Genomic DNA, 69,823 nt, shown 5'->3' with positions numbered 1-69,823 from the left:
AAGAAGGAGGTGCAGAATATTCCGGTGGTGTGTGACTATCAGGAAGTCTTTCCCGAAGATCTTCTCTGATTGCCCCCTAATCGACAAGTAGAATTCCGTATCGACTTGTTACCAGGAACGACGCCGATAGCAAAAGCACCGTATCGATTAGCACCAACAGAGATGAAAGAACTTATGACACAACTTCAGGAGTTATTAGAAAAAGGTTTCATTCGACCTAGTTCATCTCCCTGGGGAGCCCCGGTGTTATTTGTAAAGAAGAAAGACGGGAGCATGAGAATGTGCATCGATTACAGAGAGCTGAATAAAGCGACAATAAAGAACAAGTACCCGTTGCCGAGGATCGATGACCTGTTCGATCAGTTGCAAGGTTCGAGCTATTTTCGAAGATCGATCTTAGGTCAGGATACCATCAGCTAAAGGTGAGAGAGCATGATATTGAAAAGACTGCGTTCAGAACAAGATATGGACACTATGAATTTTTCGTTATGTCGTTCGGACTAACCAATGCCCCAGCAGCTTTCATGGATTTGATGAACAGGGTCTGTAAACCATACCTTGATAAATCCGTGATAGCATTCATAGATGATATCTTGATTTATTCGAAAAGCAAGCAGGAGCATGACAAGCATCTGCGTGAAGTGCTAGAAGTTCTGAAAAAGGAGAAGCTATATGCAAAGTTCTCCAAATGTGAATTTTGGATTCAAGAAGTCCAATTTTTAGGTCATGTGGTTAACCAAGAAGGAATAATGGTTGACCCAGCAAAGATTGAAGCTGTGATGAAGTGGGAACAACCAAAAACCCATACGGAGATTCAAAGATTTTTAGGATTAGCCGGATATTATCGCCGATTTATCCATAGCTTTTCTTCGATTGTTACTCCATTAATAGCTTTGACCCACAAAGGAGCTACTTATACTTGGAATGAGAAGCATAAGGAAGCCTTTCAGAAGTTGAAGAAGAGATTGTGTGTAGCACCGATTCTTTCGTTACCTGAAGGAGTTGATGACTTCGCAGTTTATAGTGATGCCTCTGGAGTTGGGTTAGATTGTGTTCTAACCCAAATGGATAAAGTGATCGCATATGCATCGAGGCAACTGAAAGAGCATGAAAAAAACTACCCCACTCATGATCTGGAGTTGGTAGCGGTAGTATTTGTTGGGTTTTGAGCATTCTAACACTCCTATGGTGTACATGCAACCCTATAAACCTTGGATCTATGTTTTCTCTATTATACATGAAAATATTAACTATTCCAAGGTTTCATCCTAACTAGCATATTATGAAGCACCTATACTACAAAGTTCTAGTTAGATGACATACCTTTGATGTAGCTTGATGTCTTCAAGCTTTAAGAGCTTAGCCCCAATAGTGTGGAAGCCTCAAATGGAATCACAAATCACCAAAACACCTTGGAAGAACTTGAGAGAATATGTATGCACACTAAAATCGGCCCACTCTTATTTTCACACACTTGTGCCAATTTTGTGAGCCAAGGACCCCTTTATATATTATGGAGGATTAGGGTTACATCCATGTAAACCCTAATACCCATGACCTTTCATTTACATAGGATCCATGGGTTAAAAGCTCCATTGACCATCCATGAAAGCTTAGCCCAACCTAAATGAACTTGACCCATTCCATATATATAAGAGTCCATATTTAATTAGTTTTTTTGTTCACTTAATTAATTCTAAATTAATTCTTGATCAATACTAATTAAATAATATGATTCCATATTAATATATTAGAACTTATAATATATTAATATAAATCATAAATATACTATTCTCAAAAGACTATCCATATAAATTGTGCCGGTGAAGTGCAACCCAAATGGACCATGCCGGGTCGGGTCAAGTACATACCAAATATAGTTATGGACTTAGAAATTAATCTAACAGTATTCGCCTTAAAGATATGGAAGCACTATCTTTATGGTACTAAATGCAAACTTTTCACTGATCATAAGAGTCTTCAATATCTCTTTAATCAGAAGGAATTGAACATGAGGCAACGGTGCTGGCTAGAATTACTCAAGGACTACGACTGTGAGATACTTTACCACCCTGGTAAAGCAAACGTTGTTGCTGATGCTCTCAGTCGGAAGGTAAATCTTCAAAATAAAAGGCCAAAAGCGTTGAGAATTGAAGTTGTCTCGACAATTGTGGAAAGTATAAAGAAAGCTCAGGAGGAATCTTTAGAGAAAAATGACCGGAAGGAGGAACGTTTGGGTAAAACGTTGGTGTTTGATACAAACGGTCAATGACTGAAGGTATTCAAAGATAGGATTTGGGTACCTAAGACGGGAGGAGTAAGAGATCTTCTGATGGAAGAAGCTCACAAGTCCATGTACTCGATTCATCCCGGCAGTACAAAAATGTATAGGGATCTAAAACCCTATTATTGGTGGCCGACGATGAAGCTCGATGTTGCTAAGTATGTGGCCGAGTGTGTAACTTGTGATAGGGTTAAGGCACAACATCAGAAACCGTATGGGATTTTAGAACCTTTACCTGTACCCATGGGTAAATGGGAAGACATCACCATAGATTTTGTGACTAAATTGCCCAGAACAAGGAACGGTCACGACATGATTTGGGTGGTCGTTGATCGCTTCACTAAGAGTGCGCATTTCATAGCAGCCAACGAGAAATGGTCTATGGATAAACTTGCGAATTCTTACGTGAAGGAAATTGTGAGGCTTCACGGTGTTCCGTTAACGATTGTATCCGATCGTGACAGCCGTTTTACCTCAAGGTTTTGGAGGAGTCTACAAGAGGAATTGGGTACCAATTTGTGTTTGAGTATAGCTTACCATCCGCAAACTGATGGTCAGAGCGAACGAACAATTCAAACATTGGAGGATATGCTGAGAGCATGTACCCTATAATTCCAAGGTAACTGGGATGAACACTTACCTCTAGTAGAATTTTCCTATAATAATAGTTTCCACTCAAGCATCAAGATGACACCTTATCACGCTTTGTATGGGGAAAAGTGTCGAACGCCGTCATGTTGGCTGGAAACTGGGGAAAAGCAGTTCATGGGACCTGAAACAGTCCATCAGACTGCTGAAAAGTTGAAAGTGATTAGGGAAAGGATGTTAGCAGCTCAAGATCGACAAAAGAGTTATGCTGACAAGAAAAGACAACCGATATCCTTCGAAGTTGGAGATTCGGTTTTACTTAAAGTCTCGCCGTGGAAGGGACTAATAAGATTTGGTAAAAGGGGAAAATCGAGTCCAAGGTTTATTGGACCATTTAAAGTTCTTTAGAGGATCGGGAATCAAGCTTACAAGCTAGAATTACCGGAAGAACTGGAGGGTATTCATAAAAACTTTCATGTGTGTTATTTGAGAAAGTTCACGAGAGATGTGCCCGACATAATTCCCATTTCTGAATTAAGGTTGGATGAACACAAGAGGTTGATTGAAGAACCTGAGGCAATCGTTGATCGTATGACTAAGAAGTTGCGACGCAAGATGGTCAATTTAGTGCTTGTGCGTTGGAAACATACGAATGGGCCAAATCTCACCTGGGAAACGGAGAGTGACATGATGAGTCGCTACCCGTAGTTGTTTGTTGATGTGTGATTCCGAGGACGGAATCATCCTAAGGGGGAGAGAATTGTAATGCCCGTGTTTCTAGGCTAGGCATTAATATTGATGTGATAGTCTAGGTTAACCTTTGTAACTCATTTTGAAGAAATGGAAAGGAATTATGTGAATAATATGTGTTTTATGCTTAATTATTAGGATTTAATTAATTAAGAATAAAAATGAGTGTCGAAAGTAAATATTAGATAAAGCCGATATGTATTAAGAAAGTTGTAGTGGTCGTGACAACGATTAGGGTATATAAAGAATGCCGAAATCCGAGTTATAACGAAGAAGTTATGACTTGTCGTAGTTTCGCGACAAACCGACACGGTGCCGAATGTCATTGTTGGGTCTAATTGTGTTCCGTCATGGGCTTGTGTTTTGTATCCAGATTGGGCCTGTCCATCCGTGATTATCTAGTAGGGTTATACTATAAATATGCATGCATGGATGCATTAGATATGTTGTTGATTATTACGTTTATTGTTTTTGTAACCTAAACACCTCTACAGTAGAAGTTCTTAATCGAGCTCTTCTGAGGTGTTCAAGCATTAATCATACGACACATTCAAAGCCATTCTTGTGTTCATAATTACGTTCTTTATTGATTTCCTGCATAGAATCTATCGATCCTAATTGAACTTTGTTTCAACAATTGGTATCAGAGCAGGAGACTGTGTGATCAATACACATTACTTCTGTATTCAGAATTCTTTAGGGTTTCCGCTTTTATCGTATAAACAGAAGCCGTCTTCTTCTTATCGACGGCAACTCTGTTTCAGATAAAACCCTAATCTCAAGTTTACAGGTCTGATTCTAGAAGCTCACCATGTCTCACGAAGATTCACAAACAAATCCCATCAACATCTCAAGCAACATTGGATCCACTACCAGGATTCCCATTCTTTACACTCAAGACTATGAAGTATGGGCGCATCACTTTGAAGATTACGTGGTTGGATCTGAAGACAATGGCTATCTCATCTGGGAAGCTATCACGCTTGGGCCGTTTGTTCACTCAGGAACGAACACGACAGTTAAGTCCCAAAAGGAATATAACAAGCTGGTGGCGGATGTAGAGAAGATGCCACAGGATGAGAAAGACAAGTTGCTGTGTAATGTGAAGGCCATGAGAATGATCAGATTCGCCTTGCAATCTGACACTTTTCGGTTAGTTGGCTCATGCACGACGGCCAAAGACATCTGGGATAGGTTGAAAGAACTTTATTCAACCGATGAAGATCTAGAACACTCCATTCAAACCTTGATGCTGTCAGAATTTGGAGTTTTCGAACAGAAACCAGAAGAAAAACTCATACAAACTTTCGATCGGTTCATTCATCTCCTAAGTAATATGATCAAGCATGGAATAGAAAGAAAGTTGATCGAGCAGAAGGTGACCTTCATGAACGGTGTTAGACCAGAATGGATGGTTGTGGTTTCAACCGTGAAAGCACATGAACAGTTTAAATCTTACTCACTAGCAAAACTTGTGGGAATACTTAAGTCCCATGAGAGTGTAGTAACCAAAGAAGCGAAGGTAGTTTCTGGTGTGGGATCGCTGGCATTTGTCTCAAAAGGAAAAAGCATTGCAGAAGAAGAAGAAGAGTCTGATATGTCTGAGTGTGACCTTACAAGCGAGGAGTATGCTATGATGGTCACCAATCCAAAGAATTTTGCACGAAGAAAATTTCCTGTCAACAAAAACCGAAACTGGCAGGGAAGTTACAGTTCTGAGAAGGTGAAGGATGAAGCGAAAAATTCTTCTCAAAAGGATGAAGACAAGAAGGAGAGCAAGCTTGCAGGAGACTCTGGGTTCGACTGCAATTACTGTCACGGCAAGAACCACTTTGCCAAAGATTGCATGCTGAGGAAAATGCCTGAGAAAAGAGACGGTGAAGACGATGAGGCGTACTACATGCGCAAGTTGGAAGAGATCAAGAAAAAGAAGGCGACTAACAGTTCTATGAATGCCTTGATTGTGCAGGAGAATGCAAATGAGGATGAGTTCGGTGGCGTTGAAGTTTGGTCAACCGATTCTGAAGATGAAGAAGAGGAAATTCATCATGAGTCACCGAGAGGTAACACCCCTCCCCGATCCCCAACTCCAACAGAATCTCTTCTTGACAAACTTCCAACACCACCTCCATCACAGAAACAGACAGTTCCAATTTCGGTTGCTTTTGTTCCCCCAGCTACCACATCTCAAACAACAACTTCTTTTCCACCACCACCACCTTCTGTTACTTCTATTCCTATTTCTACAACTCCCTTACCACCTCCTATTATTTCTCAATCAACCACCACTACTATTCCTGACCCGACAGTAAGAGTCAACGTATCTGATACGGGGGCTACTACTGGAACCGAACCACCAGTTACTTCCAAACCACTCTCACCCTCATCTTCAACCGATTCTGGTGCCACTCTCAGTGGTGCTAATGATGAGTTTGATTCAGCTTACTACAATCCCTATAGGCTTCCTACCGATGAGGATGATGATGCTCCAGTCACACGCCAACACTTGCAGAGCATTAATGAGAAACTGGATAAATTGCTTGATGACAACAAGTCCTACAGTGGTGTGGTGCTCAAAGCCTTTTTAGACACAGTTCTTGAGCAATACACAGACTCTATTGACAAATCCACAAAGGCTGTTAATGAGTCCACTTCTTCTTGCAAAAAGGCCACTGCTGATGTTGCTGATATTGTTCATACTACTCAGATCTTTCTCGAGTCACTAAAAGGGCATGCTGATACAAGTGCGGCCAAGGTGCAAGACTCTGTGGATTCATTCTCCAAGTCCCTTCAAGAGGAGCAAACAAAGTTTGAGGTGGTTCGTTCTTCCATCCAAGCAGAGAACACTTCACTTATCAGTTATGTGTCTTCTTGGCTGGAATCTCTTCACGCTGATTTAGCAAAAGAAAGTGCTCTGAAGGAAGATCTTGCCTGCCAAGCATCCACAATTGAAGTTCAGAAGGTTCAGCTTGCTCAAGATGAAAAAGAAATTTCTTTGTTGAAGACGGAGAGAGCTGTTTTTAGAAGCTGTGTAGGGGATGTCAAGGATATGCTGACCAACATTCTTGGTGCTCATGATCCTATCCTCACTTTGACCAGAAGGAATCATCTCACTACAAAACTTCTTCCTGCCCTTGCTTTGTTACATGAGATGAAGGGTGTTTCGGAGAGATTCATTCCTCCAAAACAAGGGGGAGAAGGTGCTCAACTAAATGTTCCTGTGAAAACTGAAACCGAAACTGCTCAATCGAAAGTCAAAGTTACAACCGAACCGAAGGGTAATAAAGCTTCTGGTTCTGGTTCTCAAGCCAAGCAGAAGGAGATTGATGATGATAGTGATGATGATGTTGAAGAGACTATTGCTGAAGCTCTTAAAAGAAATAAGAGGGACAGAGAGTTGGATGAAACTTTGAAGGTTGCGAAGGAAGCTGAGGAAAGGGAAAGGAGGAACAAGGAAGAAGAAGAAGCCTTAAACTGCAAAAAGGCCTTGTTTCCCCTGTGGACAAAAGAGACACTTATCAATCAGGCTATAGAGTTTCCAAGTGTTTACTGGTTGGAACCTATCGCTTCGTTTGACTGTGACAATTCTAAGGACTCACAGTTCGACATGCCAATAACACGAAAATCATTCACCTTTCATTGTTTCGATTCGACTGTTGAAGTTCCTTTCCCTCATCCAAAAGTTGATCGTGAGCTTATAGACTTCTATCTGAAGTATGGTCAACCGCAGTACTTGACATGGAGCGCACAGAAGATAGTTACTGTCAAGGTACTCAAACCTTCGCCTGTTGGGAAATTCATAAACGTTAATTTCAAAATCACACGAGGATCAGCAAACTCGGTGTCGATTATTTCCCTGGCAGACCTTCCGAATTTAAATCCTCATGATTGGATTCTTTTGTTTAACATTGTGCTCACTAATCCGAAAGAATATGAGCCGATACTGGATCACTTGAAGAGAATGTTGGCTTCCTACATCCATGAGGTTGCTGCCATGGATCAGGAGATAGCGAAAGTAATGAATAAGAAGCCAACTGTCAAGCCAACACCGAAACCAGGAGATGTGAACAAAATGAAGATGGGGCAAATCGTTTTGATGCCATTAGACAAGACAACATCATCAAACTTTTGATGCCATTGTTTTGGTGCTTGTTTCAAACCATATAATGAGTTCTTCAACTTGCACACTTTGTGTTCATTTGCAGGCATCACAAACCCTTCAGGTTGTTTCATGTATATTTCCTCATCCAAGTCACCATTCAAGAATGCAGTTTTCACATCCATTTGGTGAATCACAAGATTATATATAGCTGCAAGAGCTAATAATAATCTAATAGTAGAAATTCTAGCAACAGGAGCATAAGTATCAAAGAAATCAATGCCTTCCTTTTGTCTAAAGCCTTGGATAACCAATTTGGCTTTATACTTATCAATTGTGCCATCCACCTTCATTTTTCTTTTGAGGATCCATTTACATCCTAATGCCTTGCAACCAGGAGGTAAATCAGCCAATACCCAAGTATTGTTATGCATGATAGAATCAATCTCATCATGAATTGCCTCTTTCCAGAAATGAACATCCCTAGAAGCCATAGCTTCACTGAAATTCTTTGGATCCTCTTCAATATTAAAACAATATTGATGTTGAGAAATAGTCTCATTCCTTGTTCCTTCAACTAAATATAGTTGAAAATAAGATCCAAAAGACTTAGCTTTTCTAGCTCTGGTGCTTTTCCTAGGTTCAGGTACAAAACTTGCACCACCATAAACATCTTCAGCTTGAGTAGTACTCTTGCTGGAATATTGATGAATCATGTCCCTTGGTCTAGGTATAGATGTAAATCTTTCTTCATCAAAGATAACATCTCTTGACTCTATCACTGTGTTAACAGACACAGAGTCATTAGATTCTAAAACATATAATGTATATGCTTTGGAATGCTCAACATATCCAATAAAGATATAATCTATACCTCTCTCACCCAATGTTTTCCTTTTGGGTTCAGTGAGCCTTACAACTACTCTACAACCCCAAACTTTAAGATAACTCAAATTTGGTACCTTTTTACACCAAAGTTCATAAGGAGTATTCTTACTCCTTTTATTTGGAGTTCTATTCAAGATGTAACATGCAGTCAACATTGCCTCACCCCAAAACCCTTCACTTAAACCAGAATATGACAACATGGAATTAACCATTTCTTTCAAAGTCCTATTCTTCCTTTCAGCTACACCATTTTGTTGTGGTGTATATGGAGATGTGGTTTGATGTATTATTCCAGTTAATTCAAATTAAACTGGATCATAATACTCACCACATCTATCAGTACGCAATACTTTTATTAATTCATTTTTATGAAGCTCAACTTGTTGTTTATAAATTTTAAATTTATCAAGTGCTTCATCCTTAGAATGTAGCAAATAGATATAACAATATCTAGATGCATCAATAATAAAAGTAACAACATACTTCTTGTTTCCAAGGGAAGGTGTTGCATGGAAATCACATAAATCACTATGTATAAGATCCAATACCTTGCTTTCCCTAACAACATCTTTGAAAGGTTGTCTAGTGATTTTAGTTAGCATGCATGTTTTACATTTTTCATTATTTTGCATATCAAAAGCAGTAATTAAACTCATTTTAGACATGTCTTTTAATCTCTTGTAATGAATGTGTCCTAGTCTAGCATGCCATAATTCAGATTTATGAAAATTATTGCTAGTACTACTAGAAGCCATGCAAACAGAATTATCACTAGAAGGATAATTAATATTAAGCCTAATCATTCCATTACATATATAGCTAAATCCCATAAAAGAACCATGTCTTGACAAAATATACTTGTCACTTTCTAACACTTGTTTGTAACCATAATTATTTAATACAATTCCAGACACGAGATTCTTACAAATCCCTGGAACATATAAAACATTGTTCAAACTCAAACATTTCCCATAAGTACAAGTAAGTAAAACAGATCCTATGCCCTTGATTGGTTTAGTTGCAACATTTCCCATCTTCACAACATATCCATCTTCAAATGGTTGAAAGTCCTTGAACCAATATAGATCTTTGCAAACATGACTTGTTGCTCCCGAATCAACCCACCATGAAACTTTTGTTGGATAAGGTGTCTAAGTCCATAACTATTTCTGGTATGTACTTGACCCGACCCGGCATGGTCCATTTGGGTTGCATGGCATCATGCATTTGGATAGACTAAATGAGAGAAATAACACTTGTGGTTTATTAATATATTATAAGTTCTAATATATTAATAGTATTATTTAATTAGTATTGATCAAGAATTAATTTGGAATTAATTAAGTGATAAAAAGATGACTAATTAAATATATAGGTTGATTATGTAAATCATCCATAACTTGTATAGTGGGCTAAAAGGCTCCATGGATTATCAAGTTGGGTTAAACCGATAGGATGCTCCATAGAGGCTCCATGGGATTTACAAACCCATGGTTCATGGAATTGAAGAGTCATGTCACATTAGGGTTTACATGGTGTAACCCTAGATGTGACACACTATATAAGGAACATGATACTCACCAAAATCGGCTACACTAAGAACAAGAGAGGGAAAGCCGATTTTTTACAAGTGTTATACATTCTCTAAAGTTATTCCAAAGCATTTAGTGTTGTGTGAAGCATTTGAGGCATCATAATTTGGGTGCTAGGCTGTCAAGGTTTTCAAGGAATCAAATCAACTACAAGGTATGTAATTCTAGCCATCTTTTATGTTAAGAGTTCCCCATATATGCTAGATAGGATTATGAACATTGGAAATCATATTTTGCGTGTATTTTAGACAAACATAGATCCAAGGTTTTCTAGGGTTGCATGTACACTTAGGAGTGTTAGAATGCTCAAAACCCATCAGTGGTATCAGAGCCAAGGCTTGTTTGTTTGATACTTGATGCAAAATAGTGAAAAAAGTCGATTTTCTTGCTGTCTGCATGATGAACTCACCGAGTCCATTGGGGGACTCGTCGAGTCCATGACAAAACTCATCCTACTCGTCTAGTAGGTTCATGCACTCGACGAGTAGGAGCCTCAGAATGCAGATTTTCGACTTTTGCTGTTGGAAATGGACTAGAAACATTACCCTAAACTGTTTTGGTGTTATTAAACTTGTTTTAGATGGTGTAATGATTGTTCTAATCCATTTACAATGGCTAATATCAAAATTACATGATTATATGTGTTCATATGTTCTTGAAATTTTGATATGATTATTCATGTTCTTATGAGTTCTTGATAGATCATAGGGATTACTTGGTTAATGTTGAATTCATGATCTTTATGTGTTTTAATGGAGTCCATAACTTGTCCTCAAGTTATGGATAACCAAAAGTCTCTTTGTATTAATTCCATTAAAAGAACCCACAAGTTACAAAAAATGAAGAGTCTTCATTTTAATAACTCATAAGTTATGAATTGAAAGGTTTTGTAAAGTTACAAAACTTGCCCTCATGTTTTGGAACATGTAAAGCGATCTTAAAAAACTTTAGTTCCAACCCCTAGAATTTTAAAGGTTAAAATTCAACCCTTATACTTTATAATATTATAAGTTTAATAATATATATATATATATATATATATATATATATATATATATAAGATCAAGTCGTTTTACCGTTAGTAGGCCCCATTCACGAAGTCGGTGTATAAGGGAGGGTATAAGGTTGTTACCTATAAAATGGCAGCTTAATGGGTGTCTACTCTCACCCACCGTTCCCTTGACTGGTGGAGGGTCGTTAGCCGAACGGGTAGGACAATGACTTAAGAATCCTCATTAAAAGTATAATGATTATTATAAAGTAACTAAATGTTTTTATAAATTCTTAATCTTAGTTACTTTAGGAAAATATGAATAAGGTGCTAACCCATGAAATTACACTTTGCACTTTGATCAAGTCGTTGGTGGAGCGTGTGTGGTTAACCGGCACACTAACTTGGACTTAACAAGGTAGGCAAAGGGTGACTTAAGGTTTTCCATAGGTCGGTGGAGCGCGTGTGGTTAACCGACACATCGATTAAGTGAAAAACATTAAGGGTACGAAGTAATTTGCATGGTTACTTCACACCTTGTTTTGTGATCCTCGGTATCCCAGTCACAAAACATGAAGGGCACACTCGAGTTTGAAACATGCCATTGAAAAAGTTCAATGAATCTCAAAAGAATCTAGGAGTTTCTAAAAACCAAATAAAACCTAATAATTTATATTTCGTTTTCATGGTGGAAATTGGTGAATCGTCATTCTCCTACCTTTCAAATATGTTTTAGCTTAGATTACGGCATCCCTCTTCTAAGTTATAATATATTGTGATTGGATCCTAGCCTTAATATTACATTTGGGTGTTTTATTAAGGACTATCTTTATATCTAAACTAAACTTGTCTTTTCTTCTTTTCAGATGTCTTCCAACAATGCTGCTTCTGGCTCAAACCCTACCAGCTCATTCTCTCTCATGAACCTTTGTGGGAGAGTCATCTTTGATGGATCCAACTTTACAGATTGGATCAGGAACATCAGGATGGTCACTCGGTATGAGAACAAAGAATATGTTCTCGACAAGGACCTTAAGGTACCCGAGCCGACTGCTACTCGTGAGGAGCTTGCTGAATATAATGCACATGAAATAGATGCTACCAAAGTGGCATGCATGATGATGGCCACTATGACAGCCGAGCTCCAAAAGTCCTATAAGGACTACTATCCTTTTGAGATGCACCAGGATTTGATGGACCGTTACCATCAGAGTGCTCGTCAAGAGCGATACAAAATCATCTCCTCCATGATAACGACCAGAATGAAGGATGGTGAACCTATCACGGGCCACATGCAGAAAATGCAAAGGTATGTGGACCGTTTGCTGAAACTTAATGTGAACTTTCCTGAGGAGTTAGCAATAGATATCATTTTGCACTCCTTACCATCGTGTTATGATGAATTCCGAATGACATGCCACATGAACAAGGAAGAAGTCACCCTCAGCAAACTTCAAGGACTCCTAAAGACCGCAGAATCAGGTCTTAAAGGTAAGTCAGTTGTTACCACTCCTACTCCTACTCCAAACTCCGCACCAGTCCTGGCAATCGGGAAAGGTAGAGGGAAGAAGAGGAAGAACCCTTCGAAGGGTACCAAGGTTAAGACCCTTGATGGCTCCTCTTCAAGCGGAACCAAGAAAGGTTTCGTCACTCCTTCTTCTGATCCCAAAGAGGCTGAATGCTTCTATTTCCATGAAAAGGCGCACTGGAAGCGGAACTGCCCAAAGTACCAGCAAGATTTGAAGGATGGGAAAGTAAAACCCAACCATGCACATATTTACACTATATTATCTAATAACTCACTCTATTCTAACTCTTGGGTCCTTGATACCGGCTGTGGTATTCATATTTGTTCTGATTTGCAGGGATTAAGAAGAAGTGAGAATGTGGAGCATGGAAAGATAAACTTGATCATGGGGAATAAGAAAGTTTCACCTGTCACCAAAATTGGAGTTTATACTTTGTTGCTAAGTAGTGGGTTTACTTTAGATTTGAATAAATGTTGTTAATCACCTGAAATGGCAAGAAATGTTATTTCCTTTCATGCTTTGTACAAACAAGGGTTTACCTTTTCTTTTGATAATGAAGTTGGTGGAATAAATGCTTTCTTTAATAATGTGTTTTATTTTAAAGCATTACCTTGTGATCGTGTGTATGAAGTTGTGTCTGTTGTAGATAATTTAGGAAATAATGTGTTGTGTATTGATTCTACTAATGGTAATAACTTGGCTAATGCATCATTATGGCATTGTCGTCTTGGACATGTAAGCAAGAAACACATAGGCCAACTCCAAAAGGATGGAGTCTTGGAGTCATTTGACCTAAAGTCAGATGATAGTTGTGAATCATGCTTACTTGGAAAAATGACAAAGTCACCCTTCACAGGTTCTTATGCTAGGGGTGAAGCTTTTTTGGATCTACTACACACAGATGTGTGTGGACCCTTCAAAACTGCCACAAGGGATGCTAATCGTTATTATGTGACTTTTACAGATGATTATAGTAGATATGGATATGTCTACTTAATTAAGCATAAGTCAGAGACTTTCAAGAGGTTTAAAGAGTTTAAACAGGAAGTCGAGAATCAATTAGGCAGGAACATTAAGATGCTTCGATCCGATCGTGGTGGTGAGTATCTTAGTGCAGAGTTCCTCGACTATCTTAGGGAATGTGGGGTTGTCTCACAATTGACACCTCCCAGGACACCACAGTTGAATGGTGTAGCTGAGAGGCGTAATCGAACCTTGTTGGACATGGTTCGTTCCATGATGAGTCGAGCTTCGCTACCAATCTCATTCTGGGGGTATGCCTTAGAGACTGCCGCCCATATCCTTAATCTGGTCCCTACAAAGAAGGTTGCCAAAACACCTCACGAGATGTGGACTGGAAAGGTTCCTAGTCTAGCCCACATCAATATTTGGGGTTGCGAAGCTTTCGTGAGGCGCGATACTCACGATAAGCTCGAACCTCGAAGTGAGAGGCGTATTTTCATCGGTTACCCAAAGAAATCCTTTGGTTACCTCTTCTACAGACCTAGTGAGAATGTGGTCTTTGTAGCAAGGAGGGGTGTCTTTCGAGAAAAAGAGTTCATCAGCCAAGGAAACAGTGGGAGGCAAATTGACCTTGAAGAAATTCAAGATTCAAGTGGTGAAGGAACCTCAAACCCTAGCAATCAACTTGAGGAGGAAACTCCTGTTTATCCAATTGACAAGTCAGTACCTCTGAGGTGTTTCACAAGGGTTAGGAATGCACCTGAGCACTACTATGGTTTCCATATTACTGCGGAAGGTGAGACACTTATCAGTGATGAGACACTGGTAAGTCTAGAGGAACCTAACATCTATGCGGAATCCATGGCAGGCCCCGAGTCTGCTAAATGGAAAGAGGCAATGGACAGCGAGATACAATCCATGTATGACAATCAAGTTTGGAACTTGGTTGACAATGTACCAGGTCGTAAGACAGTTGGCTGCAAATGGATCTTCAAGAAGAAGACCGACATGGATGGTAATGTACACACTTATAAGGCGCGACTGGTTGCAAAGGGCTTTTCTCAAACTCCAGGACTTGATTATGATGAGACCTTTTCACCAGTAGCCAAGATTAAGTCTATTAGGGTGTGGTTAGCCATTGCTACATTTCATGACTATGAAATATGGCAAATGGATGTCAAAACCGCTTTCCTTAATGGAAAGTTGGCTGAGGATGTTTACCTGTGTCAGCCAGAGGGTTTTGTCAGTACAGAGTACCCTAATAGAGAGTGTAAGCTTGAGAAATCCATTTATGGATTAAAGCAAGCACCTCGCAGATGGAATCTTTGCTTTGATGAGAAAGTCAAAGAGTTTGGCTTTTCGAGAAGTGAAGATGAATCTTGTGTGTATGTCAAGGCTAGTGGGAGAATAGTTAGCTTTTTGGTACTGTATGTGGATGACATACTACTTATAGGAAATGACATCCCAACCCTACAGGAAGTGAAGTCCTGGCTTGGGAAGTGTTTCGCTATGAAAGACCTAGGAGAAGCTACCTATATTCTAGGGATAAGGATTCTGAGAGACCGGAGAAAAAGACTAATTGGACTTAGTCAGAGTACCTACTTGGATAAGGTGCTGAAGAGGTTCAACATGCAAGACTCCAAGAAAAGAGAGTTACCCATCGAGAGTAACGTTAGATTGAGTAAGACTCAGAGCCCGAGTACCGAGGTTGAGATAGCATAAATGAGTCGAGTACCTTATGCTTCTGTAGTAGGCTCGATCATGTATGCTATGACCTGCACTCGTCATGATGTAGCCTTTGCTTTGAGCATGGTTAGCAGGTATTAGGGGAACCCTGGTAAGGCTCACTGGACTGTGGTAAAGAATATCCTCAAGTACATGCGGAGGACTAAGGACTGGGTCCTTACCCTCGGTGGGAGTGATGAATTGAGAGTTGTAGGGTATAGTGACGCTAGCTTCCAGACTCATAGGGATAATTTCCACTCTCAGTCGGGCTGGGTCTTTACCTTAAACGGAGGAGCGATTACTTGGAAAAGTTCCAAGCAGGAGACAGTGGTTGATTGAACTTGCGAATCAGAGTATATAGCAGCAAGCGAGGCAGCAAAGGAGGCTATATGGCTAAAGAACTTCATTGGAGACCTTGAAGTTGTACCAGCTATAAGGGAGCATATATAGATTTTCTGTGATAGTGAAAGCGCAGTTGCCTTAGCAAAGGAACCAAGGGATCACGGGAGATCCAGACGCATTGACATAAAATATCATTTCATCAGACATCGTATACAAGAAGGACTCCTCGTGGCAAAGAGGGTATTATTGGATGAGAACCCGGGTAGGGTTAAGCATCTTCAGCACGCAAGGAGCATAGGGCTGAAGGATGATATTAGTTTTAGTAGTTAGATAACTTTGAAATTTGTAAAGTGTAATTGACATTTGATGATGAATAAAAGCTGTGTTTATTTATGAGTAAAGTGTTGCTATCTTTTGTCAATCGTTTACTATTATTTCTTTTGAATGTTTTGACTTCCATAATATTTATGTTGTGTTTTACATATTATTCAAATTATCCACAGTCGGTCATATGTTGGAGGTAGATATGAATTAGGACTGTCATGAGTTGGTTGTAGAGGTCTAATATGTTGGATATGGCCTCAACACTCATGAGTGCTCATAAGTTCTGAGTATTGGATTCAACCCACGCTCGCTGGTATCACTTCATGGAATTTATCTTGAGTGATCGCGAGACGGTAATATCATATAAGTCTTCGAACCTAGAGATATGTCTTATTGCCTATGAGTTGGTTATGCATTGACCGTACGAAAACACATTGGTAACTCGATGTTATAAAACGTACTGTTGTGTGTGATTCAACAAGTAGTAGAACAAGCATATGAGTGTAAGTTTCTCTGTTCCTTCTTGGATTAGAAGCGATATCTGGGCCCCTCGATGATTTTGTTTTGACCTATGTACCGGGCCCGGTCAGAACTAAGTTGATGTGTTTAATTAAGTTCTATGTCAAACAAATCGGAAATCGGGAAACAAACTGCTGGACAAAAGTAAGACATTGTTCCATGTAATTTTCCGGCTGATATCTAGAACAGAGGATTATATGATCACTTATCTTAAATGGCGTACCATCATCTTCTCAGTTCCGAGAGACCTTGAAAAGAGCTACGATTGCTGATCGGTTCCTGAAGTTATACTTGCAGTTATAGTTATTAGACTTATCCAAGTGGGAGACTGTTGGATAAGGTGTCTAAGTCCATAACTATTTCTGGTATGTACTTGACCCGACCCGGCATGGTCCATTTGGGTTACATGGCATCATGCATTTGGATAGACTAAATGAGAGAAATAACACTTGTGGTTTATTAATATATTATAAGTTCTAATATATTAATAGTATTATTTAATTAGTATTGATTAAGAATTAATTTGGAATTAATTAAGTGATCAAAAGATGACTAATTAAATATATGGGTTGATTATGTAAATCATCCATAACTTGTATAGTGGGCTAAAAGGCTCCATGGATTATCAAGTTGGGTTAAACCCATAGGATGCTCCATAGAGGCTCCATGGGAGTTACAAACCCATGGGTCATGGAACTGAAGAGTCATGTCACATTAGGGTTTACATGGTGTAACCCTAGATGTGACACACTATATAAGGAACATGATACTCACCAAAATCGGCTACACTAAGAACAAGAGAGGGCAAGCCGATTTTTACAAGTGTTATACATTCTCTAAACTTATTCCAAAGCATTTGGTGTTGTGTGAAGCATTTGAGGCATCACACTTGGGGTGCTAGGCTCTCAAGGTTTTCAAGGAATCAAATCAACTACAAGATATGTAATTCTAGCCATCTTTTATGTTAAAAGTTCCCCATGTATGCTAGATAGGATTATGAACCTTGGAAATCATATTTTGCATGTATTTTAGACAAACATAGATCCAAGGTTTTCTAGGGTTGCATGTACACTTAGGAGTGTTAGAATGCTCAAAACACATCAACTTTATCATCTTGCACATAAAATGCTTCAGAAATCACATAAATATAATTCTGAATATATTTAGAATTCTGCATGAAAACAGAAATCTGACCTTGTTGCTTTTCTAGATCCTTCGATCCACTTGGTCCAGCACCATCCTTGTTCACTTTAAGAAGACGAAAATCTTTCTTGAAGTGACCCGGTTTGTTACAATTCCAACAAACCAACTTAGCGTTCTTATTGGAAGACTTGTCATCCTTTCCTTTAAACTTCATTTTTCCATTAGACTTTTTGGGATTCTTTGAACTTTCTCCTTCCACCATGTTCACAGAAGAGGAACCAACTTGGTTCTTGCCTTTAGGATTGTTATCAAGTTCTTGAGTCCTTATGGACTCTTCAATCCTTAAATGGCTTCCAAGTTGAGTCAATGTCAATTCTTCTTTGTTATGTTTCAGATTGTGTTTAAAATCCGTCCAGGAAGGGGGCAGTTTGTCAATGATCACAACCACAGAAATGGCTTCATCCATTTTCAGATTGTGTTGAGCAAACTGTCCCAAAATCCTTAAGATTTCATGGAATTGTTCCGTAACAGGCCTGGAGTCAATCATCTTGTAACCCATAAAGTTACTAACAATAAACTTCTTACTAGAAGCATCTTCAGCCATGTACTTGGATTCAAGAGAATCCCACAGTTCTTTTGCAGATTCGAAATTTTGATAGATATCAAAAAGAAAGTCAAACATACCATTGAGAATATGACCACGACATCTGTAATCATCATTTTCCCACTTTATCTTCTTCTTGTTGCCTCCAAATGTTCATCTTCAACAGATTCTGGTAAGACTGGCATAGGTGTACTCAGAACATACACCACTTTCAGAGTGGTAAGGAGAAACTTCATCTTCTTCTGCCATTTACGAAAAACTTGCCCTTCAAACTTGTTCAGTTTTTCAAACTTACTTGTCATTTCCTTCACAGAATCACCACTTGCCATGATCACAAAAATACTTTAATCTTTGTAAGAAACTCGAGATAAAATAGTCTTGGAAATTCTGAGAATTGTGGTTTCACTTTCAGATTAAAGTATTTGTGTGGTACTCCCAATCTTTAATCGGATAAGACTCAGAGAGACAAGAACAAAGAATGTTTGATGATATTTTCGTACGTACCAGAATTGAGACCAAAAACCAACTTTAAGATATTTGTCTGAAAACTGTCATATGACAGTTTTAAAATGTCATAAAACTATAAAAACTGTCATAAAAAACGGATATATGGATAAGGGTCAAACCAATGGTCAATTATCTGAAAAATCAATTGTCTGAAAAATCAGCTCGACCCCAGCCAGGGGCTCTGCCCCTTGGACCCCGCCAGGGGCTGCCACCCCTTGGACCCCGCTCCCACGGGCGCTGCCCCCGGACCCCTGTTCATTTAGGGGCTTCGCCCCTAAATGACAACGTACTTTGAAACTTGATCAAACTTAAACAAGTGTGTACTCCACACATTCCTTACTTGTTTAATATTTATCAATATCACTTTTGATCAACAAAGTAATCCCATTACACTTAAATAACATTGATGATAACAGATCACCAACATCCTAGTCGTTGGATTATCGCTTAAATTGACAGATGGGGTTGAAATGACGCGGATCGCCAACATAAGCCTTTAGCGGCGACAAACACATTTAGCGGTGACAAAAAATGAGTTTGTTTGTTGTCGCCGCTAAAAGTGTCCGTCGCCGTTATTGCCTGTTATTCTTGTAGTGAATGAGTGTTAAAACATAGGTAAAAAATAAAAATGGATTAAGTTAAATGGTGAATTAGGGTTTAACTCCTAAAATAAAAATGGATTAAGTTAAATGGTGAATTAGGGTTTAACTCTTGGGATAGGTATAGGCGAATATGTGGTCCCTGGAGTTTGGGGTTTTAGTGGGTATATAATGTGGCAATGAGTTAGAGGGGGATGAGGTCGAAAGTGAAGATATTGTTGCTTACTAGGCTTCTAAGCCTAACTACTATTTTTGTTGTGTCTTGGAAAGTGAAAAATGGGTGATGATATGGTTGAAATGCATGTCTAAAGAGCTTGTGGACATTTTATATTCCTCGTGGGAACATCCTTGGAGTGTATTTAAATATTAATGTAAAAGGTGAACAAAAGGTGTTCACCTGTTGGGCTAATATGTTTTTTTCCCATAAAATACTTTCCAAAACTTTCTCAATTAGTTGTACGTTCTATATTAAACAAAAGAAAACACTAAAATACATATAGCTTATTGAATTAACTCTATTCTCATTAAGTAGAAAAGAAGCATCACACATAAGTTTCGGAATGATTTTATGGGATGCTTTCTTTGATTAAAGGTGTACATATTTCTTAATGGAGAAATTAACCTTTTTTGTATAAACAAGGGCAGCTTAGGAAAGTATGTACAATATCTCAAGTTCCGGCCTTAACATCATTTGCAAAAACATCAATAAAAGGAACGCATCCAGAAATTAACCTTTTTCATTTCAAACGCATTAATGCTCATAAATTAAAGGGAATGTTTAACATATCTTGTATGTTCCTTTTTTGTATAAACAACGGCAGCTTGTGAAACAAAGAATAAGAAAAAAAAATGCCAGACCCCTGAAGGTGTATTCTGGGTATTAATTGAGCAAATTATCATCTTGGTTGTGCTTGGCCATGGAGAGGGTGAAGTATATCAGTAGGAAAGTTCCCATGCTTGACCTGTCAAAATTGAATGGATTAATTGCAATAAAAAACAACGAACTAAAATTTTTTGTTGAATAAAACATTATACTTTCATTGTTTTTCTATTACAAACATGTTTGATAACATATTAAGTTATAATAATATCATTCAAATACAAACAAGTTTCATCGACATAATTAAATATATTTTTTAAATTCTAGTGGCATAAACCTTAAGATATTGTGTTTTGAAAGTATAGTATGTCAGCAAAAAATAGAATTAAAAAATATAACGTCGTATTCATATAAGATTTAAAGTGAAATGTTCTATAATTCGGTAGATATTGAAAAGTGTTAATAAACAAAATCTCAAAGTATGATATTAAACAAATAAATAAAAGACGTAGTTGTTTCTTGAAGTTTGTGCGATTGTATTATTGTATTTAGTTTTTTTTATGTCATTGGTGACAGATATGATCTGTTGTTTTCTTAGTTAAACTGTTCAATTTGCAACTCAATTTGGCTTATTTCCATTTTCAATGGTCCCTGCTAATCCCCACGATAATAACATTATATGGGGAAATTCTAAATTATGCATCAGAACAATAACACATGTGCGACTTTTAATGCGAAAAATACAAATGTATAATACGCTATCAAACAATTCCCATGTCGATAGACATATGTGACAAATGATGTTTTACTATTATTGCATAAAGTACAAGTTAATAACATGCTGTCGAACAATTGTCTTGCCCATATATCACCCTTAAGTCAACTTGACGGTCGTCAAGTCATGTGATACTGTTATGCATGAGGTATAATGATATACCCTATCAACATTTCTCTTGGCCATAGGAAATCGGGACAAATCATGTATTGCTTTTGATGCATAAGGTACAAATGAGAAATGTTCTATCGAAGAGAAATTCCCTATCGATCAACTTCCATGTACACAAATCATGTGCTACTTTTAATGCAAAGGGACAAGCGGGAAATGCCCTATCTAACGATTCCTAGGCATACGAGATGAATCATGTACTACTCCTACGGCATAACGTACAAGTGAATAATGCATATTATGGGTCAATGTGAATACACATGTGGGGACAAATTATATTTTTGTTTTGTGGGGACAAATTATACACATGTGGATATGTGTAACAGTGCAAGCATACAAATAACATTTTTGTTTTATGGGATGTTCATAAATGATGTAATTATTAAAACAAAGACAAGGAGAAGGTCGTTCTCACAATGTAGCAAAGAAGAAAAGGATTCTTCTAGGACTGATGATTGATGTTTGTTTGAAACTATTCGATCTTTTTCCGATGAGTCTGCTTCTGGTTGGTGTGTCGCTGGCGGCAGTGGTGTTGCCGCCAGTCCCGATGCTAATTTGGTGGTGGAGTTGTTGCTCGGTTGCCACAACCAACACTGGTGTAGATTTTTCGGACATTGTGTCAACTGTTAAATAATAAAAATAAAAACAACGTTAAATATATATGAAATAATAAAATCGTAAAGTAAACCAACTTTTCCACCGGAAACGTAGCAAATAATTCAATGTGCATGTGCAACCGAGATTCCAATTATCTGGATAGGAACAAAAAGGAATTGAAGATCTTCTTAACTTTCTTTCCTCTGTTAGTAGAAGATACCTTTTTGTATTTTAATTGTTATGACTCATTAAAATAGCTTTAACAGTATTCTTAAGTTGTAATGAGTTGTTATTTTTGTAGTTATATAATTCTCAGTTGACACGTATAATCAACTATAGAGATTTAATTATAAATTAATTAGTAATAAAATCATATTTATGTGCATATCAATATCTTCTTTAAAAATCTTATAAGTGTACAGTATTCTTAAGTTGTAATGAGTTGTTATTTTTGTAGTTATATAATTCTCAGTTGACACGTATAATCAACTATAGAGATTTAATTATAAATTAATTAGTAATAAAATCATATTTATGTGCATATCAATATCTTCTTTAAAAATCTTATAAGTGTCATTACGTAAGTTTTTCTATTGGTTAATCAATCTACATCAATATAATTATTTTATTTGAGTAGGTAAACTAACAAGAAAGTCCACCCACCTTATATTTGTTGTAACAATTATGAAGGTAAATTTATATTATATGAAAAGAATATAATTAACTGCATGGGTTACTAATTTTTTGTGCAATAGTTTTAAATTTTTAATGGTCAAGAAAAACTATGATCACACAAATTCGATTATTAATTACTTAATTATAAACTGTTATGGAAAAAATATATTTGACGGATCAATTCAATTATCTTTAATATAATATATAATTGAACTTTTTTATTCGTAAGTTACTAATCTATTTTATCATATGTGATTAGAGAAAACTAAAATATGTTATAAAAAGGAAAAATAAGGAGTGACCTTTGGGCGAAGAACTACCATCTCTTTCATTGTCAACGCTTTCCGCAATTTGTGATCCTTTTCTTGATAAACTTCTTTGCAACTAATAATTATGAAAATAAAATAATTAACTGCATTGGTCAAAAAATATAAATAATAGTAATTAATAATATAATAAAACAAACAAATAATTTAGTAGCACGTTTACTGTTATTTTCAAAAAAAAAAAATCTTGTTTTCTTTGGAAAGAAAACAAAAAAAAGAGAAAAAAAAAAGCTAACCTTAAATAAAACCATATAACGTATAGTGTGACATAAAAACTGTTTTTTCATTTACGATGATCGTAATGTATAATAAATCCAATAACCATTACATTCTATTAGGATATAAATTCTCTTGTTTTGATGACAAAAGTTTAAATGTTTTTGAAGAGATAAAAAGTGCATTTTAAATAAAAGGAATACATAATACACAATAAACGGAGTCGTATATTTTTACATAAATACCCTTGTTCTAATGGATTCTTGTTTACAAACTTAAAAGGAAGAAAATTAGATATAGAAACTAAAAATAAAAACTAAACTTACATTAAATCTTGGATTGTAGTTCGTGAGATGAGAGAAAGGTTCCATATCCACTCGAAAGCTATCACCTTTCATGTTCAAAATCTCATCACAAACTGATATTTTCTGGGTACCCTTCTCATAAGGGCATATATATCCACATTCCATTGACTCCATTAAAGTCAACCTTGACTATCCAATTGGACACCTTCTTTTCTTTGATCTGTAAAGAGATTATCACCAAAAACAGATTAACCTTAATTTTGATATCAAACAAAGACTCGACCAATCTCTTTGATAATATTCAAGAATCTGATGAATGTTTAGACAATTACTTGTGAATTCTACAAAAGAAAGAAACAAAAATCAAAACCCATGATTCTTTTCTTCATCTTGATGATTACCCACCTTCTGTTTAAGACTATAGAGTGCTTGCAATCGATATATAGTTATCACAGTAGTGGTGGTGGCTTGTGGCACGGTAGAGACGGTGGAGTAATTCCAAGGAGGATTTAGGAGAGAGAAGAGCGTGTGGGAATTGGGGTTGGAGTTGGGGAAGAGAGATGAAGTTATGTGTCATATAAGATGTTTGGTTGCATATGGATGTTTTATGTTTTTTTGGGCTTACAGTTATGGTCATGATGAGTTGCTTTTGTTTTTTATAGTATTTGTTTATACCTTAGAAATTATTGATACTTGAGGAATAATGTTTTTTAATATATTACGATAATAAATTATATATACAGGGTTAATTACAAAAATGATCATATGAAATGTTGATTTATCTTGGTGTATCTTCAGCATAAAGTTTTTAGCAGTTTTTATATATTAGGTTTTAAGAAAAGTATTCGGAAAAAAAAATAAAAAATACTTTGTTCGCTAGTAAAAGTTTTTAGTTTTATTTAAGAAAAAAAAATCATAATCAAATCAAAATGTATTTTAAGAAAAAACGCCTATATATTATATAATATTTACAATTCTACTTCTAAAAATATATTTCTATATTTATCTTTTATAAAACATTGCCATTTTATGTAATTTTATACGGTTCAAAAGTTTGCTACTATTAGATTCCAACTGACAACAACCAATTATCATATTCCAACTATCAACTAACAGCTACTAGCTTACAACTATAATCTATCAGTTTTAAATTATCAGCTATCAGCTTCCATCTAGTTTTGTCTAACACATCGTAATATAACCAATTTTTTAGGTCGTAAAAATGAGTGTCATCTCTACTGGTCCATTTTTTAGTAACATGGCTTTGTGTTGAACAACTAAAAAACAATTGAGACGAGAAAGAAAAATCCAATAATATAACACTATAAACAAATATACATTTTTACATTTTCGACATCAGTGTCTAACATTTTCGTAAATATCAAGACGTCATTCAAACCTATTGTAACACCTTATTCCCGATGGAAAATTTCCCTTCTTTAATCGAGGGTTTAATAGTCCAAAGTAAAGTAGAAGGATGGGGTGAAACAGGAAGTTATTAATCACATTTGCTGGAAATTGAGAAATCTGGAAAATTCTGGTTGGGCTGGCACACTCTTTAGGAAGCGTGACGCGCTTTCGGCTTAGTGGATTGTTCATTATTTTAGGGGTTGGGGCTTATTTGAAGGTCATTAACCTTTGGGGTGGGATCATTCTCAGCCTCCGACACCCCCAGATCATTCCTTGAGAAACGCTAGCCTCATTTCTCTTCTTGGTGATTTTGGAGCTTTGATGCATTGTTCTTCCGTTTTTGGTGTTCTTGAGTAATGAAAACAAGAAAGCTTAACCTTGGGAGCTTGGTTTCTAAAGTGTGCAACTTTCATTCAGGTTTTGGAACTTGATTACTCATAAAGATCCTTGCTTTATGACGTTTTCTCTTTGGATCTATGAACTATACAAGTAAATGGTTCCTTTTAGCAAGTTTTGGTCCTTTATTGGCTTGTTCCTTGGAGTTTGGAGCAATTTCAAATATTTTTGATGATAATGGTATATGGATTTAGCATTGGATTGTAGATTTCATGCACGATAGGGCCCTTCAAGCTCCATGCAAGTTGATAAGTGCATTTTGGGAGATTTTGATGAATTAGGGTTTGAGATCTTGGTTGTTTTGGACTAACAAAATGGATAAAGTTGTAAACTTTATTAATTAAGACATCTTAGAGATTCAGATATGAAAGTTGTGGTTCTTGGCTTTATGGTTTATGACTTTTAAACATTGTTGGGAATTGGATTGTTACTGGAGCGATGCGCTTCTGTAAGGCATGTCGTGCTTCTAGTAAAAATTGTCCTGAACCTGACTATCTTGCCCTTTAGTGAACCATGGGGTGTTTGGATGGAGCGGCGCGCTTCTCTAGAGTGCGACACACCTGGTCAAAGTCAAAGTTTGACAATTGATTGTTGACTTTTGGCAAGGTTTGTCTTTGGGTTAAACTTTAGGGTTTTTGGTGTAGATTGAGGTTTAGTCTTTATAGGTGTGCAGGCAGTTCGTGGGTCTGATTTCTGCCAGAATTTAAGTGTGTGGCTGTGATTTCTCATATTTCTATGTAGATGAGTCTCCTTACTATACTATGTGTTATACTATATGCCCTTGTATGGCAGGACGTAGAGGAGTGATGGTATACAATTAGGGTGAGCAAGATTGTATAGCCTTTTATATGATGTTATGATGGTTTTAGTGTAGATAATATTGGTTATCGTCTATTGAATGTATAGGGGTTGTATGTAGTCAAAGAAGATAATTTAAGAACTCTTGATTTAGGACTCATTGCTTGTTCCTTGATTGGTTGCGGCTTTAGGGTGGATCATATGTTTGACTGTCTACCATATCTCTAATTACATACAATTATGCATTAATATGCTTGAATGTGATTAGGTTGTTTATATGTTGTTAGGCAGGTATACTAGTTTAGGCAGTTGACGGTGTTGTTGGATTATTGTTGATGCTCTGTTATTATATATACATATATATATATATATATATATATATATATATATATACATATATATATATATATATATATATATATATATATATATATATATATATACATATGTTGACATATTTTGTTATGAGTTGGGGGTGGCCCAACCATGTGCTAGAGGCCAATAGACTGGAGGTTGACCAATTTTATGCTGAAAGTCGGGCAGACCAGCTTTGTGCCGAAGGCTGAGCGTAGGGGAGGACCAACTCTATAGTAAAGGACGATATGTGTATGCTCTGGATTAGGTGTCTAAGCCTATCATTATAATTGGTATATACTTGAATTGATAGTAGCACAGTCCTTTTGGGTTGCCCTCTATGACAACCCGAAACTTTGTCCGTTTCCGTTACGCGATCTCCGTTAATAAAATTTCGAATTCATTAACTTTTCTGTCAAACTTCTTGGTTTAGGAAATAATCTAGTTGTATATAATTATATTATTTGTGAGTCGGAACCAAAAATCGCACAGAAACCCGAATATCTCGAAAAAAAAAACCAAACATTTCCGGTCTAAGTGAGGTTACGACCGTAAACTTGTTTACGGCCGTAAACCCGTTTACGGTCAGCAATGGGTGGACCCCCCACCACCGACCACAACACCCCTATATATACGAGACCTCCACCTTCATTAGAACATTTTTGGCCAAAAACTCTCTCCTTCTCTCTCTAACAACCGTGACCGTAAACACCTAAAAGCACCTTCAAACCTCGGGAAACATCGAGAAACACCGTTCGGAGTCGCATCGGAACGTCTGGAAATGCTTATCTCTTCGAAATCAGCACCATCGTTCTTGAGTTTGCGGTCCATCTTCAAAGACCATAAACCCTGTTCTTGAGTTTACGGTCCAAGCCTTCAAAGACCGTAAACTCTGTTCTTGAGTTTACGACCGTAAACTCACCAAGCCTTCAGAAACCGCAAACTCCAGTTTACGACCGTAAACTCTTGTTCACGGCCGTAAACACCTTTTAAGTGGTGCCTTTGACTGAAAACTCACTTTCATCGATTCGATCAAGTCCCGGTAACATTCCTCAACCGAATACAAGTGTTCCTCTAACACGTTATCTAACAAAATCGCTAATTTAGATACATATATGTATTTATTTGATAATAGGATTCCGTTAAGTGTCACGTGCAACAACTCGAGGATCTTCATTTCAGTCAACGCTTTCACACAACAACTGTGAGTTCATACCCCTACATTTTCCGCTATTTTAATGTTTTCAGGGGGGGGGGGGATACAAGCTAAACAAATGTTTTCAAAAACTCATGCAAATCTCATACTTTAAATCCCTTTTGTACTATGCTGAGCATAAGGGACGTTTTCACTAAATTTGCATAGTTTTCCGGACACGCTATTCACTATGCATGCAAACTATAATCGGTATAGTTTGGGAATTTTTCTAAACATAACAAGTACAGAAACTTTCACTACTAAACATATGCTCTAAGACAGAAACAGTTTACAGTTTACATCACTACTTTATCATGGTATTCATAACTGTAATTATCACTATATACGGTATACATACGGATTTTCACTACGGTAGAACGCTACTACACTACATGTAAACTAGATTGTACTATACTGTGAGGCGCTACTTCACTGCTGTACCCTTAGGTGTACAGGGATAAATCCTACCATAGTATAACCAGAGTCTCCTGGAGGGAGAGCGTGAGATTTGTGAATAGATCTATTTGGGACTGACAATCCCACATCTGGACTGCTAGCTACAGTTAGGCGGGCACGCCTGAGATGTACAAATGTCATTTAACTTGACGCCTGAAGAACGTTGGAAAGGTCTCTAGTCATATCAAGCATGGTTATACGACTCACAATATGTATAAATCACCTTTAGTTTACAAATTAACACTCTTCAACAGTTTTATTTACATTAAATAGAACTAATGCACACTATAATTGGAGAACTTTCAGGGTTTTCAAACAGAAACGAGCATACAATCGTTTCACGCATGAAATACTATTACATCATGATTAGCATTAGCTAGTCACATGAAGTAATAATCACGCATAACACTATAGTTTTCAGTGACAAACATTCATGGTTTTATACAGAATTGAAAACACTAATTTCTCACTAAAGAAAATATCGGATTATCTTGGAACTATACAAATATTTTACGAACTCATCAACGATTTTCGATACAAACCACCGCTTATGAACTCACCAGCTTTATGCTGATACTCTTTCAAACTGCTTGTATTCTCAGGAAATCAGTAGACAGGTACTTGCTGGATTTTCGACGAACTGGAGCAATAAGAGTTTTAAGTTTATACTATACAAAGCTATTGAATGTAATTCAAACAAAGTTTCAGACAAAGTTTCAAACTGATGTAAACATTTTTATTTTAGTATTCGCTGTACTGGTTGAGTTGCTATGATTGCTATTATTCATTGGTTGTGATGCTACACATGACGTCCTCCGCCCCGGAACGTTTCCGCCATCGGTTTCGGGGTGTGACAGATTGGTATTAGAGCCCTTGTTTATAGCGAACTAGTATACCGAACCTTACGTGGTATACAACTATAAACACTAAGGGGCCTAAGTGCTCTACGCTAAAAGTATACTTTCAAAAATATAAGTATTTTATAAAAAGTATACGAGCATTACATACATAACAAAATTCGTGTCACTAGTAGAGCAGAACAAAAGTATTTGGATGCTGGAACGCTGCGGTTAAACCTGGGCAGTTATGTAATCATGTCTATGATGAATATATCCTGATCAACTATATTCAGTCGAGACATGACCAACATGTGCTTGGGAGTGACTGTGATGTTACAACAGGCCTAAAATTTACCAAAAATCATCTCACATAAAATATTATAGGAGTATTTTAGCTAGAGCCAAACTCAGTATACAGATTCACTCTAAGCGTCACTGCCCCTTCTCCCTTAAGCGATAACTTACTTGTGTTAGTAACCTTTCTGTGCTTATCGCTCGGTAGTATACTTTTCTTATCAGGATGAGATATATTTTGTTTTATATATATCTCGAGGACTTACCGTCCTCTTCTTCCTGGCTGTTTTCTAAAACGAGATGCCTCCTCGACCAAGACCCATCAGGAGAAACGACGACACTCCACCACCACCACCCCCTCAGTTCAACCCTGTCATGTTTCAGGCAGCAGTTACAGCCGCCGTGACTGCAGCAATGGCACAAGTGAATGCTGGTGGGGCTGGGGGTGGAACCGACCCACAGAGACAAGATGGAAGTCTGGGAGATCAAAAAGAGTGTTCCTACAAGGACTTCATGACTGCGAAACCCAAGTCCTTTGACGGAAATGGAGGTGTCATCGCTCTGACTCGATGGTTCGAGAAGATCGAATCCATCTTCGAAATTTGCGTCTGTTCTGAAGAAAACAAGGTGAAGTTCGTCGCCTGCACCTTCACCGACAGAGCCTTGACCTGGTGGAATGGTCGAGTCAAAACCCTAACCCTGCCAGTGGCTAATGCCATGGGTTGGGAAAGACTAAAGGAGCTCATGCTCGCGGAGTACTGCCCAAGGGGCGAAGTGCAAAAGTTGGAACACGAACTCTGGAACTTGAAGATGAAGGGTTCCGACATCGCTGCCTACACCGCGAGATTTTGTGATCTGGCTCTCCTCTGTCCGGGAATGGTCACCCCGGAAAGCAAGAAAATCGAGAGGTACATCTGGGGACTGACACAACCAACAAAAGGGAATGTCTTGGCTGCTAGACCGATTACTTTTGAAAGCGCCAAGGATTTGGCACAGACTTTGATCGATCATGGAATCGATTTTGATGAGGTGGCAGCTGTCTCCGAGCCACAAAAGGAAAGCAGTGGGAAGAAGAAGAAGTTTGGTAACAAACAGAAGGGTCAGTCTTCGCAGGAGCCCTCCAAGAAACAACAAGTAGTGGCAGTTCATGCTGTTACTACTCCTGCTGCTGCTCCCACTGCTGTTCCAACCACCCAACCTCCTACTGGTGGTTATGTTGGAAAACTACCCCTGTGCGATAAGTGTAACTTCCATCATCACGGGCCCTGCCGTGAGTTGAATTACAACAACTGTGGGAAGAAAGGACACACAGCTCGATACTGCAAGGCACCGGCTCAACCAACCAACCAGGCTCCGGGAGCGGGCGCTGGTCAAACTTGTTCTGGATGTAGAGAGGCTGGGCACTTCAGGAGAAACTGCCCCAAGGCAACAACTGGTGGCAATACAGGAAGAGTTCTGGTGATGGGCCAGGGGGAAGCAGTTGCTGATCCTACCGTTGTTACGGGTACGTTCCTCCTTGACAAGTCTTATGCATGCATTCTCTTCGATTCTGGTGCGGAGAGGAGTTTTGTTAGTCATACATTCAAACATCTAATCAAATGTAAATCCCAACCTCTAACCGAAACATTTACCGTCGAGATGGATAACGGAAAGAAGGAGAGCACTAACGACATATTCATAGGCTGTACTCTTACTCTAGACAATTATTCTTTTCCCATCGACCTTATGCTTGTGTCCATCAAGAGCTTCGATGTCATTATCGGCATGGATTGGTTGAGTTCCAATCGTCCTGATATTCTTTGCTTCGAAAAGGCTATCCGTCTCAATCTTCCCTCTGGCGAAACCCTTATGATTTATGGTGATAAGCTCAGTTCGAACCTCCATATCATCTCGTGCATCAAAGCTCGGAAGTATCTGCGGAAGGAGTGTCATGCATTCCTAGCTCATGTTGTCGACGAGACGTAAAAAGTTAGAGACCTCGAGAGCATCCCGGAAGTCTGCAACTTTTCTGATGTCTTCCCAGAAGATCTCCCAGGAATCCCTCCCGAGCGCCAAGTCGAGTTTCGTATCGACTTGATCCCCGGAGCTACTCCAGTAGCTAAGTCTCCTTACCGTTTAACGCCAGCGGAAATGCAAGAATTATCCAGTCAGCTCAATGAGTTGATCAGCAAAGGATTCATAAGGCCGAGTTCCTCACCCTGGGGAGCTCCGATCTTATTCGTGAAAAAGAAAGATAGATCCTTTCGGATGTGCATTGACTACCGAGAGCTGAATAAGCTTACCATCAAGAACCGATATCCCTTACCCAGAATCGACGATCTCTTCGACCAACTTGAGGGAGCCAGTTGTTTCTCAAAGATAGATCTAAGATCAGGGTACCATCAGTTGCAAGTTCATGAGAATGATGTGCCCAAAACAGCATTCCGAACTCGCTATGGACACTACAAGTTCGTAGTAATGCCCTTTGGTCTAACCAACGCACCGGCAGTATTCATGGACTTGATGAATCGGGTGTGCCGCCCTTTCTTGGACAAGTTCGTGATTGTGTTCATCGACGATATACTTGTCTATTCGCGGAGTGAGAACGATCATAAACAGCACTTGAGACAGGTGATGGAAACATTAAGGGCAGCAAAGCTATACGCAAAATTCTCGAAGTGCGAATTCTGGATCAGGAAGGTAAATTTCCTTGGACACGTGATTAGAAAGGAAGGAATACACGTGGACCCTTCCAAGATCAAAGCGATTGAGAATTGGTCTGCACCAAAGACACCCACAGAAATCCGGCAATTCTTGGGTCTCGCGGGCTATTATCTTAGGTTCATCCAGAACTTCTCCAGAATCGCTAAGCCTTTAACTACCCTGACGCAGAAGGGTGTAACCTTCAGTTGGGGAGCCAAGCAAGACACTGCATTTCAAACATTGAAGAAGGCCCTGTGCAGTGCACCTATCTTGTCCCTGCCCGAAGGGACGGAGGACTTCGTTGACTACTGTGATGCATCCAATCAGGGCCTAGGCTGTGTGCTCATGCAATGAGGCAAAGGTTATCGTCTATGCCTCGAGGCAGTTGAAAACACACGAAGTCAATTACACAACTCACGATTTAGAGTTGGGAGAAGTGGTCTTTGCGTTAAAGATCCGGAGACACTATCTCTATGGAACCAAGTGCACTATCTTCACTGACCATAAGAGCTTGCAGCATATCTTTGATCAGAAGGAGTTAAACATGAGACAGCGGTGATGGGTCGAGCTACTCAGTGAATACGAGTGCGAAATTCGTTACCATCCCGGCAAGGCCAATGTGGTAGCAGATGCCCTCAGCCGAAAGGAGTATTCAGGATGTAAGGTGAAGGCACTAACAATGAGCATCCATTCCCATTTGTCCACGCGAATCAGAGAGGCTCAGGTGGAAGCTTTGAAAGCAGAGAACGTGGCAAATGAGTCACTGCGAGGAATGGACAATAACTTAGAGCTCAAGGAAAACGGAGTGTACTACTTCATGAACCGGATCTGGACCCCAAAGTACGGTGGTTATAGAGAGGTTGTCATGAATGAGGCTCACAAGACGAAATACTCCGTTCACCCAGGTTCAGATAAGATGTATCTGGATCTCAAACAGCTCTATTGGTGGCCAAACATGAAAGCGGAAATTGCTACTTTCTTGGGCAAGTGCATGACTTGTGCCAAGGTAAAAGTAGAATATCAGAAGCCATTGGGTTTACTTCAGCAGCCGGAAATACCTGAGTGGAAGTGGGAAAAGATAACCATGGATTTTATCACCAAGTCACCCAGATCTCCGAGTGGGGACGATGCCATCTGGGTAATTGTCGATCGATTGACGAAGTCTGCCCACTTCCTGCCAATCAAAGAAAACTTCAAGATGGAGAGGCTCACACGAATCTACATTCAAGAGATAGTTCGCCTTCATGGTGTACCTACATCCATTATCTCCGATCGGGATAGCAGGTTTACATCGAGGTTCTGGCAGTCTTTACAGAAGGCCCTTGGAACTAAGTTGGATATGAGCACGGCTTATCATCCGCAGACTGATGGACAGAGTGAGAGAACAATTCAGACCTTGGAAGATATGTTGAGAGCCTGCGTCATCGACTTCGGCGCGTCATGGGACACTCATCTTCCTTTGGTTGAATTTTCCTACAACAACAGCTACCATACCAGCATTAAGGATGCGCCGTTTGAAGCCCTCTATGGCCGTAAGTGCAGATCCCCTCTGTGTTGGGCTGAAATGGGTGACACGTAGCTAGCCAGGGGTCAAGTCCCCGACAGTACTCTCACTGGTCCTGAGATCATCCGAGAGACAATGGAAAAGATTGTACAAATCCGGGAACGACTGAAAGCCTCACGAGATAGACAAAAGAGCTACGCCGATAAGAGACGAAAACCCTTGGAGTTCCAAGTTGGTGACCGCGTCCTTCTGAAGGTCTCACCCTGGAAAGGCATGATACGTTTCGGAAAGCGTGGAAAGCTAAACCCAAGGTACGTTGGACCGTTTGAGATCCTTGCTAGGATCGGTCCCGTAGCATACAAACTTCAGTTACCGCGGGAGCTCAGCAACATCCATCCTGTCTTCCACGTGTCGAACCTAAATAAGTGTCTGTCCGATGAGACACTTGTGATTCCTCTCGACGAGATTGAAATCAACGAGAACCTAAACTTCGTGGAAGAACCGGTCGAAATCATGGACAGAGAGATAAAACGAACGAAACAAAGTCGCATCCCGATAGTGAAGGTTCGCTGGAATGCCAAGCGGGGACCTGACTTCACTTGGGAGCGCGAAGATCAGATGAAATAGAAGTATCTGCATCTCTTTCCTAATCCATGAATTGTATTCCATGTTCGAATTTCGGGAGGAAATTCCCTTTAACGGGGGGGATGATGTGACAACCCGAAACTTTGTCCGTTTCCGTTACGCGATTTCTGTTAATAAAATTTCGAATTCGTTAACTTTTCCGTCAAACTTCATGGTTTAGGAAATAATCTAGTTGTATATAATTAAATTATTTGTGAGTCGGAACCGAAAATCGAGCGGAAACCCGACTATCTCGAAAAAAAAAACCAAACATTTCCGGTCTAAGTGAGGTTACGGCCGTAAACGCGTTTACGGCCGTAAACCCGTTTACGGTCAGCAAAGGGTGGACCCCCCACCACCGACCACAGCACCCCTATATATACGAGACCTCCACCTTCATTAGAACATTTCTGGCCAAAAACTCTCTCCTTCTCTCTCTAAGAACCGTGACCGTAAACACCTAAAAGCACCTTCAAACCTCGGGAAACATCGAGAAACACCGTTTGGAGTCGCATCGGAACGTCTGGAAACACTTATCTCTTCGAAATCAGCACCGTCGTTCTTGAGTTTACGGTCCATCTTCAAAGACCGTAAACCCTGTTCTTGAGTTTACGGTCCAAGCCTTCAAAGACCGTAAACTCTGTTCTTGAGTTTACGGCCGTAAACTCACCAAGCCTTCAGAAACCGCAAACTCTATTTTACGACCGTAAACTCTTGTTCACGGCCGTAAACACCTTTTAAGTGGTGCCTTTGACTGAAAACTCACTTTCATCGATTCGATCAAGTCCCGGTAACATTCCTCAACCGAATACAAGTGTTCCTCTAACACGCTATTCACTATGCATGCAAACTATAATCGGTATAGTTTGGGAATTTTTCTAAACATAACAAGTACATAAACTTTCACTACTAAACATATGCTCTAAGATAGAAACAGTTTACAATTTACATCACTATTTTATCATGGTATTCATAACTGTAATTATCACTATATACGGTATACATACGGATTTTCACTACGGTAGAACGCTACTACACTACATGTAAACTAGATTGTACTATACTATGAGGCGCTACTTCACTGATGTACCCTTAGGTGTACAGGGATAAATCCTACCATAGTATAACCAGAGTCTCCTGGAGGGAGAGCGTGAGATTTGTGAATAGATCTATTCGGGACTGACAATCCCACATCTGGACTGCTAGCTACAGTTAGGCAGGCACGCCTGAGATGTACAAATGTCATTTAACTCGACGCCTGAAGAACGTTGGAAAGGTCTCTAGTCATATCAAGCATGGTTATACGACTCATAATATGTATAAATCACCTTTAGTTTACAACTTAACACTCTTCAACAATTTTATTTACATTAAATAGAACTAATGCACACTACAACTGGAGAACTTTCAGGGTTTTCAAACAGAAACGAGCATACAATGGTTTCGCGCATGAAATACTATTACATCATGATTAGCATTAGCTAGTCACATGAAGTAATAATCACGCATGACACTATAGTTTTCAGTGACAAACATTCATGGTTTTATACAGAATTGAAAACACTAATTTCTCACTAAAGAAAATATCGGATTATCTTGGAAGTATACAAATATTTTACGAACTCATCAACGATTTTCGATACAAACCACCGCTTATGAACTCACCAGCTTTATGCTGATACTCTTTCAAACTGCTTGTATTCTCAGGAAATCAGTAGACAGGTACTTGCTGGATTTTCGACGAACTGGAGCAATAAGAGTTTTAAGTTTATACTATACAAAGCTATTGAATGTAATTCAAACAAAGTTTCAGACAAAGTTTCAAACTGATGTAAACATTTTTATTTTAGTATTCACTGTACTGGCTGAGTTGCTATGATTGCTATTTCATTGGTTGTGATGCTACACATGACGTCCTCCGCGCCAGAACGTTTCCACCATCGGTTTCGGGGTGTGACACCCTCATAACTAGCAACTAGACATGATGACTTTAAAGAGAGGTTGAATTTATTATTTGATTAATAAATTGAAATTAATGATTTATTAATGTATTATGAAAATAATATATTAATTAGAAATCATATTATTTAATTCATAATTAATCATAAATTAATTGGAATTAATTTTGGGATTAATTGAATTAATTAAAAGTGTAGGGGTTGTTTGACAATTTATTGATAGTTGAGCAAAGAGTCTCTAGAACATCCCTAGAAAGGGTTGGACGAAAACCTGTAGGAATGCCCTAGCCTTACCCCTTCTCATTTTGGGCCACCTAGAATCCCTAGAAGGATAGCCGAAAATCTCAAGCCTCTTTCCCTCTCTCCTCTCTCATTCTCTTTCTTAGTTTGGGTGTGATCTACTAGAGGCGTGACACTTGTGACACTTGCTCTCAAGGTTTAAGAAGACTTGGATTTTCATTTTTATTACTACATAATAATCAATGGTATGTTTACTAACCCTAGATATGTTTTTCGAAATATATATAGATCTCCTAGGGTTTTCCATTTGATGTTCAAAAGTTGTATGTTCAATTACAGAAAACATACATCCAAGAATTAGGGTTGCATGCACACATAGGAATTGTTTGTTATGCTCAAAACCCATCAGTGGTATCAGAGTCTTGGCTTGTTTTCTATTGAATTTGATTGCAATTTTTTGAATTTGATCAATTAGGGTTTATGGCAATTAAACCCTTTGGACTTAGGGTTTTTCGAAATTAGGGTTCTTTAACCCTTGATTTTGAAATTTTGGAAAAGTGTTTTAACCCTTTCATTTGTCCTTCAAGTTTGAAATTTAGGGTTTCCTAACCCTCTAGATTTTCGAAATATGACAAGGATTGAAATCCTTTCTTTCATCCCCAAGATTTGCCTTTTTCGAAAATTAGGGTTTTTGTAGGGTTTCTTATTTTTGGTCATTATCTCTTTATCTGATTAACTAGATAATTATAAAATTTGAATAATCCCTCCCATGATTTTCGAAATTTAGGGGGAGTGAATTATGTTAAATTATCTTGATTAATTTAATTGGCTAATCCATATATGATTTAATAATTTAATTAAATGTTTAATTAAGATAAATTATTAAATCATGTGGTTTAATTTTAAATTTAAATTAAAGATTTTAATTTTAAAAATTTAATAACTAAACCTAGTATTTTGAAATGTTTAAAATACACCTTATATTATATGTAAAATTAAATGTTTAATATTTAATATATGTATAAGACAAGTCAGTCGGACCACTAGTACGCCTCATTCACGAACCCGATCTATAAGAAGAGTTTAAGGAAGCGACCTATAAAATGACCGCCATTAGGTATCCACTCTTACCCACCGCTCCCTTGATTGGTAGAGCGTCGTTAGCCGAACGGATTTGATAGGACAAATAATTCTCATTGATAAGTATAATGAATTATAAAGTAACTAAAATGTTTTTTATTAAATTTTCAATCTTAGTTACTTTAGGAGAAATGTGAATTTGATGTTAATCCATGAAATTGCACAGTGCACTTTATAAGTCGATAGTGGAGCATATGTGGTTAACCGCAACACTAATATGGACTAATAAAGGGTGACAATGGGTGTCTCGTAAATTATCATTGATTAATGGAGCACGTGTGGCTAACCGACACATTAACTAGATGATAAATGACATCGAGAGTACCAAGCTAATTTGCATGGTTATTCACATCTTGTTTGTGATCATCGGTATCACAGTCACAAATGGAAGAGCATAATCATGATTAAACATGCCATTGAATAGTTCAATGAATCTCAAAAGATCTAGGAATTTCATTAAAAAAAACCTAATTCGTTTAAATTTCGTTTTCGTGGTGAAATTGGTAAATCGTCATTTACCTATCTTTATTTATTTCACAATTAGATTAAGACATCCCTTTTCTATGTTGTGAAATATCTAGTTAGATTCCTATATTGCAACTTACTCTATGATACAGAAGTTTAAACCACTTCTGGTTGATGAGTTTAACTGTTAATGATTCACACTAATTTCCCCTCAGCGTGACTGAAACAATCCATTCTTGCCCTTATATTCTTCTTTAAAGTTTTATGATTCTACGTAATGTACCATATACTGATGAGAGCTTGACAAATATGTGTCGATTGGTATATCATTGTCCGTGATATATTACACGCACCTAACCATTCTTGCCATTTTTCTTCTAGTAAAAGAGATTTATGATTCAACATAATGTACCATACGCTGATGAGAGCTTGAAATACTATGTCAGTGAATGGTATTTAAGCCCACACAATCAGTAGACATCACAATCTTACTATACTACAAGTTGATATTCTATTCTGCTTGAAGTTAGTTGTTGATGTCAAAAAGGGAGAGAATCTTGGTAAAACTGAGAATCTTGCTGAAGAAATCTCGCTACCAGAACTACAGAAAAGCATATTCTAAGGGGGAGTCGAGTCAAGCTCAACTCAAGCTTATTCGTCTGCTGTCTGCCACAATTCATTAATGCTTGATAAGTCATTCATTTCTCAGGGGGAGCATTCATTAAAATAACAAGATTCAATTATTTTATTCTTACTCTTAGGGGAAGCACGATCCAAAAGCATTCATTAAAGATTAGTTTTGACATCATCAGATAGGGGAGATTGTAAGGTCACACCTTATGACCTGATGAGTCAAAGACATAACATGCTGATCTATCGTCGTCAGCGTCTACAAGTCATCAACGCCATCATCTCAAGTTCAACATCATCAACTTATAGTATAGTTTTCTGACTGTAATCTTTTGTATATTAGGTAGTTATTATAGATAAATATAGAATAGATATCAGATCCCGTATCTTTATGGTAAGATCAGTTCTTAGAATAGATTAGATACAATCCTGTCAATCATGGGATAAACATGTATAGATTAGTATAGATACAACATTAGGGTAAACCCTAATATTGAGGTCGAGTAGTTTTGTTCGTGGCTTTCTGTCAACTTTGTGACAAACTCGTCTTCTTGGTGAAGACATAACCTCTTTTCTTGGCGAAAAGAACATTTGGAGAACTTCTATGTTATTTACATTTTTTTTTATTATTTTACTTAGATTAGTTTTGCTTTTCTTATTCATACTTGAAGTGTATCCGATCAAATACAAACCTTCAGAGAGTACAGAAAAGTTTGTACAAACCTAATAACGATTAAAAGTTGCACCTAAGTAATAGGAGATTTGTAATAACATAGGACACAAGACTTTTGAATTCCAATTCGAAGATAGTATAATATTGAAAGTATCTCCTTGGAAGAGAAGGATTTTGTTAAAAAAACCAGGAAAGTTAAACCCACGATACATATCACCTTCAAAAATTCTTGGAAAGAGTTGGTCCTGTAGTATATCGACTCACACTGCCTCAAGAGCTAAACAATGTGCAAGATGTGGTTCACGTATCGTCTTGAACACCCCTTGTAATAGAGTTAATGTATTATATTCCATCCTTTTAATGTAATGAGGTTTTAATCCCAGAATTGCATATGGAATACCCTTTTTGTCTCCGATGAATGTTGATCATTATCGAGCAAAACACTATTGACTATATACAAATATTAATTAATACATTGAAAATAAGATATATGTTTCAAGTATATTTACAAACAAATAACACTATAAACAGATAGAGCCTAAGAATACGATTATGTGGGACATAAAGAACGTCCAAAACGGGGATTGTATGCAAAAGTTACACCTTTTGAAGAAAGCAAATCAACTATATAAGTGAGTTTTCCATAAACAAATGTTGAATCGATTAGTTGGGTTAGCTATACATCTTGTTAACTATTTCTGAGTAGGTTTTTGGACTCAGGCTATACCTTATTATTTAATTACATTATCGGAATATTTTTAACGCGAATTTATAGTCGTTTTACAAAATCCGTCGAAACAATAAAACTATAAATATAACTGAATAATAACTTCAAACGTGTTTTTAACATAGATACATCTTTCGTTCGAGAAATTCGATCACATATTTGGAATCATCACATTTAGGACATTTGTCTAGCATACTTGAAAAATCATAACGAAGGGTGTTGGTGATATCTGTCATAAGAAGGTTGTATCAGGACTTCCTCTATATCCTCCTATAAATTAAGAGACCTCCCTCATATTTCTCCACCCATATTTCTACTCTCGTGTTTCTCTCTCTCTCTCTATCTCCCTCTCTCTCTCTCTCTCTCTCTCTCTATCTCTCGCTCTCTTGTGTTTTCTGGCGACCGGCCACCAAGCGTCACCACCCCTTGCCGCCTTACGCCAATATGCACCACCACAACTAAAGCACTCCCGACACCATCCATCACCTCCCTTACCTCTGTGGCCGTCTATCATCGTCAACTACCACCTCCAACCACCAAAACACACCAACGTGAGACCCGTACACCCCTATCCGACGAATCCATGTCCTATCTCCATCTTCCGCCAGAAAACCACATTTCCGACCATCTTTTTGTTCAAAAATGCATTTTTCAGTGAATCTCGGACAACATTCTGGCAGCCCTAACAACCGCGAAAAGTAGTTTTTGCAACTCGCTTTTGCCCAATCTACAAACTTCACGTGTTGCAAGGTAAAAAGGTAGAAGTCGCGGTTCGAATACTAGTTTCTGATCCGAAAAGTCATTCTGGCGAATCAGAATAGTTTTTCCGACATGAATCGATCCGATGTACAACCCTACGGTGTCGTTTTTTCCAAAAAGTGTGTCGATCAAAAACTTTGTAATCGCAAGATGTTTCCCGATCTAGACTATAGTAACTCCACACACTATGAAAGTGAGTTCTACAGCTCTTTTAAGGTTTTAATATTTTCAGAGGAGAATACATGCATAACTCGTTATTATCTACATATAAACGTTAAAACTTTAGACTAGTGGTTTATATATATATATATATATATATATATATATATATATATATATATATATATATATATATATATATATATATATATATATGTTCCACCACATATGCTCAATGCTATATTTGATGTATGAAATGACAACTAATATTGTTTATTTATAATTATAAACAATAAAATGGTTATTTTATAGTTTCTAAGTTATAACGGTGTAAAATAGTAGTTATTTCAATTATTTGTTTTAAATGATATATTTTTTGGTCTTTAGAGTTTGTACATATTATAGTTTCTATGCAACCAATGTCTCAAAAGTCTACTAAACTTTATAACATAAGGTTTAGGATACAAAATGACACACTTTTACAACTTTTAATCTCGGGATTTCTATGAGTGCCTCTTTATCAACAAAGAACAAAAACTTAGAGAAACCCTCTGTGATGTAACCATTAATCTTAAATGAGCGATGAACGTTCTGTATAGATCTATTCGGGTTGACTCCCTCGATTGTGGTTGCTAGCTACAACCACGGTCTGATGATCCAAAATAGATGACAGCCGTTAATTCTCTATCTCTTTCCTCAATTCCGATGAATCGTTGAGGTGAAGTTCGCGGCAAGTCCCTTACGGTGCCATACAAGGGTTAGATCGTCATTTAGGTTAGTAATAGGCTCATAATAGACCCGGAGTACACTCTAAAACTCTCATGTAAAATCATAATAGTATTTATATGTAGCCAAAACACTCGTATAGAATTAAAATAGTATTAATATGTAGACAAAGTACTCGTATAGAATTAAAATAATATTTATACGTAGTGAAAATAATCGTATAGATTTGAAATAGTATTTATACGTAGCCAAAGCACTCATATAGAATTGAAATAGTATTTATATTGTAACATCCTTTTTTTCATAACAAAATTTTTCATTTTCAATTTAGATAAAACTTTGTTTTCATAAAACTCAAGTCAAGAAATTCATAAGTATCAAATTCATTCATCCGAAAATATCAGAGTATCAAAACATGTGGAATCACAAAACTGCAGTTGGATGTGTACAATCAAGCCTTTGCCTTCCCACGATCATTTGAAGTACCTGAAACACGTTTAATCCACAACTATAAGCACAAATGTTAGTTAGTTTCCCAAAATATCACATACAACATGATATAAATAAATAAATATGGGTTATCAGTAACCCTGGGGATTATCAACAATATCGATGGGCTAATAGCATGCCCGGTGGACTTGCATCACATCCAATGGGCTAATAATATGCCTTATAGGTTATCAGCAACCCTGAGGACTGTCACCAATCCCAGTGGGCTAACAGTATGCCTTATACTTATCAGCAACTCTGCATCACATATAACATCAATATCAAATAAGACTCAGCTAGTCTAGCATGCACACACTATGACACAAGTAATATAGTGAGAAGACTCACCTCGTAGATAACAACTAAGCATAATAGCTCTCATGCAGTGTAGATCAACACTATAAGACGCCAAACATGAATAAAGAATTACACTCTCAGTCTTCTACCTAAAACCAAAATAGTCGGGCAACCCCAGTCGTAAAGTCGTGGGAACTAGGCTCCCACCACTTAACATATTCAGCTCTCAATCTGTTAAACCATTCCTTCCCACTTTCCACAGAGCTTCCTAAAGCCTAATACATCATAAAAATGGATTCTTTTTAGTCATGCATGTGAAATCCAAGACTAAATCACAAAGTTAGGTCAAAATGGAGAAATAGCACCAAAAGCACATGCATGGACTCCAATACACCACCAAACTTCAGATCTAAGACGTATGTTTAACGAAGGACCTCCATGATCCATAAAGTTGCCAACTTTATGGATTATGTGCATTGAACTCAACCCAAACATGAAGAAGAGTAGGTAAAACCTAGATCTAGAATGCTTAGATAAGAAAGGTAAGAACTTGATGACTTACAAAGGTCCAAACACAACACAAGAAGATGAAGATGAGGCTTTCTTGCTGAAAGAATGCACCAAAGGTTTGAACAATGGAGACTAGGGTTCATTTAGGGTTGAGAGGGAGGTGATGAAGGCTAAGGGTATGCAAACACTAGCCATCACATCCCTTAAATAGGGCCCAAGAACCCAAAAATTTAGGGTTTTGCAATCAGGCCTCCCCGCATCATTGCAAATCTGAAGCCACGTCGTAGGAACTTTAATTAAATTGTAACTCATCCGGCTATGACCATGTTGTGGTGTACCTGAATTCCGGATGTTACATATACGTAGCCAAAGCACTCGTATATAATTAGAATAATATTTATACATAGAAAATAACTCGTACAAAATTGAAATAATATTTATACGTAGTGAAAGCACTTGTATAGAACTGAAATATTATTTATACAATCATATATTAAGTTGAAATAGGACTTAAGTTGATCAATTAGGCACTCATACGGATTTACAAGCATGTTTTTATTTGATAAGATGGCTAACAACTTATATTCTTAAAGTTTATACATTTTGATTAGAAAAAGTATACTTTTTATATAAGATGGGAAACCAGTCAAAGTTATATGAACATACTTTTGGTTATGAAAGTACAATGTATCAAAACCTGTGGAACTTACGAACATCATTGTTGACGTATCTTCAAAATGCATGTTTCTCATGGACGTAAGAAGATGAAGTTTCACCCTCAGGAATAATTAATGAACCACTTATCAATCCTTGTTTTATGTTTATGCCTGACTAGTAAGATGCATATCATAATTTGATTTTCATGTACTCAAAGAACAAAAACAATGCAATTTTCTATTCGGCATTAACATAAGAATGTATTTTTTATTGTGTATTTTTGTATTACTCAATGTTTGTTCAATAATTATGATCCATGACTATGTCGCACAGCCTGACATTTCTGCCGCTGGCTAGGGTGTGATATTACTCTAATGTGATAGCCCTAACTAAAATTCTTTTGCACCATAGCTTCATTCTCTTGGATTCTAACAATCCAAGCTATGGTCCCTCTCCATTTAGATTTTGTAACTCATGGATCCAACAAAGTAATCTCAATTCCGTGGTTGTAAAGGTGTGGAATTTTAATCATAGAAACCTAAAGGTTTTCTCAAGTATTGAAAAACTTAGTAGAAACATAGATTGGTGAAATTTAAAATTATCAAATGGAGGCACAGGTATAGCAAAGAACAAAATAAACAAATGAAAGATCTGGAAAATTGTGGTGTTAGATGTGATGGTCGAGGCTAGAGTAGTTGATGATGTATCTTTTGGTGAAAGGGCCGAAAGCTCAAGCTTTTTTTCATGGTATAATCAACGCTAACCGAAAGAATTGTAGAATAAACGAGCTTAAAATCAACAAAAGGTGGTCACAAATCCGAAAGAAATTAAGTGGGAAGTGTTTGATTTTTAAAAAGAACATCTATGAACCAAATCATGGCAGGCCTAAATTTCAAAGCAAGTAATTTAAGAAAATATATGATTCTCAAAATGAATTTCTTGTTATACCTTTTACTATGGAGGAAGTAAAGAGTGCGGTTTTGAATTGTGGCAATGAAAAGGAACCAGTGCCAGATGGTGTCACTTTCTCCTTCATCAAACATTTTTGGAGTATTATTGGTGAGGATATTTTTCAAGCTATTAAATTCTTTGAATAACACGAAATCATAAATAAAGGCAGCAGTGCTTCGTTCATCACTTTAGTGTCTAAAACATCTGATCCCCTTAGCCTTTGTGATTTTCAACCTATCAACCTTATTGGTTGTGTCTACAATATCATTTCTAAGACATTGGTGGAAAGACTTAAATGTGTCACCAGTTTAGTTGTAAGCTAAGAACAATTGACTTGTATTCAACAAAAAGTTTTATTGAAGGACCACTTATTGTAACTCAAGTAGGTTTATGGACCAATAAAAAAAAAGATGCTTATCTTTAAAGTGGATTTTGAAAAGGATTTTACAGCCTTAGCAGGTCATATTTGGAGAACATACTAAATCTCATGGGGTTTGGAAATAGATAGATCGAGTGGGTCTTTGCTTGCCTCCAGTGTAACATCCCAATTTTCAAGGCCAAAATTTTCATTTTTAAATTAAGTACCTCATGAAATAGTGTACCAAAACATTGTTAAGGTTACATCAACTTATAAAAACCATAACGTCATGTTTCAAAATCACAATATCAAGAGTTATGAAAATCAGAGTATAATCCCAGAAACTCCATGCGGAAATCATGTGTGTGTGTGATGCGCTACTACACCGCCGACTCCTTCCCCTTGGACAAAGAGGTACCTGAAACCAAAACTGAAACTGTAAGCACAAAGCTTACTGAGTTCCCCCATCATAACACATACCGAAACCACATACATATTGCCGGGCAATTCTGGGGTGCCCGACCTACCCATGTGAAACCATTCTGGGGTGCTAACTTACCCATGACAAGCCATTCTGGGGTGCTGACCCACCCATGTCAGGCTATTCTGGGGTGCCGACCCACCCTCCGGTCTATCTCAACCGAATACGGGGACTATTTCACTCCCTGACGCTAGCATATCATATCATATCATAATCATGCTGTCAGACATATATGGGGTGTCCGACCTACCTATTGGTCCTAGCGACCGAGTCGGGGACTAGTCCCCTCCTACTGATACTATCTCACATAACATAGCATACTACCATACACATATATCAAGCACAAGCAACCCAGATGATTATCACAAAGACAATCATCACAACTAAACAATTACTAGTGGCCCGGCCTTGGTGCCTTAGACCCACTTCTACTGGAAGGTAACTCACCTCGATGTCGTGTAGTGTCTGAAATGTCCTCGGCGTGAAAGTCGACTCCCCTCGACTTCTCAATCCCTACACGGAAACCCTTCTAAGTTATCAATTCGAACATGCAACCCAAACCAGGGTCAACTCAATTCAGTCAAAGTCAACATTGGTCAAAGTCAACATCCAGTTGACCTGACTCGCCGAGTTGGTCTACCAACTCGTTGAGTCCATACTCCTCTAACTCGAACCAACCCCTGACTCTACTCGTTGAGTCTAGCAAGAACTCGACAGGTTCTCCTTCAACCATACCATTGGGACCATCTTCATTCGACTCGCCGAGTTCAGCCTTGAACTCATCGATTTCATCTCCCTCATAAGAATGTGTCCATTCTATGACTCGACGAGTTGTATGAACAACTCGACGAGTCCATCTTCAAAGATTTGGAGATTCCCTTGGACTCGCCGAGTTTGCTCAACCACTCGTCGAGACCCATGATTCCCATGTCCTTTATGAGCCTAAACAACTGAGGGAATTTCCACCCTATCATCTGATCCCTCTACAGAAAGGATTTGGTGGTCATTACACCTTGACTCGCCGAGTCCCAAGAACGACTCGCCGAGTCCCAAGAACGACTCGCCGAGTCCATCCTTGACCATTACTATACAGTCGATTTAAATGGGTCTTAACACATCAAAACCATAGATCTGGCCTCCTAATGTCCATTTTACACGTAAAGTTCCAAACTTGGTGCGCATGCATGGGGTCCTTAGCTCAAAAAGCCATAAAAGGTGGTCTACAAGGTGCATGGGGTGTTTATGGCAACAATTTGGGCACCTTTATGCTATAAAAACCCTCAATAGCCCTAGATCTGAAGCACAAACTCATTCCTTACACTAAATCCCAAATACATCCTCACTAAGGCTTAGAAAATGGACCAAAATCAAGATCTACACAAAGAATAGATAAGGTTCAACTTTATACCTCCAATAAGCTGGAAATGTGCCCAAAGCTCTGGATCTTCCTGATTCCCCCTTGATCTCACAAGCCTCCTCCTTCTTTTCAAGCTTCAAACACCCAAAGTAACACCTCAAGGCTCAAAAACACATTAATAACGGCTAGGGTTCGAGATAATGCTTTCTGGGAGTAATAGGGACGATGGAGGCTGAGATAAGTTGTTTAAATAGGGTGCAAACCTTCAAATTTAGGGTTTCACTCAAACAGCACCTACTCGCCGAGTCGGTCTCCCGACTCGTCGAGTAGGCCACTTAAACTTCCCGCGAATCACGACTCTACTCGACGAGTTGGGCCACCAACTCGTCGAGTCCCAGAGGAAATACATGAAGTTCTTGAATTTAAATACGTACCAGGAATCGGGTGCTACAAATCTCCCCCACTTATTTTAGACTTCGTCCTCGAAGTCTGCTGCTGAATCTGGAAAAAGCTCGGGGTAGTGCTCCCTCATCTCTTCTTCCGGCTCCCAAGTCCATTCCGACCCCTTGCGGTGCTGCCATTGCACCTTCACCAGCTCCACCCTCTTGTTCCTTAGATCCTTCGACTTCCTGTCGAGGATCGCCACTGGCCGCTCGATGTAGTTCAGGCTGTCATCCACCTGAATATCCTCCAAGGGCACCACTGCCGAGTCGTCCACCAGACACTTCCGCAACTGGGAGACGTGAAAGGTGCTATGAATCTGACTGAGTTCGACTGGCAGATCCAGCCTATATGCCACCTTGCCCACCCGGGCTACAACCCTGAAGGGTCCAATATACCTGGGGCCCAGCTTGCCTCGCTTCCTGAATCGAATGACGCCCTTCCAAGGCGACCCTTTCAGGAGCACCATATCCCCGAACTGGAACTCCAGGTCCGATCGACGCTTGTCGGCATAACTTTTCTGCCGACTCTGAGCAGTCTGAAGCCTGCTCCGAACCTGTTGGATCCTATCCGTAGTCTTGAGTACCACCTCGGTACTCCCCATGACCCTCTGCCCAACCTCACCCCAGCATATCGGGGTCCTGCACTTCCTCCCATACAACATCTCGAAAGGAGGACGGTCGATACTCGCATGATAGCTATTATTATAAGAGAACTCCGCCAACGGAAGGAAAGTATCCCAACTACCTCCAAAATCTAAAACACACGCCCGCAGCATGTCCTCCAGAGTCTGGATGGTCCGATCGCTTTGACCATCCGTCTGCGGGTGAAAGGCGGTGCTAAAGTGCAGACGAGTACCCAACTCGTCATGAAACTTCATCCCAAACCTGGAAGTGAACCGCACGTACCTGTCGGAAATCACTGAAACTGGCACCCCGAGCCGTGCCACTACCTGCCTGATGTAGATGTCGGCCAACTTTTCGGCCGAAATGCTCTCCTGAATCGGAATGAAATGGGCGCTCTCGGTCAATCGATCAACGATGACCCAAATCGAATCTACCCGTCACGCGATCCTGGGAAGCTTTGTGATGAAATCCATAGTAATATCTTCCCATTTCCACATAGGGATATCCAACGGCTGCATCTTGCCATGAGGCCTCTGGTGCTCGGCCTTGACCTTCCTACAGGTCAGGTATCTCTCAACATACCAGGCTACATCCAACTTCATGCAGGGCCACCAATAATCGGGACGAAGATCTCTGTACATCTACGTCGCCCCGGGATGAATCAAGAATCAGGACTTATGCGCCTCCTCCATCAGAACCTGGCGCACACCCCCGTGGTATGGAACCCACACCCTGCAGTGTAGCGTCAATAACCCACGGCTGTCATAGTCGAAGGAGGAAACCTGTCCCACAATACACTCGCTCTTCCGATGTTCCTCCTTCATAGCCTCCTGCTGGGCTTCTTGGATCTGCTCCAAAAGAGGAGTCACCACCGTCATCCTCATGCATATGTCTCTGATCGGTGCTGCCTTGCGGCTAAGCGCATCGGCCTAGACATTGGCCTTCCCCGGGTGGTATAAGATCTTACAATCGTAATCCTTCACCACATCTAACCACCGACGCTGCCTCATGTTCACATTCGGCTGATCCATGAGGTACCTCAAACTCTTGTGGTCCGTGTAGATAGTACAACGGACCCCATAGAGGTAGTGTCACCAAATCTTGAGGGCGAAGACGACCACCCCCAACTCCAAATCATGCCTCGGATAGTTCGCTTCATGAGGCTTCAGCTGCCTCGAAGCGTAAGCGATAACGTGCCCCCTCTGCATCAATACCGCGCCTAACCCTGAGATGGACGCATCACAATATACCACAAAATCCTCCACGCCCTCGGGCAGGGCGAGGATCGGCGCCTCGCACAGTCTCTGTCTCAACGCCTCAAACGCTGCTTGCTGCTCAGGCCCCCAGCGAAAAACAACGGCTTTCTTCGTCAGTCGGGTCAAGGGTACGACTATCTTGGAGAAGTCCTAAATGAATCTCTGATAATAGCCTGCCAGTCCGAGGAAACTCCGAATCTCGGATGGAGACTTCGGAACCTCCCATCTCATCATGACCTCCACGTTGGCCGGGTCAACCAATATCTCGTTCTGGTTGACAAGGTGCCCAAAAAACTGAACCTCGCGCAACCAGAACTCCCACTTGGAGAACTTATCATACAAGCTCTCCCTCCTCAGGGTATCTAACACCTCTCGCAAGTGCTCCTCATGCTGCTCCTACGTCTTGGAATAGACCAAGATATCGTCAATGAAAACTATCACGGACCGATCCAACATCGGCCTGCACACGCGGTTCATGAGATCCATGAACGCGGCATGAGCGTTGGTGAGCCCGAAGGGCATCACAACGAACTCGTAATGGCCATACCGAGTCCGAAAAGCATTCTTCTGCACATCCTCCTCTCTGACCCTCATTCGGTGGTATCTTGACCGCAAGTCTATCTTGGAAAACCAAGACGCTCCCTGAAGCTGGTCGAACAAATCATCTATCCTCGGGAGTGGGTAACGGTTCCTCACCGTTACCTTATTCAGCTCCCGATAATCTATACACATCCGATGCAACCCGTCCTTCTTCTTCACAAATAAAATCGGGGCTCCCCAGGGCAAACTGCTCGGTCTAATGAATCCCTTGTCTAACAGGTCCTGCAGCTGTGTAGACAACTCCTCCATCTCAGGAGGAGCCAACCGATACGGTGCCTTGGCTATCGGAGCCGCACCAGGGACTAGGTCGATCCTGAACTCTACCTGTCTCTCTGGAGGTATCCCAGGCAACTCCTCGGGAAATACATCCGCGAACTCTCGTACTACTGGCACATCGCCCATCATTGCCTTACCCGCCTCCCGGGTATCCATAAGGTAGGCAACATATCCTGCGCAACCCTGCTGAAGGTAGTGCCTAGCCCTCGCTGCTGAACATAAAGTTGGCCCTCGCTGTGGCCTCTCGCCCTGAATCAACAGCTCTGCCCCACTTGGGGTCCTGATCTGCACCAACTGCTGCGCGCAGTCGATCACCGCCCCATTGGGGCTTAGCCAATCCATACCTATAATAACCTTGTTCCCCCGCACAGGTATGGGAACCAAGTCTACCAGGTAGCGCTCCTAGAAGAGTCTGAAAATACAGTCTCTGAAAACTTCTGATACTCGTACTGACTGGTCGTCCGCAATCTCGACCACTAGAGGGTAATCCAACATGCCCGAGGACTCAGAAAACTTCTTGCTAAGCGCAAGAGAGACAAGTGATCGGGTAGCACCCGAATCAAACAACACCTGAACTGGGATACCGTTCACATGGAACGATCCTAAACACAGCATACACATAACATATCAAAATCACAACGACATAAAATAAGAACATAAGGAAGAAATCATACCCGTCACCACATCGGGTGCGGCGCGTGCCTCCTCGGCTGTCAACTGAAATGCTCGGCTCCGCACCACTGGAGCCTCTGCCTTGACCTTCCGGCCATCCGCAACGCGTGCTGTCGCTGGAGTCGGCGCCACCACTGGCGCTACTGCTGATACTGCTGACAATCTAGGGCAGTTGGCCTTTTTATGGCCCCTCTGATTGCAATGAAAGCAAATCAGGTTTGATGTCTGAACTGTGGGGGTGGGGGCAGTACAATCCCTGCCAAAGTGCCCTGTCTTCCGCACTTGTAGCAGCCTGACGATCCCGCTCTACAAGCTCCCTCATGCGGCCTGCCGCATTTCCTGCAGCGGCTCTGGCCCGGCTGGCCCTTCGACCTAATGTCGGATCCCTTGGGTTTCTTCCCCGAAACCCCTGTAACCTGCTCAGTCTCTGCCTTCCTCTTCCTGAGGTGCTCCAAATCAATCTCCCTCTCCCGCGCCCTGGCAATCACGGACTCCAAGGTTGGGGAGGCTGAATAGCTGACATGCTCCCGGATATCAGCCCTCAACATATCATGGTAGCGAGTCTTCCACATCTCCTCATCCCCCGCATATTGAGGTACCAACAAGGCCCTCTCCCTAAACTTGGCGGTGATCTCCGCCACTGTCTCGATCGTCTTTCTCATATCAAGAAACTCTCTGGCTAGCTGCTGAAGCTCCATAGCTGGCGCAAACTCAGCCCTGAACCTGGTCACAAAATCTGACCAAGTCATAGCCTCGATGGCTGGGGCTCCCAACGAGTCACCAACTGACTCCCACCAATCTCTAGCTCTATCCCTCAAACATCCCGCAACAAAGCGGACCGGCGACCCCTCCGGGCAGAAGCTCGTCAACTGCACAGACTCAATGTCTGCGATCCATCTCCTGGCAGCAATGGGGTCCTTCACCCCGTGAAAATCCGGCGCACCACTCCCCCTGAAGTCCTTGAAGAACAGTGTGCGCGTACCCGACTGGCTGGATGTCGAGTCCCTCCTGAACGCCTAGAGGCGATCCTTCATCAACTCGATAATCCCCTCCTTGATCGACTCGAAAATGATAGGGGTCGACTCAAGGATACCTCTAGTGATCTCAGACGCGATGAACTCGCGTAGTCTGTCATCGACCTGCTCGGACCCTGCACCCGAGCCTGATCCTGATCCTGATCCAGATCCTGAACCTCGTGTTCCATGCCGTGTGACCACCATAATGAAAATAAACACGTAAACGTCAGGATCATACATACTCCCGAGAGGTCTCACACTCCCCAAGTTTCCTGGTTCGATCTTGTCTCTCCCTGACTCGAGTACGAATCCTCTGCTTTCAGTAGTACGGGCCCATACTACCTTCCACATCTATCTGTACTTTCCTAAAGGATTTCCTCCACTTCACCAAGTCCCTTAACCAATATCCCTTTCCAACTAATCTCGTCCTACGCCTTCCTAGGGCACCCTCCGACCTACTCTCCGCCATCAGCTGCATTAGGAGTCCCTACCACCTTCCAATAACTAGCTTGCGGATACTGTTACATATTCGCTTACTAGTTAGTTAAAGTTAGCCAGAACCCCTATAGCACAAAGCAAGCAGCATTCGTGCATTGAGTAACCAATTCAAACATAACCTAATCAGGCTATCTCACTGCTAACTTACAGCTCTAACATACGGCTTAATGAGCTCCTATAGCAGGCATACAAGGCATCCTTCCTAGATCCTTAGCCCTATTCTAGCATGCAGTATCATAAGCACATAACAGGCATACAAGGCATCCTCCTAGATCCTTAGCCCTAATCTAGCATGCAGTTCTCATAATCATATCAGATGACATAACATAAAAAGTATGGGTATCTTGGGGAAAACTTACTTGAGCTCGGCCGGTCGCACGCATCACACACCTCGTACTTTCTCAAAACTCTTTAATTTAGATTTTAGAAAAACTATTTACTTGTAAAAATCCTTCAATCCCTCGGTTTGAGTTCAGATACCCCCGAGGGTGTGTCCGAATCAATCAAACCAAGGCTCTGATACCAACTTGTAACATCCCAATTTTCAAGGCCAAAAATTTCATTTTTAAATTAAGTACCTCATGAAATAGTGTACCAAAACATTGTCAAGGTTACATCAACTTATAAAAACCATAACGTCATGTTTCAAAAACACAATATCAAGAGTTATGAAAATCAGAGTACAACCCCAGAAACTCCATGCGGAAATCATGTGTGTGTGTGATGCGATGCTACACCGCCGACTCCTTCCCCTTGGACGAAGAGGTACCTGAAACCAAAACTGAAACTGTAACCACAAAGCTTAGTGAGTTCCCCCATCATACCACATACCGAAACCACATACATATTTCTGGGCAATTCTAGGGTGCCCGACCTACCCATGTCAAGCCATTCTGGGGTGCAGACCTACCCTTGTCAAGCCATTCTGGGGTGCTGACCTACCCACGTCAGGCTATTCTGGGGTGCCGACCTACCCTCTGGTCTATCTCAACCGAATACGGGGACTATTTCACCCCCTAACGCTAGCATATAATATCATATCATAATCATGCTGTCAGACATATCTGGGGTGTCCGACCTACCCATTGGTCCTAGCGACCGAATCGGGAACTAGTCCCCTCCTACTGATACTATCTCACATAACATAGCATACTAGCATACACATATATCAAGCACAAGCAACCCAGATGATTATCACAAAGATAATCATCACAACTAAACAATTACCAGTGGATCGGCCTTGGTGCCTTAGACCCACTTTTACTGGAAGGTAACTCACCTCGATGTCGTGTAGTGTCTGAAATGTCCTCGGCGTGAAAGTCTACTCCCGTCGACTCCTCAATCCCTACACGACAACCCTTCTAAGTTATCAATTCGAACATGCAACCCAAACCAGGGTCAACTCAATTCAGTTAAAGTCTACATTGGTCAAACTCAACATCCAGTTGACCTGACTTGCCGAGTTGGTCTACCAACTCGTCGAGTCCATACTCCTCTAACTCGAACCAACCACGACTCTACTCGTCTAGTCTAGCAAGAACTCGACGGGTTGTCCTTCAACCATACCATCGGGACCATCTTCATCTGACTCGCCGAGTTCATCCTTGAACTCATCGATTTCATCTCCCTCATAAGAATGTGTCCATTCTATGACTCGCCGAGTTGTATGAACAACTCGTCGAGTCCATCTTCAAAGATTGGGAGATTGCCTTGGACTCGCCGAGTTTGCTCAACCACTCGTCGAGTCCCATGATTCCCAGGTCCTTTATGAGCCTAAACAGTTGAGGGAATTTCCACCCTATCATTTGATCCCTCTACAGAAAGGATTTGGTGGTCATTACACCTTGACTCGCCGAGTCCCAAGAACGACTCGCCGAGTCCATCCTTGACCATTACTATACAGTCGATTTAAATGGGTCTTAACACATCAAAACCATAGATCTGGCCTCCTAATGTCCATTTTACACGTAAAGTTCCAAACTTGGTGCGCATGCATGGGGTCCTTGGCTCAAAAAGCCATAAAAGGTGGTCTACAAGGTGCATGGGGTGTTTATGGCAACAAGGTGGGCACCTTTATGCCATAAAAACCCTCAATAGCCCTAGATTTGAAGCACAAACTCATTCCTTACACTAAATCCCGAATACATCCTCACTAGGGCTTAGAAAATGGAGGAAAATGGACCAAAATCAAGATCTACACAAAGAATAGATAAGGTTTGGCTTTATACCTCCAATAAGCTGGAAATGTGCCTAAAGCTCTGGATCTTCCTGATTCCCCCTTGATCTCACAAGCCTCCTCCTTCTTGTCAAGCTTCAAACACCCAAAGTAACACCTCAAGGCTCAAAAACACACTAATAACGGCTAGGGTTTCGAGATAATGCTTTCTGGGAGTAATAGGGACGATGGAGGCTGAGATAAGTTGTTTAAATAGGGTGCAAACCCTCAAATTTAGGGTTTCACTCAAACATCACCTACTCGCCGAGTCGGTCTCCCGACTCGTCGAGTAGGCCACTTAAACTTCCTGCGAATCACGACTCTACTCGACGAGTTGGGCCACCAACTCGTCGAGTCCCAGAGGAAATACATGAAATTCTTGAATTTAAATATGTACCAGGAATCGGGTGCTACATCCAGTCGGATAAAGTTTCCACCCTAGTCAATGGTATCTCCACCAAGGAATTTCAGCTTGAAAGAAGTGTTAGACAAAGAGACCCTCTCTCATTGTTTCTCTTCATTATCGTTGCTGAAGGTCTTAAAGTCGCCATGATGAAGGCAATGAAAAAAGGGATTTTTAAAGGGCTGAAATTACCCAATTATGGGACGTATTTAGCCTTATTACAATATGCCGATGATGCTATTTTTATGGGAGAATGATCTAAAGAAAATTAATCTAAGCTCATTAGAATTCTTAGATGCTTTTATATTTCTTCCGGGCTTAAAGTCGATTTATCGAAAAGCAAACTCTTGGGAATTGGGGTTAGTGAAATGAAAATCTTGAATATGGCTACTTAGCTAAAATGTGGCATTGGAACTTTTCATCTCAAATATCTTGGTTACTTGGTATAACGATTGGGAAATTCATGTTTAGAATATTGAATTGGGTTCCCCTAATCGAAAAATTCAACAAAAAGCTATTTAATTGGAAAGCAAGAAATCTCTGTATTGGTGGTAGACTTGTCCTTTGTAAAGAGGTCCTTAGGAGCCTTGGCTCATACCTTTTCTCACCATTTAAAGCCCCAAATGTGGTGCTCAATCATCTCGAAAACATTATAGTCAATTGACTAAATTACACGAATGGTCCCTATGGTTTAGGGTAATTTTCGCGTTTGGTCCCTAACTTATTTTTTTAACTCGGAAGGTTCCTATTGTATGTTTTTGTTACCTGCTTGGTCCCTGTCTTACTAAAAAAAAGACTATTTTGCCTTTGATTTTTTAATTTATTAAAACAAACACACCCGCAACTCCAACCCCACCCTCTCGCCTTACCTTACCAACCTCAGCCCCTCACCTTACCTTACCAACCCTACCCCCTCATGGATCTCTTGGAAAAAGGTCATTAACTTGAAGGAGAAAGGTGGCCTAAAAATTGGAAGTTAAAGTGCATTTAACTATGCTTTATTGATGAAGTGGTGGTGGCATTTTCGAAACCAAAAAGGATGGTCTATGGTGTAAAATCGTTGTTGCTTTTCGCGAACCTAATGGTGTTATTTACCTAACTCAGTCCATCGCTAAAAGGGTGGAATGTAGGGAAAAATCTCCCACGTGCACTTGTCTCTTGCAAACTTCCAGGTAGATATGAATAACTTCTTTGTCTTTCAAGATACCATGTGGCAATGGATTGGAGATACAAGTGAGGAAAGATTTACCGTCAAGACTCTTATGAACATTATAGATTGCAAAACTCTAGAAGTAAATCACACTGAATCTTTTTGGAACCAGACTGTAAGGCCAACATCCTCGTTTGGAGAACACGCATTGGAAGACTGCCAAGCAGAACAAATCTCCACAAAATTGGTGTTCCTATAAACACGATATGTTGTCCTTTTATGTAACAGCAAAGAAGAGACACAAGAACACCTTTTTCTGGAGTGTTCAACATCTAAAGAAGTTAGAGTTATGCTTCAAAGGTGGTGAGACAAAATACATTTCACGATTAGCTCGTTGGATGACATTTTCCTATTTCATCACGCATGGACGATGCCAAAAAAGGTTAAACGTGGTGTTTATGTGGTGCTTATTGCTTTTGCATGGACTATATGGAGACACCGAAATGATAACATATTCAACAACATTGTGAAGCGCAACCCAGACTTAGCAAGTGAGGGGAAAACTCTAGCTTATAATTGGTTAAAAGTTAGGTAGAACAAAGATAGCTCCATGAATTGGCTTAATTGGTGTATTTGTCCCACAACGGAATACTTATCATCCTTGTAATTCTAGTCTCTTGCTAGTATTTCAATAAAAATATCTTTCTATAAAAAAAAGCGTATCTTTCTATAAAAAAAAGCGTATAAACTATCAATTTTACATAGAACTATTCATAAACATTCATCAGTTTCTTTTAAAGTCCGTCAATATTTACGGAAAATGATCTACATCTGTTTTCTGTTTCTTTTTGTGCGGTGTATTATTGTGTGGTAAAGATTGAAAGCATTATTTTTCTTTCTTCGAAATCGTGTTTTTGCTATTAATTAATTAAGCAAGTTGTTGCCATCATTGTACGTACTTGGCCACAATGAGGGTGAAGTATATCAGATAGATGGTTCCCATGCATGAAACATAATTTATTAAGATCTGGAAATAATGATCAAGGACATCTGTTATCCAGCATATTGGCGTTTCTCTTTTACTTTACATAAAAATAGAATTTTCCTAAGTACTAATATTTTATAAATTTGCTCTAATGTAGTTGAAACAATACAAAGATACAAATAACCTCTTAGGGAAATATAAGGGAAAATAGATATGTACATGTATTAATACACTATCGAGCAATTCCCATATGAATAGGTATGGGACAGAAATCATGTATTATTGTTAATACATAAGATAAACTTAAAAAAAAATACGTTACCAGACAATTCATATGTCGATACACATGGGACAAGTATGTGGGGGTGGTTCTACATCATGCATGCATTGAAACAATACAAAGATACAAATAACCTTTTTGTTTTCTTAGATGGTCATTATAATGAAGGCTCGTGTAGTGTACCATTATTAAAGCAACTTGAAGAAGGTTGTTACAAACTGGCAAAGACGAAGAGGATTCTTCTAGGACTAATGATTGATGTTTGCTTGAAAATGTTTGATCTTTTCCACACGGCCTACTTTGTGTGGTTGCTTGATGGCGGTGGTGGCGGTGTCACTAGTCATGATGCTAATTTGGTGGTGGAGTTGTTGTTGCCCGGCCACCACCATCGCTGGTGATGACTTTTAGCAAAGTAAACAAACTTTTCCAACACATACGTATTTAATAATTCAAGGGACATGTGCATGATTCCAAATATATGGATATGAACAAAAAGGAATTGAGAGATCTTTATATATTTCAGTACCAATAGACAGAATATATATATATATATATATATATATATATATATATATATATATATATATATATATATATATATATATATATATATATATATTATTTCAACTGTTGTGATCCATTAAAATAGTGTTATGAAAATACTTAAATATGTAATCAGTTGTTTTCTTGTTGTTGTATATATGTCCCTGTCCTAAACATCTTTTTAAAAAATCTTGTAAGTGTCCGTTTTTTATTCGCCAATAAAATCTACGATTAAGATAATTATAATAATTGAGTAGATAACCTAACAAGAAAGTCCGACCTTAGATGAATTTAAATAGCATACGATATTCAAAAAGTAACGTTCAAAAGACGTTACCCAAGTACTACGTGCAAAAGGCATTACACAAAAAATATACCGTTATAGTTTATAGTTACATCCTTAAAGGAATTTTACATAAGTCCTTATGTGTTAAAAACATACAAGATAAACTTTCCCAAAATCACCATTTCTCATATCATTTAAGGACAAAGAAGCAGGTGGTTTTCAAGTACTTAGAGATCAAACCTCACTACAAATCACCTAATCTACTCTCGTTACAACACACTCAACCTAATCTATATCAACCAAAACACAATGATTAAGAACTGCTCAATCAGATTCTTATACGAATCATTCTAGTCTATACAGATCAAGATGAACAAGATGAAGTAAGGTATCAACGAGAGAACTAAGAGAGAACTTAGAGAAAACCCTAAAACTGATCTGAGATGATATCTTGAACAGTCCCTCTCTCTTCTTTTATACTCTGGATATCAACCACAGTTATAACCCGAACCGTACTTGACCCAAGCTATAACCCGCGTATCTATCAGCCTACACATTCACTTTACTACCCACAAGAATACAATCTTTACACAATAGTCCTTCAACAACATGAGACCTTTATTTTAAATAATAAATATTGAGATTGCATGAAGAACTATATTTTTAACATCCCCCTTCAATCGAAATATTTATTTTCTTTTAAAAACATCAATAAGACCCATTTTTCCAATTAAAAAATCATGTTGTTTTGAACTCAAAGACTTTGTAAGAATATCAGCATTCTGTTCAGAAGAATCAATTTTGACTAACTTCAAAGTACCACTAGCAATTTTTTCTCGAACAAAATGTAAATCTATCTCAAAATGTTTGTTCTTTCATGAAAAACAGGATGAAGAGCTAATTTGATAGTTGAACTATTATCACAAAAAATAGAAACAGGAGTAAGATTCTTAACCTCAAGTTCAAATAAAATTTTTAAAATCCAGATTACTTCACAAGTAACAGAACCAAGGGCTCTATATTCTGACTCACTAGAAGACCTAGAAACTGTAGATTGTTTCTTACTTTTCCAAGAAATCAAACAATTATTAAAATACACCATATAACCTGATACAGACCTTCTTGTAACGAAACATTTAGCCCAATCTGCATCAACATATCCTTTTAACTCAAACACATTTGACTTAGTCAAAGCTACACCTTTCCCTGGACTATGTTTCAAATATCTCAACAACCTAAATGCAAGTTTTAAATGGGACTTTCTAGGTTTGTGCATATATTGACTAAGAACTTGAACTGCATAAGAAATATCAGGCCTGGTAATTGTAAGGTAAATAAGTTTACCTATCAGTTTCTGAAATTCCGTTTTATTTTCCAGTAACTTATCCCTTTCATTAGTATCACTTGAATTTACAACAAAATTTATTTCCAAAGGAGTGCTTACAGGTTTACACCCAAGCATCCCATATTCATGCAATAATTCCAAACAATACTTTCTTTGATTTAAACACAGACCATCACTGAAACTTATTACCTTTATTCCAAGAAAGTATTTAAGGATACCAAGATCCTTAATCAAAAACTGACTCCTCATAAAATCCTTAACCTTTTGAATCTCAACTTCGCTATTTCTAATTAGTATAATATCATCAACATACACTAAAAGTATTGTTATAAATGTCTCATATTTTTTAACAAACAAAGAGTAATCACTAATACTTTGCTGAAAGCCAAACATAAACAATGCTGCACAAAGTTTTTCATTCCACTTTCTAGGAGCCTGCTTTAAGCCATACAAAGACTTAGTAAGATTGCAAACCCTAGAATCATTATTTGAATAATAGCCAGGTGGAAGAGACATATAAACATCCTCAGTTAGATCACCATAAAGAAAAGCATTGTTTATATGTAACTGATATAAAGACCAAGAATTATGCACATACAAAGAAATAACAATACGTACAGTAACAATTTTGGCAACAGGAGAAAATGTTTCCTCAAAATCAATTCCTTCTCTTTGATTATACCCTTTAGCAACTAAACGAGCCTTATACCTTTCTACCTCTCCATTTGACTTATATTTTATTTTAAACACCCATTTACATCCTATGGGCTTTCTATTTTTAGGCAATTTTGTTATTTCCCAAGTGTGATTTCGATGAAGAGCTTCCATTTCTTCATTCATTGCCCTAACCCAATTTGGATCAGACAAAGCTTCTTTGAAATCTTTGGGTTCAACAGACTTATTAAGGTTAGAAATAAAACACTTAGTTTCATTATCAAGATAGGAGCAATTAACAGATCTCTCAATACCATATTTATATTTTCCTTCAACAACATAATCAGCAAACTTGATAGGCATATGTGACTCACGTCTAGTCCTAGAAGCACCTATAGGCTGTTCTACTGAAGGAGTTAAAACAGACTGACTAATTTCCTCAGACACATTTGAAGAAGAAGGAACATAAGAATCAGTAGGAGGCACAATTGCCTCGCCACCATGGTTGACAGATTCACTAGGACTAAAGTTATCCAAATTAATGGCTGCATTAGTACCATCCGACTGAGACTCTACTCTCAGCTCATTAAGATCAATTGAATCATTTATATATTCATTTGTGTCAAAAACATCATAGGAAAAGGGATCACTAGGGCCAGAATTATTTGAAACATTATAAACATTAGTTGATTTTAATTTGTATGGAAACACAGACTCATAGAATTTCACATCCCTGGAAACAAAAGAAGAATTAGTATCCAGACTAAGCAGCTTATAAGCTTTCTTATCAGAACAATATCCTAATAAAATACATTTTTCAGCACGTTCAGACAACTTATTAGTAACATTTTGTTTAGCAGCAAAACATAAACAGCCAAAGACCCTCAAATGATCAAAAACAGGAACCTTTTTTAAAACAAGTTCATAAGGAGATAAGCCATTTAAAACAGATGTAGACATTCTATTTATTAAAAAAACAGAAGTCAAAACAGCATCTCCCCAATATTTAACAGGAACTCCTGATTGAAATAAAAAGGATCTTGCAACATTAAGAATATGTCTGTGCTTTCTTTCCACAACTCCATTTTGTTGTGGAGTATAAGCACAAGATGTTTGATGGACAATACCTTTTTCAAAACAAAAAAACCTCATTTGATTATTAACAAACTCAGTGCCATTGTCTGAACGTACAACCTTAATGGTAGCATCAAACTGATTTAAAAGAATATTAACAAATGACCTAAAGCAATTAAAAACCTCAATTTTAGATTTTAAAAGAAAAACCCAAGTGGCCCTAGTAAAATCATCCACAATAGTCAAGAAATATTTGAACCCTTCAACTGAAGCAAGCCTATAAGGACCCCAGACATCTAAGTGAATCAATTCACCTAACTTAGTTGAAGTATGCTGACTATGAGGAAAAGATTCTCTAGTCTACTTTGCTCTATGACAAACATCACAAGGAGGAAGGGACTCATTACCAAGATTTAACACCTTTTTTAAAGAAGTCAGAGCTTGATCAGCTGGATGACCAAGTCTACTATGCCAGGTCAGTTTAGAAACACAACATCTAGAAACTACATTAGTTGGAATACCTGAGGATACACAATCAAGGTAGTATAATCCCCCTGATTCTCTACCATTCTCCACCATCTCCTTTGATAGTGAATCCTGGATTTTACAATTATGTTCAGAAAAAACAACTTCACACCCACTATCTTTACAAAGTTTATGAACAGATAAAAGATTGACATTAAAGTCTGGAACAACAAACACATCAAATAAAGTAAGATGTGAAGACAAGTGAAGATTTCCAATTTTATTTATAGGAGCTGAAGATCCAGTTGGATGTTTAACAAGAAGATTTAGTCTAGACACATCTACAACATCTTGAAGCTGTGACTCAAAAGCTATCATATGTTGATTTGCTCCTGAGTCAACAATCCAACTTTGAGAATTATTAGAACTAACAAAAGAATTGCAACACTGAAACAATGATATACCTGCCATATTAGCAGTGGCAGACACATCTTCATTAGGAGAATGCTCACAAATAAGATGAAGGAACTTAGAATATTGTTCATCAGTGAGGAAGTGAGCACCATTACCAGGAACAGACTCAGAAGAGGCTGAAGTGTTGCTGTTAGATTCAACAGAAGAGGAATTCACAGAAAAAGACTTATTCTGATTATTATTATTATCATTTATATGTTTAAAATCTTTTGGATAACCAATCAATTTATAACACCTATCTACTGTATGACCTTTATGATTACAGTGTTTACATTGTAACCCTTGATTTCTAGATCTAGTTTGACCTTGTGTTCGTTTAAATTCATTTGCTCTACTATTAAAAACAGAGACTTGTGGTTTTGAAGAACCAATATTACCAAGAGACCCATTCTTTTGAAGTGACTCTTCTCTAGAAAGAATAGAGAAGGCAGTTTTAACATTTGGAAAAGGTTCCATCAAAAGAATGTGACTCTTAACTTGACTATACACATCATCAAGACCATAAAGAAACTGCATTAGTTTCATCAATTTTGAATGATCATTAAGCATAGTAGCAGCCTCACAGACATATTCAGTTAAAGTAGTTAATCCATCAAATTCTTTCCACAAAGAATCTAGCTTATTATAATAATCAGAAAGAGAAGAACCATTTTGCTTTAAGTTGTTAATTTGTTGAGGAATATTAAAAATGACAGACCCATCAGCCTTATTATAAGTCTCAAAGAATTCATCCCAAATATCTTTAGCTTTATCAGAATATACATGACTAGCATATATAGTTTCAGAGATTGACCCTAAGATCCAATTACAAACAACAGCATTAACACGTTCCCACTTAGATGCTTTAGATGCTTCAGTTTTTTCAAGAGTAATAGTACCATCCACAAATCCCAATTTGTTTCTAGCCTTAAGACCTCTAGACATAGCACTACGCCATAGACGATAATTTTCATTACCAGTCAACTTAATTGTTATAATAGAAGTTACATTATTATCAGAAGGATGGACATATAAAAGATCATCAAAAACAACTGGATTATCTTTACCACTACCACTTCCTTCTGAAGTAACACCAGCCATAGTAGATCACAGAAAATAACACACAAAGAAACAAATAGCAACAGAACAACCAAGAAATCAGAAATCACATACACCTGTGTTGACTTAAAGTCCAGATGGTCACCACATTATGTCGGGGCCCAAGACAATCAACACAGGGTAAAAAAACAAACAACAAAGAACTGGTGTACTCAAGACACCAGGATCTCCCACATCTACAGCCAGGAAAAAAGAAAGAAGAGAACAAGAAAACCTCACAGCGCAATAGGCAAAAAACGATTAACAGAATCGACTCCCTGAATATGTTTCCTTCAAGGGTTTATCGGTGATGAAATCCGACCCCAAGAGGATTATTTCAGATTTAAGAGATTGATCGATTACACCACGAAAGCTTGATCTCTCAACATCAGCGCTTGGTTAAGAATCTGATCCTCACCAAACCTGAAAGATGAAGAACAAAAAAACTTCGCAGTACCAGGATCTTTATCAAATAGACTCAAGTTTTAGGGTAAATCACCAATAAACCCTAAAACTCACAGTCATCAAATCGAATGAACAAAAAACTATAGAAGAGGAAAAAGAAGAATACCTTTCACAGATCGTCAATAACAGGAGATTAACGAACACGAAGCGAGACGTCAGGATCAAAAAAACACGAGCCTTATAGCTCTGATACCATGTTAAAAACATACAAGATAAACTTTCCCAACATCACCATTTCTCATATCATTTAAGGACAAAGAAACAGGTGGTTTTTGTGACAACCGTCAATTTTGGCCAAGTCAAAGTCAACTAAATTCAACAAGTCAAACCGGTCAACTCATCTAACCCTTGTATATTAGGGTTTCCATTATGTTCTTATTGAACAGCTCGCAATCCTAATACAAAGAATTGTTGGATTAATGTCTAAGTCCATAACTATATTTGGTATGTACTTGACCCGACCCGGCATGGTCCATTTGGGTTGCACTTCACCGACACAATTTATATGGATAGTCTTTTGAGAATAGTATATTTATGATTTATATTAATATATTATAAGTTCTAATATATTAATATGGAATCATATTATTTAATTAGTATTGATCAAGAATTAATTTAGAATTAACTAAGTGATCAAAAAGAACTAATTAAATATGGACTCTTATATATATGGAATGGGCCAAGTTCATTTAGGTTGGGCTAAGCTTTCATGGATGGTCCATGGAGCTTTTAACCCATGGATCCTATGTAAATGAAAGGTCATGGGTATTAGGGTTTACATGGATGTAACCCTAATCCTCCATAATATATAAAGGGGTCCTTGGCTCACAAAATTGGCACAAGTGTGTGAAAATAAGAGTGAGCCGATTTTAGTGTGCATACATATTCTCTCAAGTTCTTCCAAGGTGTTTTGGTGATTTGTGATTCCATTTGAGGCTTCCAAACTATTGAGGCTAAGCTCTTAAAGCTTGAAGACATCAAGCTACATCAAAAGGTATGTCATCTAACTAGAAGTTTGTAGTATAGGTGCTTCATAATATGCTAGTTAGGATGAAACCTTGGAATAGTTAATATTTGCATGTATAATAGAGAAAACATAGATCCAAGGTTTATAGGGTTGCATGTACACCATAGGAGTGTTAGAATGCTCAAAACCCAACAGTGGTATCAGAGCCATGGGTTGTTTTCTGTTATATTGATGCAAATGTTTTATTTTCAAGTTGAAAAAAAAAGAAAAAAAAACATGACGTTTGTCAAATTTTAAGATAATTACTTGTTTTGTGAAAAACTAATTATTTGTATAATTTGAATCATTTGTTATATGAGTTGAATTAGGTCAAATTTAGTAAAAGATAAAATGATATAATTATTTTATTAGTTTTAAAAGTTTGATCTAAAGAGTTTTTTGAAACCTCCATAAGTTATGGATGTGAAAAGGTTTTTAAAAAAAATTGATTCAAAGTTCTTTATGGAGTTACAAAACTTGGTCTTAATGTTTTAAAGAATTCCATAACTTGTTCTTAAGTTATGGAACATGAAAAGTTTCATCATAAAACAAGTATTTAACTCCATAAGTTATGGAATCCAAAAGTTTTCAAGAGTTACAAAACTTGCCCTCAAGTTTTGGAATTTGGAAAAAGTTTTTTTTTTATGTTAAAAAAAAAAGAATTGAATTGTAAAACTCTTGGGTTCATAACTTAAACAATTAATTAAATGGTTTGAATTTTGAATTTAATAATTGGAATTATGATGTTTTTATTGAATAATTCAATTAACTCTTATGGACTTTATTAATAGATAATTAAAGTGTTTAATTAAAAGAGAATTAATAATTCCATAATGACATGGTTTAAATTTAATTAAATTAAGAGTATAGTTTAATTAATAGATTAAAGCACCAAGTATTTTAAATGTCTAAAATACACCCTTATACTATTATAATATTAAAAGTTTAATATATTATATGTATAAGAGCAAGTCGTCTTACCATTAGTAGGCCTCATTCACGAAGCTGGTCTATAAGGGGGGTATAAGGTTACTGCCTATAAAATGGCAGTTTAATGGGTGTCCACTCTCACCCACCACTTCCTTGACTGGTGGAGGGTCGTTGGCCGAAAGGTAGGACAAGGACTATAATTATCCCTTCATTAAAAGTATTAATGATAAATACTAAGTAACTAAACTTTTTATAAATTCCCAATCTTAGTTACTTAGGAAAATGTGAATAATGTGCTAATGCATGAAATTACACTTTGCACTTTGTTTAAGCTGTTAGTGGAGCGTGTGTGGTTAACCGTCACACTAACCTGGACTTAACAAGGTAGGCAAAGGGTAACTTAATGTTTATCATAGTATCGTTGGAGCGTGTGTGGTTAACCGGCACATCGATGGAGGGGTAAATATTAAGGGTACCAAGTATATTTGCATGGTTGCTTCACACCTTGTTTTGTGATCCTCGGCATCCCAGTCACAAAACCTGAAGGGCACACTCGAGATTGAAACATGCCATTGAAAAGTTCAACGAATCTCAAAAGAATCTAGGAGTTTCAAAACCAATTAAAACCTAATAATACATTTCGTTTATCTTGGTGGAAATTGGTGAATCGTCATTCACCTACCTTCAAATATTTTATAGCTTGGATTACGGCATCCCTCTTCCAAGTTATAAAATAGTTTGTTGGGTCCTAGCCTTAATATATCATATTGGGTGTTATATTAAGGACTTAAATCAACTTTACGTGAATTTCTCCCATTGTTGATGTCTGGTTTAGACAACAATGATCTTCCCAAACCAAGCTTTCCTAATGAATATGACTTCCCGAGTTTGGCTCATGGAAGTCATACTTCTCTTCCTCCACCTCCTCCAATTATTCTCCCTAACCCACAAGTTCAAGGTCACTCAAGCCCTAATGGCAAGCAAGGTCTATGTGTGATCACATCTTAGAGATGAAGTCACATATTGACAAGCTGGGAGAGTTGGGTGTCAAAGTCTTGAGAAAGTTAGATGTTCAATCACTTTCTAAGTCACATAGTGAGTTCCTTTGGGACTACTATGAAACAGACAATGACATGAACCTTAATGATCATATCTATTTGCTTGGTGCTGCTGAATCAGCAATGATTTGGAACGATAGTAAAGCAAATTTGATTAGAAGATCAACTTCCCAAAAAGTTTATGGACAGTGACAATGGTGACACTGGAAATCCAGAAAAAGCATTCTCTTCCCAATGGAAAGGGATTGACCATAGTCAACCCGGTTGACCAAATGGTAAAGAGAAAGGCTAAGTCTGAGATAGTCCCATTACCAAAGGGTCCATATGTTTATTTTGCCAAAGGAAGGGGCGTTGATTGAAAAGCTGCCAAATTTACCTAAGGATGTTAAAGTCAATAAATTTGACTCTACATCAGGTAGAGCCCATTATCTAACTCTGTTAAGTTCTATTCTAAGATCCTCATTACATGATGTGACTGGGTCACATGTTGATGTTTTAAGAATCAAAGAATAGAGAGAAATCTTAAAGGAAGTATATGCTGATTCTGATCGCGAAGGTGACTTTCGATCGCATCAGAATTTTGAGCAGTTGCTTAAGAAGTTATGGTATATTGCTAAGGAATAGATAACAAGAATTTTCCATGTGGATTGTAAGGATAAGTTTTTCCGCAAAGTTTTAAAATAAAAGAAAATTGTTTAATTTTATTTATTTGAAGTATCCTTACAATGGCATTTGTGGAAAATTGTTGCTTATATGATTCCACTGACAGCAATATTGGAAAATTAATTTGATTCTTTCATTTGTGGTAGTGTCTAAATTTACCAAATCAGGAAAGTTCCTCATCACCCAAGTTTCAATTGGACCGAAACTTGGGATCATGCAAGTTGAATAGTATGATGAATGAGAACTTTCAAGCATTGGAAAATGAAGACTAATTACTTGTTCACATGGATGTGTGAGTCAAGTGAAGGACTAAAGGGATCGAGTACACATTCTTGTGCACTGGTCATGTCCACCACAAAGCTCGTTAAGACTATTTGATTTACTAAAGTTTAGTAAATATGGTTATACTTACAAGTTTAAGTATAATTCTGAAACATTGGAAAAGTCTCAATGTATGGCAGAACGAATAGGAAGAATCAAATTAGGCAGAAAGATAAAAGTTTCTCAAATCTGAAAAGATGGGAGAGTACTTTAGTATCATGTTTGTGATCATCTTAATGATTTAGAAATCATATCACAATTAGTCCTCTAAAGGTCATCTTAGTGCATTCTTATGACTAAGAAGAGGAGTCATGAATTGTTGAAATGGTTAGATTAGGAAGATGAGTCATACTTCGTTCCAAAACAATTCTTAGAGTCATACTCCAAGATTGTAACTTGAGTGATATATCTTAAAGAAAGGTTTAAAACACTTGTCAAATGTAAGAGTAAAAGTGTCCTACTCTTGTACATTTGAAATTGGTAAGTTGTGATGTTTTGGATAAAACAAAGACCAACTAAGGCCAATTGTGTGAAGTGCTTGTCTTGATAAAGAATCCGCACTATCTCTTGAATATTTGGCAAGATAGTCTTATATGTCAAGATGATAGTGGGAGTCTTAAAGATCCTAAAAAGAATTTCAAGAACTAATCAAGAATAAAACCTGAGGTTCTTCACTAGCACACGACTTGAGGTTTATAACCTATCATGTTGACATATTCTGTGCCCATTCCAGTTAAAGTTGGCTTTGCATAGGAGTTCTGAAAGTTCTCAATTGGTTGCATAACAACTTGGAAGCAATGGCAGGCCCTGTACTGCCAGGTGGCAAGAAGTTAAGATTACATAAGTTCAGTCCATATGAGTTTGGATTTGTCATTATCCTTGTCTTGTGACTATGGTTTTGACGATTCACATGGATAAGAACACATACACCATAAAATCTAAGGGTCATAAGGTTTCTCTCCAATTCATGAAAATGATGGTGAGGAAACACTTCCACCAAGTAGACTTGAAGCAGATGGCAAAAGGTCTAAACAATTGAGACTATGATTATGACATCCCTTTTCATAGTTCTGAAATTGTTTAGACACACATGCATGCTATCTAAGGAAAGGTGTATGATTTTGATAAAGTTTTATCGAAGCATCTCGTATCAGAAATCTGAACTTTGGTAAGAAAGTCAATAAAGTATTGATTTCTAGAAGTCCAGCTGATTTCTGAGTACATGTCAAAGCTAGTGGGAGCATAAGTGTTATGCTAATAATCATCATGTTAGTGGGAGCATGATAATTATTGTTAGTGTTGCAAGTTAGCAATGTTAATTATAGAAAACAAAAGTTTCAATTCGTGAGGCTGCAGGGATTGAAGAAGTTGTTTTGCTATAATTAAGGGAGAGGATATACTTCATTTCAGTTCTAAAGGCTTAGATTGAGACCTTAATCATCCTTAGTCAAGAATATATATATGAATTTCATGTTGGATTGGTTCAACTTAAGGAAATTCTATATATTGCGTTCTCAAAATTCGATTATGATTACGGCATCCCTCTTCATAGTCAAATTTTGAAAACATGGCAAATAAAAATATTGTAGCAAAAGACTGGTCTAGAATCATGTCTTTATATGAGACATCATGAATCGTGTACCATTTGCTTTGGGTATAGGCTCGATTGCATGTGCTATAATATTTGTCATTTCTAAATTTTTCCAAATGCCCAGAGGCATTAAGAAGGGAAAAGGTCTAGAATTGGATATGACTAAAATGATTAAGCAATTGTCGAGGACAATCTGAGGTTTACCAAAGATTGGTTGCTCAGGGACAGTTGGAAGTATAGTGCTAATTTTGGAAGGACCATATTGACATATTCTGAAAAGAGGCATCTCTTATTCAGAAGTGATAGTCAAAATGAGAATATGGAGTTGTCTCCATAGGTGGAAGTTATCTGTGTAAGATTAGAAAACTTAATGCAAGAAGCATGTCCAAAGCAATGTACTTTGAATATGAGACTTAGTTTCCATGGAGTTGATCTCCATTGGAATACCTTATAATGACTGTTGACAAGTCTTTGTGACTTTGTACATATTCATTACAGGAGGGTCAGTGCATATAAGTTTAAAATCTAAACAGATTTCGATAAATGATAGGAATTTGAAATTCTCACATTTTTCGATAAGGATTTGGGAGTGTGAAATTAGAATCATTGAAATTATGTTCAATTGGTTTATCTCACAAAGTAAGGATCATAGACAAACATAGAGTGCATACTTGGTGTATGGCATAGCTATTGTTTAAGAAAAACATAGTGTACATGCTTGGAGCATGGGACAACTAGTGTTTTTAATTCAAGTATAAAGTTGATAAAACCGAAACAATGAATAATGAGTAATCAGTATGGTGATAAATAAAAGTGTTTATTTATATTCATAGGGTTTGATACCATATTTGATTCATTTATTCTTGTGTTTCACTTTGCATGTTTTGACTTCCAGAATAACTAAGTCGCTCTTCCTGAATGATTAAGTTATTCAAACCATCCACAGTCGGTCATATGTTGGAAGTAGATATGAATCAAGACTGTCATGGGTT

At 38.4% G+C, this 69,823-nt stretch overlaps 1 protein-coding gene across 3 annotated transcripts; it reads right to left on the bottom strand.

Moving 5' to 3' along the window:
- Positions 1–20,166: 20,166 nt before the first annotated feature.
- Positions 20,167–23,946, bottom strand: LOC145109913 (uncharacterized). 3 transcript variants are annotated; one of them, XM_079047032.1, is made up of 5 exons: positions 23,665–23,946; positions 23,354–23,552; positions 22,788–22,869; positions 21,629–21,836; positions 20,167–20,409 (listed from the first exon to the last, which is right to left on the bottom strand). In XM_079047032.1, exons 2-5 carry the CDS (start codon positions 23,504–23,506, stop codon positions 20,328–20,330), a joined length of 525 nt encoding a protein of 174 aa, XP_078903158.1. In that variant the 5' UTR covers positions 23,507–23,552; positions 23,665–23,946; the 3' UTR covers positions 20,167–20,327. The 3 variants fall into 3 exon arrangements, with proteins under 3 accessions (XP_078903158.1, XP_078903156.1, XP_078903162.1); XM_079047030.1 differs by having other exon boundaries at positions 23,738–23,946; XM_079047036.1 differs by having other exon boundaries at positions 22,806–22,869; positions 23,738–23,946.
- Positions 23,947–69,823: the final 45,877 nt, after the last annotated feature.

The sequence above is a fragment of the Lactuca virosa genome, chromosome 1 (assembly GCF_052849685.1).
Source record: "Lactuca virosa cultivar CGN04683 chromosome 1, Lactuca_virosa_CGN04683_v6, whole genome shotgun sequence".
Classification (NCBI taxonomy): domain Eukaryota; kingdom Viridiplantae; phylum Streptophyta; class Magnoliopsida; order Asterales; family Asteraceae; genus Lactuca; species Lactuca virosa.
Note: the sequence above shows the minus strand (reverse complement) of the source record. Positions and strands in the feature narration are given on the sequence as shown.

What these genes read in the sequence shown, in the direction of transcription:
- LOC145109913 (XM_079047032.1), bottom strand. Translation starts at nt 23,506, where the DNA reads ATGGAGTCAATGGAATGTGGATATATATGCCCTTATGAGAAGGGTACC. An exon ending in ACTACAATCCAAGATTTAAT is followed by an intron (nt 22,870 to 23,353) that starts GTAAGTTTAGTT and finishes CATAATTATTAG; the next exon opens with TTGCAAAGAAGTTTATCAAG. An exon ending in TGGTAGTTCTTCGCCCAAAG is followed by an intron (nt 21,837 to 22,787) that starts GTCACTCCTTAT and finishes ATTATTTAACAG; the next exon opens with TTGACACAATGTCCGAAAAA.